This window comes from Cydia splendana, chromosome 26, assembly GCF_910591565.1.
Source record: "Cydia splendana chromosome 26, ilCydSple1.2, whole genome shotgun sequence".
NCBI lineage: Eukaryota > Metazoa > Arthropoda > Insecta > Lepidoptera > Tortricidae > Cydia > Cydia splendana.
In genome coordinates, this window is record NC_085985.1 from 9,108,423 (window position 1) to 9,171,654 (window position 63,232).

General features: G+C 37.8%; 2 protein-coding genes across 3 annotated transcripts; both read right to left on the minus strand.

Moving 5' to 3' along the window:
* Positions 1-26,023: 26,023 nt before the first annotated feature.
* Positions 26,024-33,988, minus strand: LOC134803117 (gastrula zinc finger protein XlCGF52.1-like). Its single transcript, XM_063775824.1, has 3 exons — positions 33,536-33,988; positions 32,574-32,717; positions 26,024-27,082 (listed from the first exon to the last, which is right to left on the minus strand). The coding sequence occupies exons 1-3, from the start codon at positions 33,690-33,692 to the stop codon at positions 26,385-26,387; spliced, it is 999 nt and encodes a 332-aa protein (XP_063631894.1). The 5' UTR covers positions 33,693-33,988; the 3' UTR covers positions 26,024-26,384.
* Positions 33,989-39,422: 5,434 nt separating this feature from the next.
* Positions 39,423-59,720, minus strand: LOC134803380 (uncharacterized). Of its 2 annotated transcripts, none has more exons than XM_063776193.1 (5): positions 59,286-59,720; positions 45,766-45,855; positions 41,876-41,958; positions 41,113-41,240; positions 39,423-40,200 (listed from the first exon to the last, which is right to left on the minus strand). In XM_063776193.1, exons 1-5 carry the CDS (start codon positions 59,595-59,597, stop codon positions 40,058-40,060), a joined length of 756 nt encoding a protein of 251 aa, XP_063632263.1. In that variant the 5' UTR covers positions 59,598-59,720; the 3' UTR covers positions 39,423-40,057. The 2 variants fall into 2 exon arrangements, with proteins under 2 accessions (XP_063632263.1, XP_063632264.1); XM_063776194.1 differs by having other exon boundaries at positions 39,425-40,200; positions 41,876-41,946; positions 59,286-59,718.
* Between the last annotated feature and the right edge of the window lie 3,512 nt (positions 59,721-63,232).

The following is a 63,232-nucleotide window of genomic DNA, read 5'->3' on the forward strand; positions in this document are numbered from 1 at the left end:
GCACGAAACTTGGCTGTGAGGCTGCTATTCACGCCACTCGAGCCTTCGTTCTTGACCCTAAAAACGCAGACTGCGTTATCATCAAGATAGATTTAAAAAACGCGTTTAATTCTGTAGAGCGGGATGTACTCTTATCTGAAGTTAGAGAGAAAATACCAATACTGTACCCCTTTCTTCACCAAGTTTACTCATCTCCGACTAAACTTTTTTTCAATGAGTCCCTCATCCAGTCTCAGGTGGGGGATCCGCTTGGCCCCCTGATCTTTAGCCTCGCCATCCAAAAAGCAATTTCCGGTCCTCAATCTCCACTAAACGTTTGGTACTTAGATGATGGCACTCTTGGTGGTAAGCCTGAAGAAGTATACCAAGACTTGGTCACACTCCTCCCACTCCTCCGTAATCTGGGACTCGAAGTCAACACCGACAAATGTGAATTCTTCCCCTGCAGCGCCAATTCACATTCCTCATTTCCTTCGTTTAGCACCCTACTACCTGGTCTCAAAGAGCTGTCCAGTCAAAACTTTCACCTCTTGGGTTCCCCTATATTTCCCGATGCTGTTCCTGGAGCTTTTAAGACAAGAGAACAACTTCTCTTATTAGCAAGAGAAAGGCTTAGAAAGCTCTCGGCACATGTAGCTCTGACTTTGTTAAGATCCTGCTTCGCCGTCCCCAGAATCACCTACTTCCTACGCACAGTGCCTACTTGGCTACACCCCACACACATGGACTCATTCGACCTGGCACTTAAAGAATCTGCTGAGTGTCTTTTAAATGTATCCCTCAACCATGACCAGTGAAACCAGGCCTCTTTACCTATTCGCAATGGCGGACTGGGTATACGACGCTCACGAGATGTAAGCCTTCCGGCCTTCCTTGCGTCGGCGGCTGGGGTTGTGGACCTTGTCACTAAAATTTTACCTTTAGATGGTGCCAAGGCCACAATACCCTATGCCGCCGAGGCTTTGTCGGCTTTGAAGACTCTTAACTCTGATGCGCCAGTACCAGACAAACCTTACCGCCAGCGTTTATGGGATGACGTCTTGGTAAAGAGACTACTCGACAGTCTTATTCATACCGCTGCTGGTTCTGACAGAGCCAGGCTAATCGCTGCCTCCAGGCCTGATTCTGGAGCCTGGCTACACGCTCTTCCCTCCCCTAACTTAGGCACCTTACTAGACAGCGACTCGATGCGTGTGGCCGTTGCTCTCCGCTTAGGTTGTGACATATGCCAACCACACCAATGCATCTGCGGTTCCACTGTAGAGAGCAACGGTCACCATGCCTTGAGCTGCTGCCGTTGCGCTGGGAGGTTCCCACGGCACCATGCTCTTAATGACATTATTAGAAGAGCCTTAGTGTCAGCTAATGTCCCATGCATGCTTGAGCCGCCAGGTCTCAGCCGATCGGACGGCAAAAGGCCTGACGGCTTGACCCTGGTGCCGTGGGAAAGAGGTAAATGTTTATTATGGGACGCCACGTGCGTCAGTACTTTCGCCGCCTCGCATCTTAGCCGCACAATGCGGTCGGCAGGAGCGGCTGTTGAGCACGCGGCGTCCTTTAAAAAAGCTAAATACTCGGCGCTAAGCGGGTACTTATTCGTCCCCCTCCCTGTCGAGACCTCAGGCTGCTGGTGCGCTGAGGGTATGTCCTTCCTCCTAAGCTGGGTCGTCGCCTGCTTGAAAGAGGCCTTGACCCCCGCTCCGGGTTTTTCCTGATGCAAAGGTTGTCCATCGCAGTCCAACGCGGCAACGCAGCGAGCGTGATGGGCACCTTTGCGCCGGGGGCAGCCCGGGATGGGCTTCAGTAGGCAATTTTTAATACTTATTGTTTATATTTATATTTAAGTTTAGTTTTTAATTAGTTTTATGTTGAGTATAAGTATTATTTTAATTATGAAATAAATTTTATCCAATATAATTATGAAACGAATCGATAAAATGAATAAAATGAATAACATGAATAAAATGAATAAAATGAATAAAATGAATAACTTGAATAACTTGAATAAAATTAATAAAATGAATAAAATAAATATACACGATCAAAATAAGAATATAATTATATCAATTAAGCTATAAAAAATTACCAATTAACGTATAAAAACAATGTCATTGTACTACACCTTACCTACTCATAAAAATGTGATGATTATTATTAAATCAATGTGATTTTTACATTTTCGTTTTAGTTTTACTAAAATTCTAGTATTATTCATTGACTGGTTTTGACTGGAACTGGTTTTGATTTGACTATGCCCACTTGCCCAGACAAGGGCAATACTTCCTAGTAATATTGGTAAAATACCGAGTAACATTGGGAAAATTACCAGTAGTTTTGGGAATTTACTAGAAAAGTAAACCTATGTTGATTTTTTGCACTTCGTATGATGCATTTGTTGACAAGTAATGATTTAATGTAAAACAACTTATGTTGACATTTACTTAATTTGAATATTACCGTAAATTACTGATTCTGGGTAATCTTACCGGTAACATTACTGGGTATTTTACCACCTTGGGTATTTTACCGGTAATTAGGAGATACAGCTTTATAAAGTTTATTTTTATATTTTTTTGTTTTTTTTTTTTAATATTATTTAAGGGTTTCTTACAGAGAAACGAACATTTTATTATTTTTGCGCTACGACGCATGGTTTAGGAGATACAGCCCTATAAATATTTTTTTTGCTTTTTTTTTCCTTTTTTTCTTTTCTTGTGTTTTTTTAAATGTTATTAAGAGGTTTTCTAAAGGGGAACGAAAATTTGATTATTTTTGCGCTACGACGTACGGTTTAGGAGATACAGCATTATAAAGTTTTTTTTGTTATTTTTTGTGCTTTTTTTTTTAAATATTAATTAAAGGTTTCTTGCAGAGGAACGAACATTTTATTATTTTTGCGCTACGACGCATGGTTTAGGAGATACAGCCCTATAAATATATTTTTTGCTTTTTTTTTTATTTTTTTCTTTTCTTGTGTTTTTTTAAATGTTATTAAGGGGTTTCCTAAAGGGCAACGAAAATTTGATTATTTTTGCGCTACGACGTACGGTTTAGGAGATACAGCATTATAAAGTTTTTTTTTGTTATTTTTTTTCTTTTTTGTGTTTTTTTTTTAAATATTAATGAAGGGTTTCTTACAGAGGAACGAACATTTTATTATTTTTGCGCTGCGACGCACGGTTTAGGAGATACAGCCCTATAAAGATAAAAAAAAAAGAAATCGTACCATAAACCATAAACTGCCTATAGTTTTTTTTTTAAAGCGGTGCGGTAGTGTGTTATCACTTTAATGGCTGATTGCCACGATAGTGTGTCACACATATCTGTGAAATGAAATTAAAAAAAAAAAATACTTGCCGGCCTAGGCCTTACATTTTGTATGAAATTCCTTTACAGTTCTCTGGAGTTGCTCCGCCCTAAACGTGATACTTCGAAGCCTGATATAACGCCCGGAGTGACGACATTTCATTGCATGTTAGAGAAAATGTCCTTTAATGAATTATTTATGTCACGTTCAAAATCAATTTTGTTATTACATTTGATTATCAAAGTTGTATCGTCAGCAAACATTATACTTTTATTCAAAGTGGCTTTCGGCAGATCATTAATATAGAGAACGAATAGCAAAGGCCCAAGAATACTGCCCTGTCTGCAGGGCAGTATCCTTTATTAACGGTTTTGAAATGTGACCTATATATATGATTACTTTAGTATTATATGTCCTGTTTCTTTTATTTGGCAAATTTCTGTGCATTGCCTTCTGTTTTCCAAGTAACTTTTGATCCAGTTAAGTGCTATTCCTCTCACACTATACAATTCCAGCTTGTGTAGAAGTCTAGAATGATTGACAAAATCAAACGCTTTTGTCATGTCCATAAAAATGGACATGACGGGGACGCTTTCGTTGATACACTCAGCAATAAACTTAACTAAGTCAAAACAAGCGAGAGATGTCGATTTGCCCTTGCGGAAACCAAATTGTTCAGGGCAAAGAATATTATATTTTGTTAAAAAGTCTACAGTGAAATGCCTTTTCCAGTATTTTTGAAATAATTGAGATTAAGGTGATAGGCCTATAGTTATTATAGTCCTGCTTGTCCCCTTTTTTATATAATGGTTTGACAACACAGATTTTTAATTCTTGTGGAAAGGTACCTTCTATAAACGAAAGATTTATTACATGGGCAAGAGGAACACATAGATAAGAGGCACATAACTTAAGCATTTTTGTATTAATATTATCATAGCCACTAAATTTACAATTATTCAATGACATAATTATCTTATAAATTTCATTTTCGTCCACTGGTTTTAAGAAAATAGTGTTAGGGTTTGCGTCAATTAAGACAGATCCACAAGACTGATTGCCTGGTGAAGAGCGTAGTGCTATTTGGGAACCTATAAAGTGATTGTTAAAAATGTTACAGATTTCAACAGGATTACAGTAGATATTATTGTTGTGTCCGATGATGTCTATATTGTTCTCGACGAAATGACATTCCAAGTGGCTTTGCACTTGTTTTCACTATTCTGTAGGTATCTGGCATTTTGAATTTTTTGGGCATTCAATATACACCTTTTCAATACGCTATCACGCTATTATATTTTTTGTATTTTATTTTGTTCGATTGTTTATTTAATTTGTTTCTGATATAATTAAAGTATAGTGTCCTTTTCCTTGCACATGATTTTTTTCAAGCCTATGGTTCGCCAATTCATTCTGCTCGTCCTGTTATTTATTTTTACCTTTACAATTGGAAAACATAAACCATAAAATAGACATATAAGATCATAAAATTACTGAAATGCCTCTTTTGAATCATTTGAACTAGTGACCCAAGTAACAATTTGTGGTTCTATAGTAGTCGATAGAACGTTTCCCAAATACCACCTAAGGTCCTATAAAAGACCAAAGAAGATTGTATAAAGCCGAAATGGCGCATCTTATGTGCCATTCAGTGATATAGTAGACCTGTAGCAGTGTCAGTCGTGACGTTTTAGGTCTATAAAAGTGATGTGATGATCACTTTTGTGCTAATTTGTTGTCAGTAACGCCATTATAGTGTTAATTTATACTATAGTGGCATTTGAGATTCCATTATAGTGCTTGTTTTATACTATAGTAGTATTTGAAATTGTATTATAGTGCTTTTTTATACTATTGTAGAATTCATAGTTCCTTTACTACGAAATTTGCTATCAAGTTTTCCATCAACTGTTATGAGTGGTTTTGTTGTGTGTTTACTTCACAAAAACGGTACTAAGTAAAATGGTGATAAGTTAAGACTTTATATTAATATGCGCCATTTAGATGTCAAATAATTCGGTCCTTAGTGCAAAAAGTATATGGGACGGAAGTTTTACCGTTAGAATAGTATTCGTTTAATGAGGAATTTTAAATGCCCCCTCGATTTATTTATGTTTTTAATAAAATAATTTAATAAAATATTATGATATTCACCATAGTTACTACTATACAGCCAAGAAGTAAATCCGACGCTTTTATAGGCTAACTATAGAACTTATGACGAAATATTCACCGCCATCATGATTAAAATTAGGGTTCCAAAAGAATTTTGCTGTGACCCAGTTACACCTACAAACTCTTTAGAAAGATATAGGATTTTTTTTATATTTAGATGTAGTCATTACTGTTGTTTCCTTTTTCAGTGTGATTGGTAAAAAAAATGTGCTTATAATGGATGTCGATAAATATCTAAACGTCACGATTTTATTCTCAGGCTCACAGAGAGGCCAGGCTTAGATTTCAGATCTGGGTGGCTAGTGGTAAGCCCCGTTCTGGTCAATTATATGATTCCATGTGTGTAAGTCGCAAAGTTTTTAAAGCTAGATTAAAATGGTGCCAGCAACATCAGGACCAAATTAAATTGGACCGGTTGGCTTCTTATCATGGTAAAAATGATTTTCGCAATTTTTGGAAGAGTACTTAACAGATTAAATTACAGGCCGGGGCTCTCTGTGAGTATTGAAAATGAGACCAATCCTGTAAAAATAGCCAATTTGTTTATGAATCATTTTTCTGTCAAGTCTCCCCTTAGTGCAGAACCCAGAAGGGAGGTGGTAGGGTCAGCTGGGTCTGTGTGTACTACTAAAATTACAGCAAACCAGGTAAGTAAAGTAATTAAAAATATGAAGAGGGGCAAGTCCCCTGGGCATGATGGGCTTAGCATTGAGCATCTGCAACATGCTGGGCCACATCTGCCCAGGGTTCTTGCCATGTTCTTCTCACTTTGTATCAGCCATGCTTACCTACCACCTGATATGATTCGCACATTGGTTGTTCCTATTGTAAAAAATAAGACAGGTGACATAGCGAAGCTGGCCAATTATAGACCAATTTCTCTAGCAACTGTGGTGGCTAAAGTGTTTGACGCGGTGCTTGATGCTCAGCTTGATAGATATATACAAATCAGTGATGCGCAGTTTGGGTTTCGACCCAAACTATCTACTGAGAGCGCGATACTGAGCCTCAAGTACACCGTCGAATACTATACACACAGGAAGACTCCTATATATGCATGTTTCCTGGATCTCTCCAAGGCGTTCGATCTGGTTAACTATGAGCTCTTGTGGGCCAAGTTAGAAGAGGCGGGGGTCCCTATGGATATTGTGCATATACTTAGGAGTTGGTACTTGTGTCAAGTTAATGTTGTCAGATGGGGAAAAGACATGTCAGAGGAATACAGGTTGGAGTGCGGAGTGAGACAGGGTGGGAGAACGTCTCCTAAGCTCTTCAACCTGTACATAAATGCTCTCATCGAGGAACTCAGCAGCATACATGTCGGCTGTCATATTAGCGGTGTATGTATGAATAATATTAGCTATGCGGACGACATGGTGCTGTTGAGTCCCTCACCGGGAGGGCTTGAAATATTGTTAAAACTATGTGAGAAATATGCATGTAAACATGGCCTCAGATATAATGCTCTTAAAAGTGAACTTATGGTTTTTAAGTCTGGGACGAAAAGTCCATCAGTTGTACCACCGCTATATCTAAATGGCACACCCCTTAAACGAGTGACATGTGTCAAGTATTTAGGCCACTTAGTCAATGAAAATTTGCGTGACGACGCAGATATAGATAGGGAACGTAGGGCGCTGGCGATTAGAGCGAATATGATAGCACATAGGTTCAGAGGCTGTACAGCTCAGGTCAAAATTACACTCTTTAGAGCCTACTGTACCTCTCTTTATAGCTGCAGCCTATGGGCTAATTATTCGCAAAGATCGATCAGCGCCCTAAGGGTTCAGTTTAACAACGCTTTCAGGGTACTGTTGCGTCTGCCACGCTTCTGCAGCGCGTCAGGCATGTTCGCGGACGCGCAGGTAGACAGCTTCTCTGCTACAATAAGAAGGCGTGCCGCCGCGACGCGTCGCAGAGTGCTTGACAGTAGCAACAGTATCCTGAGTGCGATAGCGGGTAGGCTCGATAGTCGCTATATGCAGCACTGGTCGAACCTGCACCGTTCCTTAGCTCCCTATGAAAAAATGTAGTAGGTAGATAGGTATCTAATAAATTAAGTACTAACATAGTCTAAATTACAAGCCCTGCATGTACATGTTTACTAACCTGTTATGGATTTTTGTGGTCCGAAATAAATGATTTTTATTTTATTTTATTTATTTATTTTTATGCTTGTATTAAATCATTGATGATAAATCTCACCTACAGTCACTACTATCACTGGGGTCTTTTTTATCAATTCATTAAAATATAAAAATATTTTGTACGGAACCACATTATGTGGCTTAGGCCTGAACTTATATAAGCAAGATATAAGTAGCCATTACAGATCAAATTTATCATTTACAAGTAGTCGTTTTCTACCTTTATGTATCTAACTCGGTTTATAAAAGACATAAAAACTCAACTATAACGCTGTTGTCTTTTAAAAGAAAAAACAAAACCACTATACAACAGTTTTGTGATATAAAAGAGTCATTGTGACGTTTACAGCGAAGAGATATAATAGGGATTTAAAAACTACTAAAGCGCTTTTTAACGCTATAAATATGTCCCAAAAACGCTACTATAGAGCAAAACAGTTCTATAATAGTGTTCATATGACTACTAAAGTATTATGTACTATAGCAGTGATCTCTAAAGCCACTATATCCTGAATTCGTTGTATAGCTGTAGGCCAAGAAAGGTACGCTCGGCTAGTATGGCGGAATGGAAATAATTAGTAATAGCTGAAATTTTCGGTGTATGGGACAGATAATAAATCTAGTGATTACGTCGACACATAATCCAAATAAATATATTACATTTAGGTATTTAAAAAAAATGTAAAAATATAAAAAATCACAGAAAGTTTGTAAAAAATATTAATAACATTTTTTAAATTTATACTCATAGAGAAATATTTGCTTTATGACATTAAGCATGAATCACACAAAAAATAATTCTGTATCCTACATTTAAAGTAAGTAACCTACGGTTATTATTAAATTCAGTATATTTCCGTCCTCAAAAATGGTAATAGGCTATTTTTTCTCTCATTATTTCCAAATTACAATAAGTACAAGCGTTGCAATTTAATCGTACACTAAATAATACCGTATGGGAGGTTTTATGGGGTTGTGCATTAATTGCCTGGTTAAAAATGGTAATAGATCAATATCATATGGGATTTTTATTATGAGTTCTCCTTCATCGAATACTGTAAAAATCGGCTTGAAATATGATTCGTAACACAAAAAACCATCAAAAACGTTATCGTTGCTTTAAAGTTGCCGCGCACGAGCCAGCGAGCTAACGCGATTGGTCGTTGCATGGAGCGGGGCGACGGAACGATGAAACTTCCATCGCCCCGAGCGCGAATATTTAAAAAAGTATTTAGTATATTTACTATTTACTCGGTCAAAACATATGTACCAGTGAACGTAAAAAATATGGGAGACTAGATTCGAACTAATTATCAGCTTTAATCTGGGCAAGAGTGCTGTAAATAAGAAAGTAAATTTTACGTAATTGCAGGCTTTCCGTCTTTGCGTGCGCGTTAAATTTAATACAATAATAGGCCAATTATATAGGGCTATTATACTGACACACACCCAATTTGATAGCAGAAAAAGACGCGAAATTAAAATTTTCTTAGGGAAATCAAATCTTCGCGCCTATAAGTTTAAACTTTAGGTTTCAATAGCGGTCATTTAAGTACCACCCCTCACCACTAAAATGTAATTATCAAAAACGACAGTTGCTAATGTTCCCCAAAGTAAGCATTTCTAGTTAATGCTGCAATACAGTGGTACCGGGCACCTTGCGACGCAAGGCCGAGCAGGAATCGCAAACCTTAAAATATTTGCACTAATTAATTGAGTTAGGATTTTGTTAGTACTCTTTAATTGAATAGCAAAAAATATAAGTTATGCATTAGAAATACCGTTTTTATTCGATTTTTAATTAAGTAATTATTGTTAAACTTATTTTTACCGTGTGGTGTCGGTTAAAATTTCACTAGTAACATCATTTGGCGACTAGGGCAATAAAAGTCGACACCACAACCAACAAATTAACAAGCAACAATAACCAACAAATTAACAAACAACAAAAATTTGCAGTAATATTCCAAAACTCGACTGAACGCAAGCGCACCGAACCGTGTCGCTCCCCTGACGCGACTCAGTGTCATAAAACGTAAGGCCGTGGTATTAACGACAGCGGATAGCTGAGCGGCGAGCGGTGACTGCAGGCGGCAATAAGGTGTTCAGTTAATGTTTTTATAATTTGAAATGACTTCGTTTCCATGTAGAAAAAACCAAACAGACTTTAGAAGCATTTAATATTTTATTTGTGGCCGTATAAATTATGTTTTATTGGTAAATTAACTACAATTATTCATATTTGTGGATAAAACAATATACATACTATAATAAATACTAAATTAACATTAAATAAATACATTATTTATGACATAAAAATACATTGCGCGTATTTAACTACTTAGCACTGTTTAATTACGATACTTGCAAGCAAGTAGTAAAGTATATGGCTCCATCCTATCCTGTACCACGATATACAAGCGATAACATTTTTGCGACAGTTTTGTATAGATAATGGATTTGTCGCTAGAAAATTACGATATCGAGATAAAAGTCAGGTCTCTGAGCGCTATTGAAACCTAACGCTATACATGTTTTAAATTTGCCGCGCTTTTTCTAGTCAAGCTAAATGTGTTTCACTATAGAATAGTAATCGAATTGGTTCAGATTTAACGTTTAATGCATATAAATAACATAATTAGTAAATAACATAATTAGTAAATAACATAATTAGTAAATAACATAATTTTGGACTAAGTACATTATACATACCTACATGACATCAGGCTATGGTTTGGCGCACCGTGACGCTGAACGGCGCGGTAATGTGTTACGGCTGTTAAGTGAAGTCCAGACGGGATGATCAAATCGACCGATTTGATCAGAAATGAAATTAGGGTCAATCTCCAAATTAAGCAACAATTAAACAACTGTACCGATATTTGGAACCTCAGAATAATATACCCGGCCGGATACCGGATAGTAACTTTGCTTGATTTCAGAGTAAACAAATGGGATTTAAGAAACAGTCACGGTCATATTGTACATTACTCGTTTATTATTTCAAAACAATTTAAACATCCACTCACTTGCACGCGTAGGTACCTACTCATTTCGAACATAGAAATGAGTCCGCGCCAATGTTCACCACGAAACAGGTTAAAACCTGCACAATGCGCACCTAAAAACCGAAATGTAGGTATTGTTAAATTTAGTTTGTAGTTAATTAGTTTTTTGGTGTAAGTGTATGAACCAAGGTCTGAAATAAATGATTTTTTATTTTTTTTATTGTTCCGCCGGCCGAAGATTCGGCGGTAGGATACCGAATATTTGGCCGACGGTCGGGCCGAATATCCGGTATCCGACCAAACAACTATCCATTGCATTTCTAATTGAGAGTGGCAACACTATCGTAGGTCGTATTGCCCTTTTCTAGCATATACGTCCCTCGCTCCTACACTCCCACCACACAGGCAGGTTGCTTTGTCAGTTATACAAGGCAAATTTTCAAGTCATTGGCATGCTGTTTTTCCATCTGGAAGGTCGTGAAGCTAAACTGCTGGTGAGTTTTTGAATTTGTACCTCAGTTTAGCTGACTATATTGAAATAGTTATTTATTTTACAAGGGGGCAAAGTTGTTGTTTAACCGCTCGTGCTAATATTGATACTTGAGCAAGTAAAACATTCGAAACATGGAATCTTGAGCGTTGCGAGGGTTTCAAAGCACGAGGGTTAAACAAAATTTGCCCCAAGTGAAACACAAAATGTTTCACCACACCAACCCGAAGCAAATATTAAATGTAAAAATATCATACAAAATCAAATACAAATAAATTTTATTAAATATTTATGATTTAAAAGTCAATTCTACCAGCAAACATAAGAAAACAACTCAAAATTTGCATTTGATTCCTTTGCCTCACTTGTGAATAAAATGAAACTTTGCTCTCAGTCTTTGAAGTGCAAAGTAAGCCTTTCCGAGATGGTGTGAAATAAATAATTAAATTTTTCACGCCACTGTTCGGAAATGTGGCAATAGATGGTCTAAAACCAAGCTGGAAAGTAGGCAATAGCTGTAGCACTTGAACCACCACTACTACACTCGCGTGCAAAAGTATTGCATCACTTTGCATTTTTTCGTCCGCACCCAATATCTTTGTAATTCTATACCCGATTCTGAAAATTTTGGTATCAACTGAAAGCTTATAATGTAACGCATTAGAAAAATGGTAAATTCAATGAAATTTCAATTCTGAAGACTATAAAAAATCATTAAACTGAAAGTAGTCGCATAATGCTCCAAAAATAAATCCGGAAACTTGAGAATAAAAGTCATTTTTTTAATACAATATCGTTTATTATTATTAAATTAATACTTGGTATTGCCACCTACAGGCCTCCTTTCACAAACCAAGTGGTTTTTCATAGACGTAATTAATTTTCTAATGTGATCATGAGGAATAGCGTCCCACTCCTCCAGCAAGGCTCCCTTCAACTCCTCAACATTGACCAGGGCAGGAATCCGCTTTCGAACCCTCCTTTTTAGGTAGTCCCACACGTGTTCAATGGGGTTAAGGTCCGGGCTCATCGCTGGCCAGTCCATTGTGTCGATGCCCACTTCGAGAAGGTAGGCTGCGGTGGCCCTAGCGGTATGACATGGGACATTATCCTGCATTAGGATGAACCCCTCATCAAAAATACCGGCATAAGGAACAACATGTTCCTCCAGGATATCAGTGATGTACTTGGCAGCGGTCAATCCACTGTCACGGCCCCCGCCAGGCACGAAAACCAGTTCTGTCCGCCCGTCGTAGGAAATGCCGCCCCAGAACATTACGGATCCACCGCCATAGGCGACCCTTTCGGAGAAGAAACATTGAGCGAACTGTTCTTCTGGCCTTCTGTAGACTCTTCCTTTTCGGTCACATCCATTCAAACACATTCTGCACTCTTTCAAGAAGAGAACTGGGGTTCATTGCTCAATGGTCCAGTCCTTGTGATTTTCAGTAAACTCTCTTTAGGCTGTACGGTGTCGCGCCAGCAATCTGGGCACCGCTGCGGGCCTCCTGGGTGTCAAGTTCGCTTTCTTAAGTCTTCTTCTTATTGTCTACTCACTGGCAGCCACTCCTCGTACCTCACGCAGACGCTGCTGGATGGCAATGCTGGTCTGGTGTCGATCTCGGAGAGATGTTGTGACAAAGAAGCGGTCGTCCCTCTCTGATGTACACTCTCTGCGGCCGCTTCTTGGTCTTGAAGTAAAGGATCCAGTCCCCTGGAACCTCTGGTAAACTCTGCAAACTGCAGATTGGCTTAAATTCAGCTCGGCAGCTACTGAACGTTGGCTACGCCCCGCTTGCAGGGGCTGGATGATTTGGCGGACTTCAGCTTCAGTGGTTTCCATTTTTTCAGGTCTTTTTCACGGGAAAATACGCGGAGATATGTAACGATCGACTTCTGATAAGTGACTGATAACAACCCCTTCTCTACCCCCGTTTTATAAGGGTCAAGGGTAACGCAACTCGTGCGCGTGATAACGTGAAACCGCTCACAAATCGGGAAAATGCCGATAATTTGAAAAATACTGGGCCGATTTCCATGTTTTTTTACTTTTCGTAAAGCTAAAACTTCAAGGAACATGATTACATTAAAATAATTTAGAGAAATTAACCAGTTTACAAATATATTGGATGCGGACGAAAAAATGCAAAGTGATGCAATACTTTTGCACGCGAGTGTACAATGTTTCATTATTATCATCATCTGTCATTGGTGACAGTTCGCTACAGCAATGAGTATAATTTAAAACATAAAAATCAATAAAAGGTCTTTTTTGGCGCAACTTTTTCCTTCCAAAATAAATTTAGGTTATTTATAGGACCAATTTCTTGTTTAAAAAAAAAACGAAATGTCAAACTATTCATTCATTCAGTCAGTTCATTCGATTCACGCTTAAGGCGTTTTTTACTTTTGTAGCTGTTTGTGGTTTTTTTAGCAAAAACGCTTCTAAGTTTAGAGTCCGTTTGAAGCAAACAACATAAAAACGCCTCTTAAATGTGATAAAAAAGAAAAAAGGCGGGATCGGAAAATTCTCACTGAATTGGATAGTACTATAAAATATAAGAAACACGTATCTACGCTCGCTATAAAAATGAGTTCTTCTAGTGAAGAAAATGATATTCTTACGCTGACGCCTACCGAAATTCAAGAGACAGCACAGGCAGTGGCTAGTAATTTGCTACCAGAGAAATCGCGGGCTAGTACTTATAGTTATCCAAATGTTTCCTTATTTCCTCGCAGTAGTCGTGAAAAGCACTATGTAATGCCTCGGCCGGAAACGCTAAAGATGGAGTCGTATTATTCGAGGGCCTCCACCAACGTGTCGGCCCTCAAACTCACTCGTCCATCTTTTAGCGGTTTTCCGTCCTCTCCTACAATGTACTATAGTTGTCCGTTAAATTATCTAGCAAATAAAAACGATCCGGAATAGTGATGTGAAAGTGCAAGAGGATATTAGAAAGAGAGATGCCTAAGAGTAGCATACCATAATGAATACATGTGTCTTAGCTGTATATTGTATTGTTATAAATAATGTTAAAAATGCTTTATGTTGTTAATGTGTTCCAAATTGTGCTGCTTTGGCATTAGCTGTAAGGTGCAATTTGTTATTTGAATTAATAAATAAATACAATAAATGTTAATTTTACAAAATGTACCTATCAAATTGTATACTTTACTAAATATCTCTCTCCTCACAGGTGTTACAATAAAGGGTGTACGTACTACATTATTAATTAAACACTCATAATATAATTATATTACATACACATAATAAGTATATCATAGGATATGTATAATCACATTGGTTTGGCGTCTTCCCACCACCAGGCGATAACAAACATGTTTCAATATTATTCTTAGGTTCCGAATATCGGTACAGCTGTTTAATGACAGCATTTACACAAAAATAAAACGCTAATTAAATAACTTATCATATTCGGAACTACAGATGCAACGGATAGTTGTTTGGCCGCATACAGGATACGGGAGGTACGGCCTGACCATAGGCCGAATATTCAGTATTCAGCCGCCGAATATTCGGCCGGCGGAAATATTCAGGTTTTTCAGGTGCGCATTGTGGAAGTTTTGGCCTGTTTCGTAATGAACTTTCGCGCGGTATATAGGTCTATCACTAGGTACGAAATTAGTGCGCGAGCTAGTGAATGGAACGTTTAAATTGTTTTAAAATAATAATCGAGTACGATTATATTCCGATATCAAGCATAGTTATTTAGTACCCTTATTTTAGTATCCGGTATCCGTCCGGATATTAAAATAAGGGCGAGATAGGATACCGGATAGTAACCGAATATCCGGTGCATCTCTATTCGGAACCTAAATTTTTAATCCTGCATGGTGCAAATATGTATAATATTGAGACAATGACTTGAAAATTTGTCTTGTATAACTGACAAAGCAACCTGCCTGTGTGGTAGGAGTGTGGGGTAGAGAGGGAGGTATATGCTAGAAAAAGACAATACGACCTAGGGGCTGTCCATACATGACGTCATCTATTTTTGACGATTTTTGTCGCCCCCCCCCCCCCATAAAATCATCAAAAAATCATGCTTCGAATGACACCGTTTCCACCTGCGTCATGCTACCATCATCCGATGTCCAGACCCCCCCCTCCCCCCCCCCCAAATTTGAAATGACTTAAATTTATGAATAGCCCCCTACGACAGTGTTGCCACTCTCAATATTATTTATTCTTAGGTTCCGAATATGGTAAGTTATTTAATTAGCGTTTTATTTTTGTGGTGTAAAACGCTGTCATTTTAAAGCCGTACTTTTCGCCTTATTGCAAAGGAGTAAGGTGCAAAAGTGTAAACATATATTTCACGTCGACTCTTATTATACTATGTTATACTTATTATGGAACTTACTATGTTATACTTATTATGGAACGTAAACTATGAATTGAAAGAGCACGAAATAGTCAATATAATACGTTTGTTGAAAAAAAAAGTCTACAGACGCTTAGGCGCGAAGGGTTATTGTCTCATAGAAAATTTGAATTTCGCGCCTTTTTCTACTGACAAAGTTGTTGGATAGACGTTAATATCAAATTAAAGAGTGGGCCTACACACTTCGCTGTGACAGAATGTGAAAGTGTCACCAAAACTGTCAAATGACTACGATAATAAGTATTCCTTTTATAATGCCACTCCACACTATGCCATTCTGAAATTAAATAAGAACGATAGATAGTCATGCGCAATTTTTATTTTTGTAGTGGGTCATAATTGACGTATATAATTACGAATATAATTTGAACATCAACCAATAATATTGGATATGATATCAGTTATTTTTAATCAGCTATCATTCACGCGCGCGTTCATTTTGCTCAGACTTGGCCGCACAAATATTTGGTGCGAGCGAGACGCCCGCGCACGTTCGAATTGGCCTGTCACTTGTAGCAACTTGTAGGTAAGTACATACTTACCTACATACTATCCACGCGTCCTTGGCACGAACTCCCGCCACCGCCCGCATTGAAACTGTCCCCGCGCGCCGCAAGGAAATGTAATCCTTAGCATTAGCGCAAAGAGTTCAAATTTGGTAGTTTCATTTAGCGAATTTGATAAAATGCACATATTTATTACATTGACCATATTTTTGTGTGATTATGTATTGAATATCACTTTGAACGTTATCAGAACAAAGTCTGCAAGAAATTATATCTATAACCATTTTTTCTAGCATGTTTAAGGCGTAAATATATATACAAGTGTTACAAATCATATTGATGTCGGATTCTCGGATAAATAGCTTAATGAGGTAGTTTTATGGTAATTCAATCAAAGACCTAATTATTACTTTTTTTTATATCAAGTTACGACGTATATCCGTGAGGCCCCACCATTTATTGAATTAGTTATTTTCCGTGTTAATATTTTGACTGATTCCATTGTCGACTCATTATAAATATTATTTTCGTCACGTTTACGAACTAAAAATACTATTACTATTTTTAACAAACAAGAACGGCTCTTTTTTTTAACTATTTTTTTTTACCTACTTCCGGACAGAAAGTTTTTTTTACCTACTTCCGGACGACAGGTGGTCACCTCTGAAACCTTAATACGACGTCTATACAAGCTTTTAGCGATAAAAACTAAAATTATAGGACTAAAATGTTACTTGGGGACTTCAGAAAAAGAAATAGCCTAGATATATTTGTAAAATGTATGTATATTATGTAAGCTGTAGTCATGCTTATATTCAAACCAAGTAGTGAAAGTCTTTTGTCGTTTAATAGTTTGCAGTGTTATTGACTGAGCAGTCTCATGGTCAGAAAGTCCAAGATGATGTATGTTCACAGACACCTTCTTTATATTACTTGCAATTTGATCGATGCAAGAATTGAGCCTAGTTGGAACTTTAACATGAGCATCAAAACCATAATTATTTAAAACTGCTAATAGATCCTTTGTAATATTGTTTGGTTTTAGAATATCAACATTCCAATCGCCACAAATATTTATCTTATTATTTTTAAAATTAGTAATTAAGTGATCAAGTAGTGTTTCAAGTTTTCGGAGGAAAATACCAACGTGTGCCTTCTTTTGATCTGGTATCCTATAAATATTGATAATAATAAGGCCCAGGCCAATCAACTCTATACATAGACCTATATAATAGGGACAAGACATATTGTTCTATACGTACAATTGCTTATAGAAATAGCACCCATTTTGACGGCACACACACAAATATATATCTATCTCGTTTTTACTCAGTACTGTAACCCATAGCAAAAAAAGGTGACAGTATTTCAGTACGGACATAAAGTGTTAATTATTTATTTTTTGTTACTAATTTATTTTTTGGGACTAAATTTTCATATAAAATTGATGAGGTATTCACAAATATCTGAAGTCTGAACAATGTAAATTATAATGTAACTTTAAAGTACATGTTCAGATATTTTTAAACTGTTATTTTTGGAGTCGGTGCCAGCCTCAAACAAACTTGAGCACCTTAATAGTGAAGCACCTGCAAAATTAACCTTACCTGTGTAAACAAAATTTGGAAATAATCAAATATAATAAATTTGGAATCTGTTTTCTCGCGTAATACGATACGACTCGACCAGGTAAGATTTTTCTTCTTGCTGAAAGTCACCATCAGATATATCGGAGTGGATGAGGTATTCACAAATATCTGAAGTCTGAACAATGTAAATTATAATGTAACTTTAAAGTACATGTTCAGATATTTTTAATCTGTTATTTTTGGAGTCGGTGCCAGCCTCAAACAAACTTGAGCACCTTAATAGTGAAGCACCTGCAAAATTAACCTTACCTGTGTAAACAACATTACCTGTTTCGTTTTAGTTTTTTTTATTTTGAGTTATATTATTCGGAGTCAATTTGAATTCACAGTCAATCAAGTCAAAAAGAAATTCGACTTCGGCAAACATTGCCATTCGTCCGGGGAACGGGCTGCCGAGATAGGCCAGAAATACAAAGTGGATACGTTAATATGAAGTCCATCAGTTCAAGGGATGACTTTAGAGATAGGTATACTTAATCAATTTGGAATCTGTTTTCTCGCGTAATACGATACGACTCGACCAGGTAAGATTTTTCTTCTTGCTGAAAGTCACCATCAGATATATCGGAGTGGATGAGGTATTCACAAATATCTGAAGTCTGAACAATGTAAATTATAATGTAACTTTAAAGTACATGTTCAGATATTTTTGAGCGACCGTGGTGGCTACGATATATATCTAATGGCAAGTACACATTCATGAAGCCAATGTACAGTCAGTATGAAATAGATAAGGCTAAAGTAGCCAAATATATCGTAATATAACTTTGTTGCCATATAAATAAGGATGTGTTCCGATATATTTGGGTATTGGAGAGACCAAAGCGGCTTAGCTTCAGTGGCTCGGACACAGAGAGAATGGGAGAGGATCTTGCCGTGAAGAGAGCGTACTTGGGACAACGAAATGGGAGACACCCGATTGGACGTCCTAGGTACCGCAGAAACGACGTCGTTGCTCAAGACCTGCTCAACCTCGGCCATAGCGACTGGCGAGAGCTATCGCAAGACCGAGAAACATGGCGTGATCTGGTATCGGAGCCCAGGACTCTTTTTGGATCGTTGCGTCACCGTAGTAAGTATTGTTATGTCCAGAAAGGAAAATGGGGACTACCTACGTTTGTATGAAAAGGCGATATATGGGCGGTGGTCGTCCGAATTCGTCTTAAGGCAGAAATTAATCTAATGAACATTTTTGCTGACTGGACTGGGCTTATAAAAATAAATAATAATTTTAAAAAATACAATCTTGCCATCATTTTATCTTATCAAATGACATCATTTATTGAGAAATTTGCGAATTAATTTATCCAAATAACGGTTACAAATAAGAAACTAAACTCTTAAACTTTAACAAAAAAAATAACCGCCGAAAAAAAACTAAAAGGAAATAAAAAACCGGCACTAACACGAAACGAGTCGACCAACAAAAACAATAGCACACTGAAAAGAAAAAAATAATTATTTTGTCTTCAATAACGCAAGTGAATACCTATGAACTATGTATATACATACTTCTGAAATCAATCACACAAATCTGCGTATTTATATACATATTTACAATCTGTTATTTTTGGAGTCGGTGCCAGCCTCAAACAAACTTGAGCACCTTAGTGAAGCACCTGCACCGACTCCAAAAATAACAGATTGTAAATATATAAATACGCAGATTTGTGTGATTGATTTCAGAAGTATGTATATACATAGTTCATAGGTATTCACTTGCGTTATTGAAGACAAAATAATTATTTTTTTCTTTTCAGTGTGCTATTGTTTTTGTTGGGGGACTCGTTTCGTGTTAGTGCCGGTTTTTTTATTTTATTTCGTTTTAGTTTTTTTTCGGCGGTTATTTTTTTTGTTAAAAAGTTTTTATTTTATAATTTTCTGTGGCTATAATTTATACAAATTATTACATGCTTAATGTTTGATTACTTTTAAAATAGCTACCTACCTTGCTTTAGCTATTAACTGTTATATTAATAATCCTACTTTAACTATTATTTTGTTCTGTAATATAAATAAATTACCCCTATTTTCCCACCCTTAGGGTAGGATTTTTTCCAAATTTTTATTATTATTACGACTACTCTGTAAAAGGTTATGCGTGGTCATACGTTACAATCGGTGAGTGAAAAAATCAATCATCCCCTATTTTCCTACCCTTAAGGTTGGATTTTTTTTTCCAAATTTATATGGGACCAACTTCGGGGTATACCCTTTCCAATAAAAAAATAATTATCAAAATCGAACATCTCTGTAAAAAAGTTATGCGTGGTCATACATAAAAAAAAAAAATATACGCGTCGACTTGAGAACCTCCTCCGTTTTTTTTTTTCGTCGGTTGAAAAAGGTGACAGTATTTCAGTACGGACATAAAGTGTTCCATGAAAATACGTAAATACCTAATGCGGCCGAAAATCCGCCATGTTTAGTCACCCAAATGTCATTGTCTGTCAGTTCAGCCGGTACTTGTCCTGTCAAAAAGTCGTGGTGAAAATTAAAATTATTAATTATCTTTCAATATTTTGCTTGTGATTGAAAATAATTGAAGCCAAATGTGAATAATTACGTCGCGAATATGCCAGTGTGTAGTGTATTAGGGTGCGGCATAAGAAAACCACCAAATCAGCCATCTTTAACCATACACAGGTACGCTATAATTTACATGAAAAATATTGGTTATTGTTAATGTTCCTGGGAAATTTAAGGATGTTTCACATTATAAATAGCAAGGTTCTTCTGTGCAGTTATAGATCATGAAGTGATTGGATTTATTTAACTATATTTTTACGCTTAAATAATGTAAACATTTCAGCTAGGGTTGTACTTTATTTATCGACTTTGATATCGATATATTATGATTGCCTATTTATATTTTCTTATTTTATCATGCTACCCCGCTTCAAACCAACTAAATTATCTTAATTTAATAATTAAATCATTTTTATAGCTTACCAAGAAATGAACATAAAAAAAAAGAGCTGGAGATGGAGACCCTGACTGACTCTCGGGAGCACTCGGGTCCGTGGGGTCGTTACTCCACAAGCTGCCCTGCGGGCTTTTTTATTTCATTATTAAAGTTTTTTTTATATAATTCGACATTAAGAGACCATATACATATAGTTGTAATTTATAAAATGGTTAATGTATTGTTATTATTTTTGCTTGTATGTAAATTCAATGTTGACGTATAAAAATGCCCTTGTGGCCTATTTGCTGAATAAATGTTGAAGAAGTTGAAGAGCGGAAGTCATTCCTTATTTTTGTAATAAAAAAATGTTCTGAAGGTGTTTTGTTTTTTTTCACCCGTCGCTTAATAAGCTTGAATTTTGTATCGCTCTCACTTATAGATTCGGCGCACCAAGGTCGAGGTGCAGTGCGGTAGTGTGTTACAGACTTCAGGGTTAGCAACACAACAAAATTGATTGTAATAGAGAGGTAAAGTCCAAGAAAAACACGTACACTTATTCTGACATCCAAAACAGATGGCGCTGTACTGCGCCATGTGTTTTGCGGTCACTAAGTTGTCAAACGTCAACTTTTGAAAATCAGTGTTACCGCAAAAATCGCAATATGTATTGAGTAGTACAGCGTCATCTCGTTTACCTGTCAAATTTGAAGCACGAAATTGTCCTAGACTCCACACATCTTACTCAATCAAAGTATCTTTTCACATAACAATATACTAATAAAGAATGTTTATTTATTTACTTACTTCCTATTAAAACATAAACTGCACAAATAATACATAGTATTTTAAATAGAATGAGCCGAGAACGTTAAAAAGGTATCGATGTATCGATAAAACCTAGTAACAGTAAAAATCTTCTGGCCAGCAATAAAACCGCCATGTTTAGTCCTAAGATGACGTCACAGTGGCACGCATTATTCGTTGACGTTTCACTTCCATAGGTTTCATATTTCAGTGACTCTATACCACATGACTCGAAGAAATATGTGGTACAGCTTGGCAATAAAGAGTAGAAATTAAAAAGTGGCAACACTGTAGTGTCGTCCCGTTTTCTTATATAAATTGGTTTGAAAGGGACGACACTACAGTGTTGCCACTTTTTAGTTTCTACTCTTTTTTGCCAAGCTGTACCTAGCTTCGAAACAAATTGTAGAGGCTTAAATTCCAAGTATTTCTTGATTAAAATACATGTACCTCCCCTGCTTTTTTCGCGGCTATATGTAGATGCTAATTTGTAATCTGAGAGCTTGATATTCTTCTCGGAACCAATTTTAATAAAAGTTTCACTTAAACATATTATATCAAAAGATTTTCCCTCATCGCTTAACTCTTTTTAGGTTAGGACAGGGTGATCAAACCGGCGATTTGATCAGAATTGAAATTGGTGTCAATATCCAATTTCATCACCAATTTTAGATTTATGGTGATATTAGAGACATCTAAATTGAAAAAAATGCCCCAAAACGGAAATACTGGCGTCATTAATTGGTATTCTTGCTTCCGCACCCCATTTTATCGGTAATATCGGTCATAATCGGCGAGTCAAATTGGCGTTTGCGTCCGCACGGACTAATTTGATCGGACAATTTAATCAGATTGGCGAAAAATTGACTCGTCTGGACACGCCTTGAGGCACAGTACGTATAAGTTACTCTATGGTTTACTAGCTAGTGAATAGAATACCTACCGACTGGAATTGGTTTCGACTTCCGGTTTGAGCGCCATCTTGAATGGAATGCTTTGTGATCGATTACTTTGTTTTTTGCTCATTAATATTGTTTAAAGTGTAATATCGATAGCCTATTATACAGTAAACTAATGTGGTAGTGTGCAGTGAATGGAGAATTAATCTTGAAGCACGTTTAACCATCATTTTGGAGTCAACGGCCGGTTGTCCAAGTGTTCCTTGTAAAGTTCGCTATCGCTTTACAAGAGCTAAATCACCAATGAGAACGGATGTTTAATGGATATGACCAAATAACTGGAAGAGACGCTTGTACTTAAAGTATTTTGAAAATGAAGACTACTGAAGACATTACTATCGGAATTGACCTAATATGAATAGTATTTACTAAAGACGTTTACCGGATTGAACTTACTGAAAAGACAAAAAATCTACTTATGACTAGGCAGTATGGCTTAGAGCTTTAGCCTGTCCTGATGGACGAAAAAAAAAAAAAAAGGAATTGGTTTCATTGTGGTATCCTGATGGGATAATTTAGTTTAGTTAGGGTAACCGATGGTTACCTTGCTTATAATCTTGTCTAACAAGATGTTTCGGCAGGAAAAGACCGTGTATTTATTAATTTTATTACAATGAAAAGAAAATAAAATTTGATTTCAAATGTAATTTTATTCATAAAACAGATATTTATCATTTATTAAGTTTTACGGTTTACCTTATATTATAAAACAAGTTCTATGTATATATAAAAATACATATAGAACTAAGCATTATTAAACTACCCTTATGCGAGTTATGCGAGTAGAGAGAATCGTACAATGTGATTATTGACCAGCAAGCCGTGCAACGCGGCAATGCCGCTAGCATTTTTGGCACGTTTGGACCAGGGGCCCGTTTCTCAAAAGCTTGTAACTTGTAATACAAGTGGAAGTCCCTTTCTAACAAAAGCTGTCAAAAAGTGACATCGCTTGTATTACAAGTTACAAGCTTTTGAGAAACGGGCCCCAGGTGACAGTCGGAGCGGGACATAGGCCTATACCAACATATATTAAGTTGTTGAGCTATACATATGATATGATATAGTGCCTATACAAGTGCCTGTTAGGTTTACTTCTAGTTTTAATTTTATAATTAGGGCGAGCGAAGCGAGCCCTATCACTAATCGACGAACTATGCATTCTTGTGGTACACTTTACGGAAAAACTACTGCACTGTTAGGTTTGAAATTTAACATAGTAATTTAAATTCATGTCTAGATGTGTTATCAAACATAAAAATATCATTTTATAAACCTAAAAAAATAAAATAAAGTAATAACACTTTGTATTACTACTAGCGCCATCTGTTGGCAAAATGATGAAATAACATTCGTGCTAATGTTAATTATTTCTTTCTCTAACAGATGGCGTTAGTAATAAATAAATAAATAAATAAATATTGGACATTCTTATACAAATTGACTAAGTAAGAAGGCTTGTGTTGTGGGTATTCAGACAATACGATACCTATGTGGTGTTTTCAAGTTCAATAATGTCGATGGCGCTTACGCCATTAACAACGATGAATACCAAAGTGGGTACAATTTTGGATTCAACCCACCTCGCTTCACTTGGTTTCATTCCCATTTTAGCAATTAAGTTTTTGTGAATACCTACTAGAACAATCAATCTTGCTGTATATTTACTGCGGAGGTCAATTTACTCGTATGTTTTGTGACGCTGACGATGTGATGATCAGTCATGTTGTGTTAGCAAACTTAAATCGGGTATTTTCAGCTCGAGATACAGTCTTGGCGCCATTAATTTATTACGTAAGACGATTTTGGGGTGGAGGGGGGTCGAACATATCTTATTTTTTCTTACAAGGGGGTGGGAGGGGATTTTCATAGTTCTTAAGTAAGATCACAAAGATGCGATTTTTTTTAATTTCTATGAAATTATGACCTTTAAAATAATACTTCCACACTCTATGCTATCAAACACGGTGCAGAGTTAGCTTAAACGAGCTCAAGTACCTTTGTACAGGTACAAATAAACATTCATAAAAATATTTTTTTGAAAATAAATTATATTGGTGGGAGGGGGACGGGGTCAGCTTATTCTTATTATTTCTTACATAGGGGAGGGATGGGGTCAAAAGCTGGCAAAAATTGTCTTACGTAATTAATGAATGGCGCCTTTAGTGTTACTATTGCTTGGAACTGCTAAAATTATAAATAAAGATAAGCATAATTAATACAAACTTCAGTGACTTAGGGCCGATACAGACGGACTACAACCCGACTGCAACTTGTATGGGAACTGCACGGCAATCGAAACGTCGGCGTGCAGTTCAGCAAAATGACCCAGTACCCTGGCAGTACCTAGTGGAACTCAGGTTTGGTGTAACAAAGGCACATTATGGTTTGGTCATCCGACTCATCTTGATGAGCACTTAGGAGAGTAGTACCCAAGATAGAGCCGATGCCGAACCCTGGCAGTACCTAGTGGAGCTCGGGTTTGATGCAACATACATAGACACACGCTGTTTTGGATATCCGACTCGTCATGATGATCACTGGGTAGATCAGTACTTTCAGTACCCAAGATAGCTGATGCTGAACCCTGACAGTGCCTAATGGAGCTCGGGTTTTATACAACATAGGCACTCGCTGTTTTGGTCATGCAACTCGTCTTGATGAGAACTTAGGAAAGTAGTACCCAAGATAGAGCTGATGCTGAACCCTGGCTGTACCTAGTGGAACTCGATCAGGTTTGATGCAACATAGACACACGCTATTTTGGACATCCGACTCGTCATGATGAGCACTTGGGAGAACAGTACCCAAGATAGAACTCATGCTGAACCTTGGCAGTACCTAGTGGAACTCAGGTTTGTTGCAACATAGGCACACGCTGTTTTGGCCATCCGACTCGTCTTGATGAGCACTTAGGAGATTAGTACCCAAGATAGAGCTTATGCTAAACCCTGGCTGTACCTAGTGGAACTCAGGTTTGGTGCAACATAGGCACACGCTGTTTTGGTCATCTGACACGACTTAATGAGAACTTGGAAGAGCAGTACCCAAGATAGAGCTGATGCTGGACCCTGGCTGTACCTAGTGGAACTGTGTGTGTTAGTTTATGTGCGGAGCAGCGTGATTACCGCCAGTAGGTGTCCAGACGGGATAGTTTTTCGATCAATTGTGTGGAGTGGACGCAAAAATAAATTCAAGAACATTGGCTCGCTGACCCAACATTATGTAGGAAAGCCAGTTGGGTTCCTTACAAAAAGTACTGGGCGGCCGTGTAGGATGTAATAAGCACTTATGAAATTGTATATTACGTGTGGATGATATTGGCAATTTGATTTTGTCGTCTGGACACGTTTTTAAAGGACAAAGTAAAAGCTGTAACAGACAGGCGTACCGGACAGCAACCGGTTCGGTACGTTAAGGTAGAAAACCTCCGCGAGCCCTTACAAAGCGCTGCTTTTTGCTAGTATTATAGTTTAGTTAGTTCTTACGAGTATTATTATATTAAATATATTAAGAACGGGTTACTCACATATTTTAAGTCGAAAAACGCTCGACATGTTTCACTCGGTACCGAGGAGTGTCATCAGGAGCTTGCTTTACGCGAGTGACCCGTTCTTAATATATTTAATATGTCTGTGTCTCACGGAAGTTTTGTGAGTATTTTTTTTTCTTCTTCGCGTAATCCCAGCATTTTGCCACGGCTCATGGGAGCCTGGGGTCCACTTGACAACTAATACCATGATTTGACGTAGGCACTAGTTTTTACGAAAGAGATTGCTATCTGACCTTCCAACCCAGAGGGAAAACTAGGCCTTATTGGGATTAGTCCGGTTTCCTCACGATGTTTTCTTTCACCGAAAACCGACTGGTAAAATCAAATGTATTTCGTACATAAGTTCTGAAAAACTCATTGGTGCGTGCCGGGTTTGAACCCGCGACCTCCGGTTTGAAAGTCGCACGCTCTTACCGCTAGGCCACCAGCGCTATTATGTTTAAAATTAAATAACTCTTTGCTCAATACAACATTTTCAACTCCAACTGCAATCCTCATTACGTACAAGGAACGCTTTCTCGTCAGAAATACTCATACAAAACTTCCGCTTAGCATGCCTGTAAAAAGTATCCTTTCTAGAAAACTGCGTCCCGCACTTGTTGCACGAATATGGTTTTGTCGCACTATGAGACAACATATGCTCGTTTAAATCCGCAGACCGAACGAATTCTTTACTACATACATTGCAGGGATATGGTTTTTGCGTATGCGTCAGCAAATGTATTTTCAAACTATATTTCTGTTTAAATTGTTTTTGACAAGTGTCACAAGTGAAACGTTTTAAATTATTATGAGTGTGTCTATGGTCCTTCAAAGCGCCGGCGTTGGAGAAAGATTTTTCGCACATTTCGCACAAATACGGCCGTTCGCCGGTATGGATTCGCGTATGCCTTTTCAACTCATACGCTTCCTTGAACTCCTTATTGCATTGCTCGCAGTAGTATGGTTTCTCAGAGTGGAATCTCCTGACATGGTTCCGTAGCTTCTTCCTTGTTAGTAAATCTTTGCGGCAAATGTTGCAATGTTGTTTCTTGTGTGTTTGTTGGTGGTTCCTTAAGTTGTTGATTCTGTTGAATACTTTTTGGCATACGTCGCAAGTGTGCCGTTGTGTGGGCTGCCTTCTTTGTGGTTTCTGAGGGGCGTTTCGTTTTTGCTCGGCTTGTTTTAGTATACCTGGAACAAAAAGTACGTTTAATATATTTACTGTACTCTGGCATACCCACTTTGTTAGTAGAAAAAAGCGGCTAATTTAAAAAGACCGGACAAGTGCGAGTCGGATTCGCCCACCGAGGGTTCCGCACTTTTAAGTATTTGTTGTTATAGCGGCAACCGAAATACATCATCTGTGAAAATTTCAACTGTCTAGCTATCACGGTTCATGAGATACAGCCTGATGATAGACAGACAGACGGACAGCAGAGTCTTAGTACCCGGAACCCGAAAATCATATCGCGGTAGACCCGTTTGTGTAATTAAATATGTATGTAAACATTATTCAAATTTACCATACAAACCATAGATGGGAACGAAAGGTCCGATTGCTGTGTCTCGCTCCAACCTATGGTTGTCACCTTAGCCGAAGCCAGTCGCGCAATGTCGTGGCCAGGCCGTTCCGGAAGTTTAAAGAGCCGCGAATGTGGTTTTCAGTGGTTTAAAATCTCTCAAGGGTTAATTTTATGGGTGACGTAAAGAGCCGCGGCTCGCGCGCCGCGGTTTGCCGACCCCTAGCGTGTGGTCGAATAGTCGGCCAAAATTGGCATCTCTACTTGCATCCCATCTCTCTCACACATCCTTCCCTTGTATTACCATTTATTTCTCTCATATACGCTTACTGTAGTATATTTTGTATGTATAATACGTCGCTCTACTGAGCTGTTTCCACAGAGGGTGGATCGAGGAGGAAGTGTTTCTATTGGTTCCCGACAAATATATCCTTCATATTTAATTACACAAACGGGTCTACCGCGATATAATTTCATTGTTAACGTCGGAATTAAAGGTAAAAACAATGAAATTATATCGCGGTAGACCCGTTTGTGTAATTAAATATGTGTACAAAACGCGAGAGTTTAAAGTGTTAAATATATCCTTCGCTACGCATTCTCGCACATCTCTGGTAGAAACGTAGCCTTAGATTGGAAATTTACTGGTAATATTCCCAAATGGAAAAATACTATAATATAATATGAAATGTGAATTAGGTCAAACACAAAACTTGCCTTTGAAATTTTTATGAAATAAAAAACTGCGTGCGGTTTTCAAACTTTTTATTTATTATAAACATATCATGGTTACCTACAAAAATAAGGAACGAGATCAGGTAACGTTTTTCTTGAAAAATAAAAATCGTAAACTGATATAAATGTTATATACTAAGAAAAAGTGACCAAGGCCTTGGGGCTGAAAACGAAGCAGCGTCCTCTGCTATCGCGGCATGTGCTGTGCCATTCGGCCACCGGGCCACAGCGGCATAGGTCGAATTTTTATTCAAATGCAAGCTTTTATTCAAATTGTATGTATGTTCGGGTCAAATATTGTAAGCTAAATTATACCCACTTTCAATTATTCGACTCATAGTCTAATAAAACATGGTCTTCCATTCCCAGAGTGACACGGGCCTACGTCACAACAACATGGCCGCTATATATAGCGCTATCGCATATTATCATATAGCGCTGTCGCATGATGACGTAAGCCCGTGTCAGTTAGGTGACCTAGAAAAGACGGGAATGGAGTACCAGGCGGAGTATATTATTATACCATGATTCGACTGAAACTTCACAAACTCGTACATATGTATAGTCTGTATCTTTAGGTATTCAAATAAAAGTAAACAAACAATTTGTACATTTTCGGGTAGTTATAACATTTATTGATTAACCAACCAAATATTAAACCACCTGGATCTGTCACTGAACGACCTGACTTTAACCTACATTATTTGATCGTGTAATGTTTTCATCTACCCTCAACTGGCTTAAGGAGCCATTTGAGGGTAGATTTTGTTTACTTTTATTTAAATACCTAAATATACAGAGTATAGGTGATAATGCAATGGTACCATCAAGTTGATCTGGTGATAGACAAAGGAGGTGGCCATAGGAACTCTGTGACAATATCAATGCAACGATGTTTAGGTTTGTTAGAATTGTCTTCATAAGTTTAGTATTAGTTGCCTGTTGAAACAACTGTCAGCGATAAAAGCCTGTATTAAAAGTAAAATTTTTTGACAAAATACTTATTTCTTTGACTGTTGTAGATACACTTTTTATAACTCTATTCTCAATTCTTTATTCGTTCATCACAGGTACAGTCGCCATCAGATATATCGGAGCGGCCAAGGTGCTCACAAATATCGGAACACGCCTCTATTGTCAGGGCGTTAGAGCGCGTGTTCAGATATTGTGAACACCTTGGCCGCTCCGATATATCTGATGGCGACTGTACATAAATAGGTGGTAACTTAGTATTGTAAGGAACAGATATGATGCGCCTTTTGGCGTACGAAATAACTTCTTATTATCTAACTATATACAATATTTTTTTCACCACACCAGCTCGGAAAGGCTTACTTTGCACTTCAAAAACTGATAGCAAAGTTGCACTTTATTCACATGTGAGGCAAAGTAATCAAAATCATATGCAAATTTTGAGTTGTTTTATTATGTTTGCTGGTAGAATTGACTTTTGATTGATGATTTTGGATGATAAATATTTAATAACATTCATTTGGATTTGATTTGGTTTGATATTTTACATCTAATATTTGCTTCGGGTTGGTGTGGTGAAAAATTTTGTGTTTCCCTCGGGGGCAAATTTTGTTTAACCCTCGTGCTTTGAAACCCTCGCAACGCTCAAGATTCCATTTTTCGGGTATCAATATTAGCACGAGTGGTTAAATAACAACTTTGCCCCCGAGTGAAACAAATAACTATTTTATATTATTTACATGGGCAATGAGAAGGCTTCAGTGAGCTTTTAAAATGTCCTCACAAACCGCATTCGGTATTTTGCCACTAGATTCAAGGTTTTTTATTTTTTTTAACCGTTTTTGCCTTAAAACTTTATATTTTTCACCCTACATTTTTACGTGAAAAGGAAGCTCGCAAGCGCAATGTTCGAAGTTAACTTAACGATATTTTTAACTTTTCTCCTTGTAAAAACTAAAATAGATGTCATATTACTAATGAAAAAGTGAAGAAGCCCTTCATTGGTGCAGGCCGGATTCGAACCGGCGTCTCTAGCTACCCCGCCAGGCCACGCCTGGACCTGTCCCAATTTCTCGGCTACATGCCATCTTAGAGAGACTACGTGTCTTTAACCAACTCTAAATGCGAGCAGTCGCTTGCACGTCCTATATGAATCCCTTACGGCAGCATTTCCCGACCTTTGGCTCGCGACCCATTGGTGGATCGCGAGCGAATATTAGGTGGGCCCTGAACCTGAGAATCTGAGCGTTACCAAAATATTTCATAATAAAATATTATAGGACATTTTTACACAAATTGACTAAGTCCCACAGTAAGCTCAAGAAAGTTTGTGTTGTGGGTACTCAGACAACGATATATTATAATATATGAATACAAATATATAGAAAACAACCATGACTCAGGAACAAATATCTGTATCATCATACAAATAAATGCCCTTACCAGTATTCGAACCCGGGACCACCGGCTTCATAGGCAGGGTCACTACCCACTAGGCCAGACCGGTCGTCAAACCCCCCATTTCATGCCCCCTTTTTAAGACGGCCAAGAGGTGACTCCCGAATTTATCAGTTTTTTTAAGTGGGCCGACGCCCAGTCAACTTTGGGAACCACTGCCTTACGGGATTACGATATTGCGAGAGATTTTCTCCTTTTCTCGTTTTTTCGCAGCTTTTTCTCGCCAGATCTCTCTTGCTTCCTTTTGTTCGCGGGGACTTAAATCTCTGATAGTCTTAATTAAACCCTTTGTTTTCTTCTCGAAGTATCTTTCTCGGTCTTTTCTCCTTCTTTCCTCGAGTGCTTCTTCTGACATTTTAGCTCGCGCCCGACGATTGCTCATTTTTTTTTCCTCTCGGCGAATCTCTTTTTTTTCTTCGTCGCTTAAATTTATTCTGGACCTGACTGACCGTGCCATCTTCTCTGAAAGAAATAAACACCCATAATACTATTACAAGTATTAGAACAAATAAAATTATTTTTCAGAAAATATTTTAAAGTAGTATTTCTGAACTACTTGATAAAAACAAATTAAAATATTTTCTGAAAAATAATTTAATTTGTTCTAATACTTCTAATAGTATTGATTGGCAGCGCCATCTCTCTCGCTAACTCGGTATCACCTGAGATGATCCAGATAGAAGGTCCGAACCATACTGTTCTACCTTAGGGATGGCCAGGGGGCGCCATAAGCCTTCAGTAAGAAGTGTATATACTTGGAAAAATTCGACCTATGCCGCTGTGGCCCGGTGGCCGAATGGCACAGGCACCTACCGCGATAGCAGAGGACGCTGGCTCTATTCTAGCCTGGGGCACTGGAGGCCTTCGTCACTTTTTCTTTAGTTAGTATATAACATTTATTTCAGTTAACACCCATAATGTTTGTTAAGAACCAATACTGTCCACTTAATTCGAAAACGCAAATCTCAATTCGCAAATCAAATATACTTGTAAATAAGTATGTATTGTTAATATTGCACACCTTCTCTGGTAGTTAAACTATGGCACCAAAAACATTATACATACATGTAGACACATGAACACTTTATTGGTAAATTTTGTGTTTGACCTGACCCAAATGCAAACAGTGTGTGTGTGTGTGTGTGTGTGTGTATGTTAATGTGTGTGTGTGTGTGTGTGTGTATGTTAATGTGTGTGTGTGTGTGTGTGTGTGTGTGTGTGGCCGTCGTACAATACGTGAACATATAATGTGTCCATACACATTATATGTTATCCATATAAAGCAGTGTATGTAACTGTACATAATTAGGCATTAAAACACGACTGTAGATTTATGAAACGAGCGAAGCGAGTGTCATAATACGATCACATGTATCATAATAAAGCTATTTATGTAGCAGTCACATAAGTAACCATTATCATATGTTTTAGAAACGTGATAGAAACCAATACTAATTGTAAACGTGCTTGATGCAGCAGAAATACAACAAGAAATAGTCGATTCATGTAACCTTAAGCATTATAGTAAGCATTCTGTTAAAATAATAGCCTCGACATATCGGTACTCTGTATTTCGCTAAGATCCCCACGTTACAGGCTGAGCTTAGTGTGGGGATCACTGTACGGCCTCTCTTGTAATATTAATTTCTTGAAATAAATATTTTGTATTTTTGAATTATTTTTTTGAACTTTTTACTTACTTTCAGTAGAGACAAATATGAGGACAAACTTAAGAATGTCGAACTTCAGTCCTTCTGTTCTGCAGGACAAGATTTGAGAAGTGTAGGAAGAAAACCCTTCTAAAATGAAGGAGGCCTACGGCCTACCCAAAAGGGTAGAGACGGGCTAAAGAGAGAGAGAAAGAGAGTAGGAGTGTGTGTGTGGAAGAGTAACCTGCAGCTCCAACTCCAGGGAATTGGGCGGAATGAATGCAACAAACAATAGACAGCCCACCTGTAGTTGACTGCGGGTCCCTGCACTACATCTAAGGTACTTACTGCAGGCAATAGCCGCGGCTGCTTTCAAATGCTTTGGCCTGAGCTCTCTCTTTGCCTCTGGATTGGGGCGTGGTGTGCTTTTGCCCTGCGGGATGGGGCATGGGGTGCTTCTGTCTTCCCAGAAGGGATCTGCCTCTTGTTCAACTGTCAAGCAAAATTAGTTTTGTCAAAAATGATATTTTTGAGCTTTTATCGCTGACTGTACTTTTCTTTCGATAGCCGGGCTAGCACATGATTGGTGTGATATCTCGAGATAGACTACCCATCCCTCTTTTATTGACATAGTTAGAAAAATACGGGAAGTCTAAATAGCCGAAAGGGATAGTGCCATACATTAGAAAGGGACAGCATGATTTGTCCCTGAATCGCTGTCAAACTTCAGTTTAGTAGGAGGTGTCCTTTCTAGAGATGCACCGGATATTCGGTTACTATCCAGTATCTGGCCTATCCAGCCAATATTTTAATATCCGGCCGGATACCGGATAGTGACCTACTATCCGTCCAGATACCGACGTACTATCCGGCCGGATACCGGATATTAACATTGCTTGATTTCGGAGTAAACAAATTGGATCTAAGAACAGTCACGGTCATAATTGTATCCGTTTATTATTTTAAAACAATTTAAACATTCCACTCACTTACACGCGCACTCATTTCGAACCCAACGTTAACTACGAAACAGGTCAAAACCTGCACAATGCGCACCTGAAGAACCGGAATGTAGGTATAGTTCTGCCGGCCGAATATTCGGAGGCCGGATACCGGATAATCGGCCATTGGTCAGGCCGAATATCCGGTATCAGTATCCGGCCAAACAACTATCCGTTGCATCTCTAGTCCTTTCTGTACGGTAGTACCTACTATTATTTATTCTGTGGTCAAGATGAGCTTATAGGAATGTACGCGTTCTTACAGCCAAGTTTGTGCAAAGTAAGCGTGGTCAGAGTATAGCAACTCACCTGCCAGCATCCCCGACACTTCAGGCTCCACCACGATCTCTTCTTTCTCCTCATTTTCATATGTTCTGCCTTCCGTCTCACTCGCATTCGGGTGCGAACTGTCTTCGTCTTCACGTTCCAGTTCCACCTTTATGTATACTTCTACGATTCCACTCATTTTTTTTAAATGTTTTTTTTTAAAGGTGACTTAAGTAACTGTCTTATGCCCGTATCTTAAGATATTACGAATTTTACAGACTACTCAGGCCGGAAAAACATTTATTTCAGCAGCATTTTTTAGCTGAAGTAATGATACAAATACCATGTATGTAAACTACAGATTTTTGGCATATCCAACTGCTCAAAGCTTTATTATTACTTTTAAGATCGTTGTGAATTATATAAACAACAATAACCCAGTAAGAAAACAAAGAATAATACAATAAAATCTCATATATAAATTAGCGTATCAACATTAGAACATTACTCCTCGTAAACGCTATGACACTGACAGCTCAGTGCAGGTGTGGCCAGTTTTGAATTATAAAAACTACTATAGTCTGTTAAGTGATTTCCATCAATAAAAAAAAAAATCATTTATTATCAGGCAACTAAGGCCCATATATACATACCTTACAAACTAACATACATACAATAGTAAAAAAATAAATCTTACAAGCTAAAAATTATTTCGGCGACACGGCGGTTGTCAGTTTCTGCACGGCGGCATGTTCCGATGTAGGATTTGGCAGATTCCCACGGAACCGCCGAAACACCACACCACACCCTTCGGCCAGAAGTCCGCGCTCGCGATGAAAAGCGGCAGAATTTAAAAATGTAAGCGCGAAGGGTTATCGTCCGATAATATGAATTAATGTTGCGCTAAAGTTGTTTGAAAGACTATATATCAGTGGGTGGCCAGGGCTAAACCGCGAAAATCGAAGTTCGCAAATTGCGGCTATATGTGGTCTTTCTCTACCACTCTTAAGTAGCTAACACACTATCGCACCGCACCAAGGTCATTGTGGGACGCACCCATAAGTAAGAGGGAGAAAGCGATATCTCTTTCTCGCCTTCTGACCAAAGAATATAATACTCACTAGGAGAAGAACGGTAACTCCATACAAAAAAATGTCCCCAACCGTTTATACGTTTATACTAGTGGCGCCGTCTTTGTGTACCAATGGAACTAAAGTTGACAACCGGTTTAGCCTGGCGGGTATTGGTAGGTAGTAATTCTGTTGATAAACATATTTGTTATCTTCATATCACGAAATATATGCAAGATTCAAATATTACCCCTTGTTTGTGGTATTATCAATTGATTTAAATAAAAGGCATGTTTATGTTTATAACATTATATATATTATTTATTAAAAAATGTTTTACATATAAAAATATACACTGAAAACTGGCAACTGGCAACTTAATAAAAAAATAGACATTAATAAAGCGCATTCACAAAGTTTTCAGTACCTTTTATACAAATAACATTAGGCATGCCTACCTATTACACTTTACACACAGATACACTACACTTTACATACGGCATTTTACACAGATTTCCAACTTGTATTCATACATTTCTTCACGGTTAATTAATACGCTTTCCAGATGCGTTATGACTCGGTTCCTTCTGAACCCACTAAAGTTGTAAATTTCACTCTGGCTGCTTCAACAGCCGTTGCTCCGCATTTAGCACATTTTCTATGTGCATTGCTGTAATCCATGTAGGTACAGACTTACAGTCTTAAGTGGTACGTAGCGGTACACGTTATATGTATTATTTAAAGAGTGCATAAATAAAATTTTCGTTATGAACTTTAACCACAGCAGTTGGACAGAGTCATTGACAAATATATTTTTTATTATGGTGGGTAGACGTACCTACCCTCCATATATTTTATGAACATTGATAAAGACAGTTGGAAGCAAATATTCATTATAAAACTTAAGGCGACGGTAGCGGTGGGTAAAATTTCAGATTCTGTCAATTTACCCCATTTTACACACAAGCGCACTTCACGCACACTACCTCACTTTACTGGGACAGGTCAGTGACCCATCATGTTTTTTTTAAGATTGGACTTTTAGTTTAGTATTGACCACTAGCCTCCTTTGAGGGTAAAAGCGTTCCATTGAAAGATGAAAGAGAAACAATGCATTTAATCTTGCTTTCCTTGTCTGTTCATGTCACACGTGACGTTCTTACCTATTTAATTAATTTGATTGTTGACTGTTTTACTACCTAATATTGCTTTGTCGAGATACGCGTTTTGTACAATTAAAGCGAATAAAACAAGATGTCATTAAGTCAGATGTAAAATGTTATTTACTACTCTATACGGTTTTTCATAAGGTGCAAAATCCATTCAATAGGAATTTAAATAAATAATGTTTCAGCAGGGTGGCAATTCCATTTTGGCGGATAAAGCGAAACAGAATAGTTCTATCGAACCTGCTTACAAATTTTCACGAGAATCAGTTGAGAAATGTGATCTGCAAAGGAGAACATACAAAAGCATTTTTGCCCAAGCTGAAACGGAGACCTTTGCTAACGCTCGGCCAATGATGGTTTAGGTACACCTATAAAAAATGGTTGTCCCTGCTGTAATTTTAATATCTTTATATTTCAACGGTATAGTTTTGCCTTCAAAAATAATCGGTATCGCTAAACAATAGCGGTACCTTACTACTTATACGTTCACGAAATCGGTATCTGCATAACTTGATTGTTAGTAAACTAACCTGAAAAATAATCTCAAAATCACCGAAACATTTATGTACAGTCACCTGCAATAATATGTTACGTCATTAGCGCCAACTTTGCCTCCAGGGAAACTTTGCCCAAAACGACAATTTTAAACAAATTCGTTAATGTAGAAAAAATTATAATAGTTATGGCCACCCTGCTATTTTTAGTAGAAAATAGGTTATATTTCTGACAAAACTATATACCAAACTTGTGCATATCTTGACTTGGGAATTTAGAGTTTGAGCGAGTTGTCTAATATAGGGTATATTTCGGCGGGCAAAAAATTGATAAATAATGAATGCAAGTAGAAAAAATTGAGAACCCTTTGACAAATATTTCCGGGTTTGAGGTTATAACACATGAAGCATAGATTATGTCTATTGAGATTTAAACAAATACACAAAAGTTTTAGCGGTGGGCAAAGTAATCCGGTAATTTGGCATCTATACCACCAAAAACGGATTAGGGTTGTCACTTTCATCTAATTTACCCAACTTCGCAAGTAAAAGAAGGTTATGTTTGTACACTAAAATAAGTTTATAAATATATACTGTATTTAATTTGTCTTATTATCCTTTATATAGATGTTTTATCCCGTTAACGAATGAAAAACACAACAATAATCATATTTTTTGCCATTAAACTATTGTAACAGATTTTCTCAAAAGTGACAACCCTAGCCTTTGTAAAATGCTTAGGCGAGCCTTATTTGGAAATGGGCAAAAACGGGTAGGCAACATTGCCCAGCAAATTTATTTTAAAGTTTTTACACTTATCGCTAAGTTATTAACAGGGAATGGTAGGATTGCCCAAAACCTTTAAGTGATCCTTAGACATCATCATCATACGAGCTGTAGTTATTTGAATACCAAATTGACGTGGGCAATGTTGGCGAAAACCCCGGATATCTTGCCCGCCCTCTAAAACGCAAAAAAATGAGTAAAAACACGATAAAAAATATATTTTTTTTTTCAAATAAACTGATGCGTTTGATCACAATGGACGTGCTGAGCAAAAAAAGTCATATGATGTGATGTTTTTTGAGAAATTCGTTTTAAAAAATAAGCGGGCAAAGTTGGTGATAATGACGGTACCTACTCTTCGAAGGCCGCAAAAATATGTGACATGGTCTTATGGTTCTACAAATAAGATCGTGTCAGATATTTTTGCGGCCTTCGTTGTGTAACATAAATTGCAGGCGACTGTACATTTGGAATAATTATTTTATTTAGTTTCAACGAAAGTTTCAAGTTTAGTACGAAAATACTTCAGATATGCAATATGCACAAAATGTAGACCTAATCGAAATAAAACATTGCTTTTTATAGGTAATTTATAAAACATTCGATACATAGGTATACATAACAATAACTAGAGCGCTATTGGCCTGTAAGCTTCATCTCGCTCTCCAAAGCCGCAAAAACTCGCTAGTACTTAGTGCTGGTCTAGCCGTTATTTTTTCTTGAAGATTTTCAGAGAACAGCACGTACACGCATTATACATATAGACGGAACGAACCGCATAATCATTATCATTTATTCGTCGCAATCCATGGTATTACAGATCTAGGTACAAGACTTTCAGGTATTACTTATACGAATTACATAACTCTTCCTGTTAATAGGCATTATTTTAAGATAAAAGTTCTATAATATAATACAAGATTACAATTGTCATCAAAATTCATTGACGTACATAAGTCAAATACGTTTTTAAACTGACGCAAAATGATACCAGCATAATAAAAATTGATCCCAATCAGTAAATATGAGTCTTTAAACTTTTTTCATTTTAAGCGAGTTTTGAAGGAACATAATACTTAAATTCGACTGTAATCGTATTGTTTTAAGATAGTTTACTGCGGTTTTCAACCATTATAACAGCAAATCAAATTTAAATGAGACGCGAGCTGATATTTATGTACCCTATTTTTTGAAATACAATTTATCTACTGGTATACTTTCTCGTGTGCGTATATGATTTAATGTCAATATAATTGTCAAAAGCAAGAAAATCAAGCTGTCATTTTCATTTGAAGAAGTACACGTGTGCTCCGGTGTAGCCCCAACGGGCATCTGACTTGAAGAAGAATTTTGAGTGATGTCGTCAATGTATGGAAATTGTTCGAAAGTTTACATTTGAGATTGAATTTCTGTGTTGTCTTTGTGAGTAAAAATATAAATCGATAATAAATTGGTAGCTGGATTATCTAGCTTTCAGAATCATACAATAATTCAATTACTGTCAAAGACAAAATTGTTTTGCTTCCGTCTCAAACGGAACTCCATATTTTGATTTTTTGATACTTTTAGTGTCGATTTGTAGAGAATAACAGCAAATTAAAAATACAATGGCATGAAGAGTCGGTACACGGTTTCTTCGTGAACAAATTTACGTGTAATTTAATGCAATTATTAAACATTTATTGAACAAATTATGGTTACAAAGTGAGGTCTAAATCGAAAACGTCATATACCGGCCCCTTAATCGCATGTAATTAAGTTTTAAGCGTTTTAAGTCCCGTTTTATGATTAATATTGTATAAAATTCGTGATAATTTAAATCAGAGTTGGGAGCAATGTTGCTGTAGAAAAATGTTTTTATTTTTATTACTCGCAACTTTTTCCCGGAGGCCAACGCACACATAGAAGATTAAGGCGCACACATGCGCAATTATTTGGGGACATAACTTTCTTAGGAAGTGAACAGGCCTTGCTTCTGACACAGAGTATAAGTTACTCTATGGATGTCTATGGTTTATGATAGGCGCTAGTGCTGCACTCTGGCGGCAAAACATTGCAGAAATACTCCTATTGTCAATTTAGTTGCGACGCGCGTCGTGGAGAAGCAAATTGCAGGTATTTTTCTCTTTTACTCCTATTAAGGCGTAATTAGAGTGACAGATAAAGAAGCTGTTAAGAGTTTGATACTTTATACTTAAAGAGATACTTTTGAATTTCGATGCTGACTGTACCTACATAAAAATAACGAGTTGGGTAAAAATTAAATATGAACACCGAGTTTTTTGTAAAATGTTTTATTTGTTAACAATACTTATAACTAATAATTAAATTTAAATGAATGAATTACTCCATCTTTACGAGTAAATTAGTTATTTATTAACATTATAATAAATTTACAACATTTGAAGGAAGTCAAACAGTCGTTAATATATTTTACCTACTTACAGTATACACCAATACAAAAAGATACACAAAAATATATACATACATCAATACATAAATTTAATTTCGCGCCTTTTTCCACTGACGAGTTGGAACGGCGTAGGTGCATAAACAGTCTGGCAAAAATAATTGAAATTAAAAATTGGCACCCCTGTAGTGTCGTCCCTTTTTCTTATATAAATTGGTTTGAAAGGGACGACACTACAGTGCCAGATTATAATAAATGGGTCAATAGATGTTGCCATTCTAGACAATATATTTACTAAGAAAATTATTATTTAAAGTAAAAGCTAGTAAGGCCCGACAAGCAAGTTTGTCTGTAGAAAAAGGCGCCAAATTCAAATTTTCTATGCGACGATAACCCTTCGCGCCTACAGTTTGCCGCTCTTTTCTACTGACGGGAATTGCTTGACAAAGTATATCTAATCTACGCGGACATTTTGGCAGCGGCGGCGGCAGCTAAAGCAGCAGTCTTCTTGATTGACGGCCAGTGCGTTCCGCAGCCTTGCCTGAATCTTAGCTTTCTCGGCCTTTGAAAGCTTGGTCGGGCTCTAAGACATATTGTTTACTAAGGAAATAATTATTTAGAGGAAAAGCTAGTATCTACGCGGATATTTTGGCAGCGGCGGCGGCAGCTAAGGCAGCAGCCTTCTTCTTGACTGCCAGCGCGGTCCGCTGCTTCGCTTGAATCTTCGCTTTTTGGCTCTTGGAGAGCTTGCGTTTCTTGTTCGCTTCGTTTGTCGCTGCTGTGAACAAAGTTTTATTTGTAAGTTTGAATTTGTCGGTATAGCTTAGTTGGTAGAGCGGTCGGACGCGAATTAGTCTCGCCCGAGAGCGTGAGTTTTTTCACTTTTTAGCTGGTACTATCGTTAGCAGACGTTTTTGCCGGCGAATTTATGACTGTTTGTGTGTTTTGTGACCCGCGTTGGGGCAGCGTGAGGACTATAGCCCAGCCCAAGCCCTCTCGCGCATGAACGGAGGCCTGTGCCCAGCAGGGCGGGCTGAATTTTGAATACTGAATGAATTGTGTAAGATTGTCTCAAAAAAAAAATGTTTATCTATAGGCTCCTTTACATATTGGGCCAGCGTGGGCCAGTCTGGGGGACGCATTTATGCGTTAAAAAAAATCATTAAGCCCTCATTCGCACGGGAGCTTTTTCAACGCGCGTTAAAAAAGCGCTTGAATCTGTCTGCAATCTAAATTCGATTTAACGACCAAGGCTTAGGGCCAGTTGCACCAACCACATTTGACAGACTGATCATCGTCAGCCGGCGCGCCCCGGCGCTTTACTATAAAGCTTTCCATACATAAAAATTTAGCGAACTGTTTAACGATACGAACAGTTGGGTGCAACCGACCCTTAAAGTCGAAAATCCAACAACGCTTGATAAAAAGCGCCACCGCTGTCGTGTGAATAGATACATGGTTATCCATTTGTGTCATTCAAACGCTTTTTTAACGCGCGTTGAAAAAGCTGCCGTGCGAATGGGGCCTTATTCAGATGAAATAAACCCTATTTTATTTACAAATGTTAAATGTTAATGTTGTGTTAATGTTAGAGGGAGCAACTGATATTGCTATCTCATTCTACCGCATGGCTGCGTCCCTTGGACTGGCCTGCGTTGGCCCAATATGTACAGGGGCCTTATGACTTTACCTTGGCTAAGCGCGTGCCTGTTGGCGGCGGTGCGAGCAAGCTCGCCGAACGTGTTGGCGAGCGCGACGCCGAGCCGCGAGCAGTCGCCGCGTCCGGCCGAGTGCGCTCGGAGCGCTAGGGCCGCTAATCTGTTGAAGAGACGTTAATAAGAGAACTTAGTTCTTTGTTTATTTTTTATTGACACTATTTGCTTAACAAGGGAGCAAAGTTGTTGTTTATTACCCGATCCATCCGGACCTCAAAAGGAAAAAAACGGAACCCTTATTATAGGACCAATCCCCCCCCCCTTTATCTCTGAAACTACTGGGTTTAAAATTTTGAAAAAAATACACAAAATAGTTCTTATACCAGATGACAGGAAAACTTATTAGAAATGTGCAGTCAAGCGTGAGTCGGACTTAATTACTTAGTTTTTGATCCGACCCCATACGGGATTTTTAGACATTTCATTTACGTTCCACATAATAAAATACATTGTTAAAAATTTGGTAATGTACGGAACCCTTAGAACGCGAGTCCGATTCGCACTTGACCGGTTTTTTTAGTTACGATTTATTTGGCCCAAAGGGTAAAAACGCGACCCTATTACTAAGCCTCCACTGTCCGTCTGTCTGTTTGTCACCAGACTGTATCTCATGAAATTTTCACAGATGATGTAACCCTTGGAACGCGAGTCCGACTCGCACTTGACCGGTTTTTTTTGGCATAACGCGTTTTAAAATTTTTGGTAATATACGTATTATAGGGACATAACATAACGTACCTTCCAGCGAGGTCCTGCTGCTCCGAGTCGAGGTCGCAGCTGACAGTGGTGGCGTTCTTCGGCTTCGGCATCTGCGAAAGATACTACATTACACAAGGTTATTTAGCTCTACTGAAGAATAGAGGAAAAAAGAGTTAATAGAGTGCGATAGGGTGATTCCAGTCTAAACTGAAAATCGTAATTCAAGACCAAAAAAAGTAAGACAATGTTGCCACTGCAATACATTGTTTGTAAAATAGTAAATTCCTTTTTATAAATAAACACGCTAAGATAATTTATTTATTGGTAACTTTACTCCTACGATTTAAAAAAGTACTTTTATTTACTTATTTTTACATAAATACAAGACGCGCTAGTAAAAAGTGGCAACATTGTCTTACTTTTTTTGGTCTTGAATTACGATTTTCAGTATAGTTAGAAAAATGTTTTATTTTTGGTTAGCTAAAGGTCAGACAAGGGAAAGTAGTGCAAAATATTGCAGAAGCAAATATGACAGCTGAAGTAGATGGCGCTTTTAGGAGATTTTTTTTTATCAGTCTATTCGTCGAGTCAGCCCATTGCTAATGGCAAACTACGCTCACATATTATTTAGACCTAATAGGGTAATTCACCAGTAACTGGCCGGTTTTAGTAACTGGCCGCCCTAAACTAAAAATCAATTCTATTCACCTATAAACAGAATTAATTTTAGTAAAGGCATTTTGTTATTGAAGGCTGGCCAGTTATTGAAAGCTTATACTAAAATGAACTCTGTTTATATGTGAAAGGAATTCATTTGGTGGCCAATTACTAAAACCGGCCAGTTACTGGTGAATTACCCTACTAAGTTGAACGCTAAATTCGATTTAACGACCAACGCTTAATGTTGAAAATCCAATAACGCTTGATAAAAAGCGCCACCGCCATCGTGTGAATAAATTGGCGAAAAATTCCGTACACGGCGGGAAGAAGTTGATAACTCGAGATATTCTACCGAAGAAATTTGAACTTAAAATAAAATTACATAAGGTTCAAATTTCTTAATTTTTTTCCCTCCAGATAACAACTTCTTCCCGCCGTGTACGGAATTGTTCTCGTCTGGACAGGCCTTTAGCCGGCAATGTATCGAAAATCGCACATTGTTGCAAAGGTATGTAAAGTCCATAAACTGAACAATTGACAGCTACTGTTTTGTTGAAATATAGTTCAGTTCAATGTGTAAATAAACTAGAAACGGCCATTATTAAATGCGGCCATTTGAAAACACTCAACGACCGTAAACCATTAAACACGACGTTAAAGTTATTTCCAGAATTCATGGATTCTTTGAAATATAAATGTGAGAAATGAATGTTATATCGGCTGTTGCCTGTAACACGAGCAAATAATTAAAATAAATATATCATATTAAAATACATATTATAATCCTCAAACTATTAAAACGTTTGTTAAACAACTTTTAAAAACAAGTAACCGTCAAAAATATTTTTTGATACACACTTTTATTGCCAACTGTACTTTTTCTCCTTTGCATGTCTATCAATTACTTCTTGAGACCTATCAAATGAGCCTAAACTCAATGTGTTTAATGTTTTTCCATCGAAGAGTTCCTTGGGCTATTCCGACTGCATTCACAGATCAGCTCCATGTTAGCATATTATTGCATTTTCAAATATGGAAGTATGCGAAATTTCAGCTCAGTCAGACACCCGGAAGTGGTAAGTTACAAGATTTGAAGCACCATATATACAAAGAGATATAGGTATAAGTATACGCAGTGATGATAAATAAAAGTGTGTAATAATACGAATATATATGAATCCTTTAGAATTATTATTGCCTTCAATATATGCTGACATCAGTGTGTTTGACGTTGCTTGTCACGCTTTAAACATAACAAAATTTGCAATAAAATTTTAAGTGTAGGTAATAAAAAACAAAACAAAAGTTATTTTTAAAAGTTGCTGAACAAATGGTCAGTTTGGTGAGTATATAGACTGTTTAATTTATTGCTCCGGTTACAGGAAACACCCGGTACCGTAAAATGGGGTGAGTAGGGTCAAAACTGAAATTCAAACCTCGATAACATTTTATTTTTACATATGAAAACTGAATGGTGTATATAATAAGTGTTCCGGACGTTTGTATTTTAGTTTTTATTTTATTTTGGGTAGTTCCATTTCATAACTTTGACGATAAAGAGGAAACCCACCTCACCCCGTAGTGCCTCGTATTTGGGGTGAGAGGAGTTCTCATACAAAGGTGATTTTGGAAGATTGTTGGATCGATTTTTTTATTATTACTATAGCTCCATTTTAAATTGGAATACATTATTTTTGTAGCAGTAGCCTTAAAATCCCTTCTCACCCCCCTCTCAAACCTTCTCTCCCCATTCATAACCCACCTCTCCCCGCGAAACATACTCACCCCGTTTTACGGTATGTAGAGCAAAATCCTTTACTAAAATGACAATAAGATTGCTCAATCTACAACGCAATCCATCGGTTCCTACAGAGGGCCTACCGCGAACACCGAAGTTTGCAAATTGCGGGCGAGTAGAAGAGAAAAGCCCCCTCCAGACTATCCGCGTGAATCGCGGGCGAAGCCGCGAACGCGAGTGTGGAGTCGATTCGCTGTCTGCGAAAATCGACTCCACACTCGCGTTCGCGGCTTCGCCCGCGATTCACGCGCATAGTCTAGAGGGGGCTAAAGATGCCAGCAAATTGCGAACTTCGGTTTCGCGGTCGCGGTAGGCTCTCAGGTCATTAGGTAGCAAAAGTAGCGGATCAGACTACGCGGCAAAAAGTATCTAAGTATAGCAAAGAGAATTTAAAGCCGTAACACACTATCGCACCGCACCAAGGTCATTGTGCGACGCACCGATAAGTAAGAGCGAGAAAGCGATATCTCTTTCTCGCTCTTACTTATCGGTGCGTCGCACTATGACCTTGGTGCGGTGCGATAGTGTGTTACCACTATTAGTATAGAGGCGGATTGTCAAAATAGTTATTATAGGCATTGTAGCCACAGTAAACTGTAAATCTACTGTCATTTTTCGCCAGCTTACCAAAACTTTTAGAACGCCATTTGACTTTGATCCTTGTTCTGTCACTCATGTGTTAAAGTTAAATGTCAAAAAGTGTCGCCATCTACACGAGCATAGGCACCAATGGCATCATACCTTACAGTAACGCAGCAAATAGGTACCTAGTAATAAGACTAATAAGGTTTCCAAATAGAGATCTATTTGGAAAACTATTCAAAGGTAGTATTACTTCAGGCTCGTTGTTTTATCCGCTACTTTTCTGACTGTACTTATGACAACAGCCATTAACCTTTTGGACGCCAATGACCGATATATCCGCACCGCAGGTTCAACGCCAAAGACCGATTAATTGGTCACAGAACACAGAGCAACCTACGTGCATATGTATCAAGTTCAATTTCAGTTTTGACACTTGGGTGACGTGGCGTCCGAGTGACAGCTTTTGTGTTGACACGGCGTCGAAAAGGTTAAGGTTTATATTAAGCTATGACTTCCGGTTCGAGCGCCATCTTGATGGCACGCGGCGAGATTAATTGATTCGTTTTTTGCTCATTAATATTGTTTAAAGTGTAATATCGATAGCCTATTATACAGTAAACTAATGTGGTAGTGTGCAGTGAATGGAGAATTTATCTTGAAGCACGTTTAACCATCATTTTGGAGTCTACGGCCGGTTGTCCTCGTGTTTCTTGTAAAGCCCGCTATCGCTTTACAAGAGCTAAATCACCGTACACTGTCTTGTACTAACCGTACAATTTCAATCGTTTTACCCTGCTACTACGACCTTGACACTGGCGAAATAACCCCAATGAGCTGAAGCCATAATTTTAAAAGAATGAATGAATATTAAGCTATGTAAACATACCTTGTAGCCGCTCGGACACATCCCGAAGAGGTACTTCTCCAGCGTCTGTTTTAGTTCGTCTGCGAACATCAGCGGGGCGCCGGTGTTGACCTGAAAGGAAAACAAATTAATACCTAAAGCTGTTAATAAACGCTGTTTGGGTAGAGACCTCAGCTTCGAGGCATTTCATTTCATTTCATTTCATTTATTGCAGAATCTTGGTTACATTAAGGTATTACATTTGTATTAAGTGCATGCATGGTTACCCTGTCAGGGCATAGCAACATATATTCCAAGACTAATTACCAAATATACATAATTACATAGTCAAACATAAAGTCGCATAAAGGCATCAAGAGCCCATCAACGTGCACACACTAGCGCCAGTGCTAAATAATCGTGATTACTTAAATTTAACGAAAGATATTTAAAAAAGGGGGCCGCTACGTAATCTATGTTGTATTTAAGTATACCTTTTGAATTCAGACTAGTTTTTATGTTCCTGGATTCGTCAATCTATGCGTCCAAAGTTAAAGCGGCCGTTTCTGTTTTGAGTTCATAGATCGACGAATCCAGCAACATAAAAACTAGTTTGATGTATTCAAAAGGTACTTAAATACAAAATACAGTGCGTAGCGGCCCCCTTTTTTAAATATCTTTCGTTAAATTTAAATAATCACGATTATTTAGCAGTGGCGCTAGTATGTGCACGTTGATGGGCTCATAAAGTGGTGTTTTTGCTTTTGAAAAACAAAACACTGTACACGCTCTCCCATCCCCAAGGCTTGGCACCGTACTCGACACCGACTGCGACTCGTGGTCGCGGTACTCGATGCTCTTAAAGCCTAAACTAAAGGATGACTCACGTCACGCTAGACCGGGCCGTGCCCATGGCTCCTGTTTTCGGGTTCCGTACCCAAAGGGTAAAAACGGGACCCTATTACTAACACCCCACTGTCCGCCTGTCACCAGGTTGTAACTCGAGAACCGATAGCTAGACAGTTGAAATTTTAACAGATGATGTATTTCTGTTGCCGCTAAACAACAAATATTAAAAACAAATTAAAATAAATATTTAAGTGGGGCTCCCATTCAACAAACGTGATTTTTTTGTCGTTTTTTTACGTTTTATAGTACGGAACCATTCGTGCGCGAGTCCGACTCGCACTTGGCCGGTTTTAGTATAATCATTGCCGTAATTAATGCTCGGCCGTAATGCCAGTTATTATATTTGATAACAAAAGTCACTAAACGTAAACACTTATATAGTTCATGTGTACAAAACAAAAGCTAGAAACAGAAATAGTAAGACAAATTAAATCTAGACAGATATTTTTATATCATTACGATCATAAATAAACATCTTTATTTCTCTTGGGAAAGTAAACACATATAACATCGTCTAGATCCGAGGTGCTTTGGGGCAATTAAGAAGTAGATTTAACATTTACGATTTATTAGTCATGTGTAGGTGTAGCCGTGTAGGTATATTTATTTATTTACCTCGACATTTCATCTAGGCATGTGTCGTTCACGAGTGAGTGATTTAAATGAACTGTATCATTTGACTGAACTCACTCACTCTTCAACTCAGTGAAGATTTAACTCGCTCATTTCGCTCAGTAACTCATCTATCTCAGTGTTCCTTGCTCGCTCTTTCCCACTCATGATTCGAATGAGCCGGCCGAGCGTGACGAGCGAGTGAGCGAGTGAGATAATGCGAATAGGTTTCGGAGCGGTTCGGAAGAATTTGGAGGGCGTCGGGAAAACATGGCGGCATCGTATCGTGTGATTCGCCATCTTGGTCGCACTTGTGTTATCTGATTGATTGACATCTCGCTCTACTCACTCGTGAACAATATAGCTTACAGTACGGTTACCATCAGTTTGTCACTGACATAAACGCCGTCGAGAACGTAATTTACTTTCTATACATCCCGTTTGCACTAATATGCGAGTGCGAGCGAGATGTATGGAAAGTAAATTACGTTCTCGACGGCGTTTATGTCAGTGACAAACTGATGGTAACCGTACAGATCCACTGAGCGAAATGAACGAAATGAGTGATACATATCACCGCGAGCGAAAGATATAAATCAATCTTTTCAACTCACTGAAGGGTTTTGCTCATCTCTAATTTCATCTGCATTGAGCGTATTAACAGTCACAAAACTGGACTATGAAAATACTATTAATAATTCGCTCAAAACTGTTATAGAATATAGACTGGATGGGTGAAAACAATCTAGTAGTAAGAAAAAACAAAATGCATGCAATTTCACCTCCAAAAGTCAAGGTCCTCGGATGAGGTTGCGGTCAAATATAAAGATCAACATATAGAATACGTAAATGAATTTAAATTTCTTGGCATTCAAATAGATAGTAAATGTAGTTCTTTCAGTACGGTTACCATCAGTTTGTCACTGACATAAACACCGTCGAGAACGTAATTTACTTTCTATACATCTCGCTCGCACTCGCATATTAGTGCAAACGGGATGTATAGAAAGTAAATTACGTTGTCGACGGCGTTTATGTCAGTGACAAACTGATGGTAACCGTACAGTTCCCATAAGTTGTAGTCGGGGTGCAGTCAGGGCCGTCTTTAACTATGCTGGGGCCTCTGGGCACATAATAATTTGGGGCCCTTTTGGAAAGTAAAAAAAGCTAATTAAACTAACATTTTTCTACTATGATCTTCTATTTATTATGGGCAAAAAGAATAGATAGTATAGAGGGGTCCTGTCATTGTAAATTTTGTAGTCACTGTAAATTTACTGCCATCTATCGTCACACGACTAAAACTCAAAATGAAAACGTATAAAGTTATCAAAAGATGTATATATATGGATAAATGATTTTATTATTTTTATATCATTTTAATCCATGTTCATTCACTGATATCTATGTGTTAAAATTGTTAAATATGAAACGGTGTCGTCACGCCATCTAGCCGAGGATAGGCTAAAGGTGTGTGCGGCATCTATTCGAGAATGACTTTTACTTGAATTCCGAGGCACGTTTTTTCCTTAAACTTTATTCGTCTTATACGAAGTTACATATGTCTTTGATTATGGGTAATCAAATACAATACTGTTACTGTCTGTCCTTCGGGGCCCCCTGAGGATGGGGGGCCCGTGGGCCCCGTGTGCCCTTATGGTAAAGACGGTACTGGGTGCAGTCCGTCTGTACCGGCCCTAAGGATTATCGGAATCATCCCAAGCCCCCTAAGACGCACAAATAGCCCTCAAAATCTCAATTTTAGCTTGCTGAATCATTGCAATCTGTAATCCGCGCTAAAAAAGCAGTAACACGTTTTAATTCAACGCAGACGCGTTAGACATAAATATTAATAATGTGCCTGGCTCGACGCCAGATCGTGAAGTTATCGAGAGGGTTGAGATATGAGCCAATATGTTCGGATACTGGAAAGTTGTTTGGAAACATTTTCATTATGACCTTAACCTCTTTTTAACCGACTTTTAAAAAAAGGAGGAGCTTATCAAATATCAATCCATGTAGGCCTAGCAGATAATTGGCGCGACAGTATCTCGCGGCGAGATAGACTACCCGTCCCTCTTTTATTAACATAGAAAAAGACGGGTAGTCTATCTCGCCGCGAGATACTGCCGCGCCAATCATGTGCTAGCCCTGCTGGCGTCCGTTGGCTCGTTGGGTGGACGACATTCGGAAGATTGTTGGTCACTTCTGGATGAGATTAGCTCAGGACCGGGACAAGTGGCGTACTAGAAGAGAGCAGTGGGCGATAAAAGGCTGATATGATGATGATGATATGATATTATCGGCAGAGATGTGACTTATTTGAAATACTTGTATTTAAAATGCAAATACAAAATGCAAAATACCTATTTTGTATTTAAATACCTTTTGAAGAAAACTATTTTGTATTTTATTTGAAATAGTTTTTGGGACCTATTTTCTATTTTCAAAATACAAAATACTTTATAGTAGGTAATGTAGGTAGGAGTTACATCTCTTCTGATGTAACTCCTACCTACATTATTCTGATACAGTACTGGCAACTCTCTCATTCTTTTAACATGGAACTGTTGAATCTGTTTAGTAACGTCGCACATGACCACAAGCGTAGCGAGTGGTTAAAAAAGTGGAATCTTGAGTGTTGCGAGGGTTTCAAGGTACGAGAGGAGAGGAGACCAAACTTTTCTGCCCTGGTGAAACACAAACGAGACGTTTTCATCACACCAACGAGAGGCATTATACTAGCTGTAAAACATCACAAATCTTAAATTAATGCTTTTAAAAATTGGCCGTTAAAAACCATCATCCATCCATCCTCCCTGTTAATATGAGCAAACAATTAGAAATTTGCACTTTAGATAGAAGACTGATTGACACACTGTTTTCAAAGAATAAAGAGAGTCTTTTCAACTCGGAAATTCCGAGTAAACTTTTTAATTCAGACTAGGTATTCACTGTTCAGAGTACCTTTTATCGCAAAGTATTTGTATTTTTAAAAAGTATTTTGAAAATACCTATTTTGTATTTTGTATTTGAAATACAAATTCAAAAACTATTTTGTATTTTGCATTTGAAATAGTATATTAAGGAAGTATTTGTATTTAAATACTTTTCTTAAAGTATTTTTCATATCTCTGATTATCGGTCAGGGAAGGGAATACAGACGACAGGGGCGAAAATACATTTTGAGAAATCAAACCGTGCGATTAAATGGTAAGTACTATGTTGACAACGCAAGGATGCATCTGCGGGCCTACCGCGAATAAAAAAGTCGTTTTCTTGTCTGTCTCTCTATCGCTCGAATATAGAAGAGCAATAGAGAGACATATAACGAAATTTCTATTTCTGTTTATCGCGGTATGCACTCTAAATATAATTAATCAAGCACGTTTTCGTTGACTGCAGAGCTTACGCCGTTCGTCGATTACGCTACTCATTCTTCTGAATGTCCCATGTCCTGTTGCTTTACATTGGTGTGGTAAAATAAAAGGTAGAGTCCGTCTAATAAATAATCTATCTCTACAGCGACTTTGACCTCGAATTTAAACTGTCGTGAAACTCGTGTGTTTTTAGCCACTCGCGCGACATGTTTCGAGATGTTTTGTTTAAGCTTACATGACGCGCGAGTGACTAAAACACGCGATTAAACCGTAAAATTAATTAGCTATAGAGAAGTTTTATTTTATAAATGCATTAAAAGTAATAAAAACAAAACAATATAAACTAAAATTAAAAACCACAACTAACTACAACTAAAATTATAAATAAAAAAATGGCTCCAGCTCGGTGCTTAGAGTTAGACCAAGAAAAGTCTGCAGCGAAATGCAAGTGTTATTTTAAACGTCAAATTTCAATGAAATTATGACGTACCTACCTATAAATAACACTTGGACTGCGTGGGCTATCAAAATCGCTGCAGACTTTTCTTGGTCTAACTCTAATGACTTATGACGTGGCATATTTTCCGTATTTTCTACATATTTTCATAGAATTTTTGTCATTGCAAATCTAAAATTGCTGAACCGATTTAGACGAAATTTGGTATTGAGGTCCGATGAAGAACAGAAGATAATCTTCACCATCATTTTACGCAGACAAAGTCGCGGGCAGAAACTGCTAAATTAATGAAGATTTGGTGTGCTGATGCAATACACCTGCTTTCATCTCGTTAAGCTAATCCACGTGTATTTTAACATCAACACGAATAAGTAGGTAAGTATATATAGTTTGAGGGAACATACCGCCATCAAATATATCAGAGCGGCCGTGGGGTAAAGGAGCGCGTGGGCTCCTTAAGGAGCTTGATATATCGGTCAAACGTGTCGGAAGCCGGTGTTGCTCGAAGGGTCAAACAGATCACTGTGTTATGTAGTACAGAAAACTAGTGTGTTCGCGCGAACAGTACATTTTTCTCTCCTGTGGGCAATAGTTAACAGCTTGTGGGCATGTAAGCAATGATTTTATCATAGTTCTCTTAATAAAAGGAGGACCTTTTCATGTGGATAAGGGTTAAATAAGAAAATTAGCCTTTATAGCCCTTAACTCTCGTGTATGTCTACAGGAAAGACATAACACAGTGATCTGTTTAACCCATATAGTCCTCCTCATCGTTTTCAATGACGGCGACCCTAAATAAACATCATGGACGTTGTCTAGCGTGAGCCCTTATGTGGCTGGCCAGGCCGAACTTGGTCTTAAATACTCTATTGCACGCGTGACAATAAAGTTGGCCAGCTGCGTGGAGCGTGTACACGTAGGAGGGCTTATGTCCCGGTTAAGCGGTTAAGGGAGGCAACAGGGGACTCTCGCGCAGGCAGCTTTCTTGCGCAAAGGATTGCCATCGCTATACAACGCAGGAATGCTGCAGCCTGCGCGATGGGCACCTTGCCGAGGGGCCTACGTTTAGAAAGGTAGGTTTTAGGGGGTTTTATTTTTAGTTAGGTTTAGTTTTAGTTAATTTATTTGAAGCATATCTTGTATTCTCTATGATATAAAGTTCACTATAAGAGCGGCCATGAAATATCTGATTATGCACCAAACCATAGAGAAATAATGAAATAAGTAAGCATAGAGTGCTCACTCTATACATCAGTTTTGTTACCAAAACGACCATTATTTTCGTAGTTCTAGCGTCAAGTAGCGGAATTACCAGTACTGCTACGGGCCCCGGCCCGGTCTAGCGTGAGTCATCCTTAAAGGATAGAACGGGCCAGGTTTGAACCTAAGGCATCCGACACTCCCCGTGGATATTTGTACAGGCAAGTGTAAAAATATGTGTGCACTTAAATACTCAAAGATATGATATGTCCCATTATGGGACATATTTTTGAGTATGATGAGTGCAAATGGGACTGGGCCGGTCACGTCTACCTAGCAATGTACAAATTGCAGAACATTCCCAAAAAGCGGAAACGTTCTCGAGAATGTTCTCAGAACATTCCTGCAACATGAAAATTATTGTTCCGCCATCTTGGATTTTTTCAAAAAAAATTTTTTGTCATAGGAATCTAGAGGCCTACATCTACATCTAGAGGCCTCTATCTCCCGCCATGCCAAATCTCAGCGCGCTCGGACCAACTTGAAAAAAAAAAGTCGGTTTTTTTTATTTTTTTTAATGCAGTTTGTTTTGTCTCGGGGCCCTCTATGGCATTTGGTCGAGCACACCCCCCACCTATCACGCGCCGTTTAAAAGTTGCCATACAAAATAAAAGTGGCCAGTTTTCCCGCAATTGTAGCATGTTTCCATAAAAATTTTTTCATAGGTATCTAGGGGATCCCGAGATTCCGTGACCAAAATTTCAGCGCGCTAGGACAAACTTGAAAAAATTAACAAAAAAAGTCGGCTATATTGAAAAAAACTGGGCAAGTGCGAGTCGGACTCGCGCACGAAGGGTTCCATACCATAATGAAAAAAAAAACGGAAAATAATGCAAAAAAAAAACGGTCACCCATCCAAGTACTGACCACGCCCGACGTTGCTTAACTTTGATCAAAAATCACGTTTGTTGTATGGGAGCCCCATTTAAATCTTTATTTTATTCTGTTTTTAGTATTTGTTGTTATAGCGGCAACAGAAATACATCATCTGTGAAAATTTCAACTGTCTAGCTATCACGGTTCGTGAGATACAGCCTGGTGACAGACAGACGGACGGACGGACGGACGGACGGAAAGACGGACAGCGAAGTCTTAGTAATAGGGTCCCGTTTTTCCTTTAGGGTACGGAACCCTAAAAACATGGCGGCGTCAAAAACTGCCAAGGTCCCTCTATGACATTTGGTCGAGCACCCCCCACCTAGGTCTGGCTGTTTGGCAGGGCCGTCATACATTTTTCTGACCGGAAGCGGTAGACCAAAAGTCGGAATTTTCTCGAGAACATTCTCAGAAGCTACCGAGAAATTCTCATGTGGAAAGTTTCGCAACTTTGGAAAGTTCTCGTGAGTGCATTGCTACGTCTACCGCATGCATCCGAAAAGGTGGGCTATCTTAGCCACCAAGTGGATGCCGGTAGAGGGACGTGGCCGCGAAAAAGAAACGAGTGCACCCATTTACACTTCATTGTACGTACGTGCTACGTGTGGCCATAAAGCAAGGCGCGAACGAAATATGTCTTAATCCAATCGCAAACATGAATGGATACTGTTGAATGCAGAAATTAGCTCCACACCTGCGCGAGGCGATTAATTCTCGAATATCGCTGGAGCTGCCAAAAACAACACTCCGACACAGAGTCGAAAGATACACAGAGGTAGGATATATAGCTCAAGATTAAACGGGCTCATTTTAACAGACTAGTACCGGTACCGGGAATCCAGTACCGGAATAGAGTATTATTACTGTATTTAAAATAAATTATTTTACACCATGCATGAAAGAATAATAAAATAAAAATAAAAAAGCCTTTTATTTCTTGCATAAATTTTTACAAATTAAGGTTGGAATGTTTTTTTTTTTTTGAATGATGACATTAGTTTACCTAAGTACTTACAATTTAATATATAGGCATATGAATGTGAATCTAAGTTTTCTTTGTTTTCTACATATATTAGTGTTCAAAAAAATTTTAATCTATAAAATATTATTTTAAATAACTATAGTTCGTGCATGCATGAAATAAAGCACCAGATAATTATTAGAAAAACACAGATAGGAGTTATTTTTAAACACAAGTTCTATTTAAATAAATCGGATAGAAATATAAAAAGTAGGTGAGTTGACCGTGACGTCACGATGTAATGTTTCATATAAATTCCATATTTCATTCCATTTCATTTCATTCCATTCCATATTTCCACAGTTCTAAAAAAGTAACTGCTTTGACTAGTACGGAAAAACCCTATTACAATATTGCGATATCGGTTCTCTTCAATTCCGGCATTAAAACATGTTTAAACCGGTTTACCGGCTTTCCGGAAATTCTGTATTCAAATTCATGCCCTAGTTCGAGCAGTTATTTGCTCTACCGCGAGTTGTAAATTTGTGCGTATCGCCGCGTAAATACGGCGTAAGATTATATGAAATCCATTTTGTCTTAATGCCACTGGCACCATTCTAACCCGGGGTTAACCGGTTAAACCTTTAACCAAGTGTCAAAATGTACTGGTAACCATGGTAACTCCAGGTTTATCCGGTTAACCTGAATTAGTGGGATGGTGCAAATGGCGCTTAGCGATTTTACCTCTGTCTATCTTTCAACTATGTGATCTCTGGGCTCCGTGACGTCAGTAGGTAATGGCTTGATCCTTGTACCATAATAATAATTGTACATTTTGTACAGCTCATTTAACTTATGGGACAACAGATGTCAACGATTTTTCTAAATATTCGCACCAATTCGTTCCCTTTGCTCTTATATAATAATAAATAATTTCTGCCTAGATATACGTCCGACTGCTGGGCACAGGCCTCTCATGCGCGAGAGGGCTTGGGCTATAGTCCCCACGCTAGCCCAATGCGGATTGGGGACTTCACATACACCTTTGAATTTCTTCGCAGATGTATAGTTGAATTATCGAGAAGTTGGAATTGCATTTGTAGTGGTTGTATGCTGATAGTACAAGAAAATAGAAAATTCAAATATAGAATGCCTGTAAACAAACAATACTACTACATATGCAATTCCACGCTCTCGATGATACGACTATATGCAGGCGGCTTAGCACGGTCGCGTTTTTATCCCTTGTCACCATGCCTGTCACGTTCTAACAAGTATGTAAGTGCGAAAGGGACGCGCACAGTGATAGTCGATAAAAATGGAACCGTGCTGAGCCCGCAGGTTTGCTCACGATGTTTTCCTTCACCGAAAAAGCTAGTGGTAAATATCAAATGATATTTCGTACATAAGTTCCGAAAAACTCATTGGTACGAGCCAGGATTTGAACCCGCGACCTCCGGATCGAAAGTCGGACGTCATATCCACTCGGCCACCTTTGCTTTTAATGTTTGTAAATGCCCTTTTGTTTCAACATGTTTCAATGCTCCTGACTGTGGAGGGTAGAGGTAAGGAAAACACTCTACTCTGGTTTGTCTAAAGTTTTACGTCTTGCCTTGCCCAGGAAGTGAGATTTTCTCCTTGCGTAGCGGGCAGAAAATCCCACTTACGGCCTAGGGTGACGTAAAAATAGATACACACATATTCGTTCCGTGGGTAGGTATGTCAGTGACATCAAAAAAACCCTAAATACTATCTATACTCAAACACACCCAACTTTTAGTAGAAAAAGGCGCGAAATTCAATTTTTCCATCGGATATCAACCCTTCTTCTTCTTTCTAGCCTTAATTCCATCATTTGGGGGTCGGCTCTCGTAGTACCTATATCTTCGCCAATGTGTGTAAGAATTCTCTTTGGTTCGCGCCTACATTTTTTTAATTGCCGCCTTTCTCTCCTGACAAAGTGGCCGTTAAATATTACATATATACATTAAAACTTTTCCGGCGTTTACTACTGTTATTTACAAAACGAATCGTCGTCATACAAGAAAAAGCCCATTGGCTACTATTTTAGTTTTACGTTCGTAAAAATACTTTAAATTGCGGTGACAACGTGAGGCGATGACAATTTCATATCGTGAGGGGGCGTTCGAAAACTAGTGGCATACTTTTTTAGGGTTTCATACCCAAAGGGTAAAACGAAAAAATATGTGTGCGGTAAAATTTAATTGAATATAAATAGGCCACTATCTAGATTCTAGAATAAGAATTAAAAGACATTATAATTATTGTCACACAAAAAATATGGTACAGTCGCCATCAGATATATCGGAGCGGGCAAGGCGCTCATAAGTATCTGAACATTCTGAACACGCCTCTATTATCAAGGCGTTAGAGCGCGTGTTCAGATATTGTGAACACCTTGGCCGATCCGATATATCTGATGCCGACTGTACTACGCAAAGAAGAAGACAAGATACTCGTATGTAGGTACTATATTTTTTGTGTGACAATAAATATGTTTTTTAATTCTTATTCTAGATAGTGGCCTATTGATATTTAATTAAATTTTCAGTATAATGCAGTGGATAGGAACCCCCCTTAGTGGCCTTAGTCAGTAAGTTCACTGAACTAAGTATGTCTGATCTTTAGGCTAATTCCGATTTAAGAAACTGTTATGATTTTTCTCTCGTTTTGATAAGATCTTGATGATAGTCTCGGCAAGTCTCGGCGATTGGTGCGCATCTCACGCACACATGCACATATCGACGTGAGAAATGTCCAAGGTCGTATCAAAACCATAACAAATGGTTGAAACAGAATGTGCCTCCCGTAGCGTTGTCACAACTGCCTTAGCAATGTCAAACTGACATAATATGCGTGACCGAGCAAGATGCATAGAAGTAAGTTACGCACTCGCTAGCGAATATGTCAGTGTCAAACTGGTGATAGCCGTACTGAGGGCCTGCCGCGAAAATTGAAATTCTCTTTCTCTTTTACTCCAATGGCGTAATTAGAGTGGCAGAGATTTGCGAACTTCGTTATTCGCGGTTATAGCCCTGATCTCTGCCGTCGAACGATTTGCCAAATATCTCGATATACATATTTAAAATTCAACAAAAATGTATGAGTATGTCACCTTTACGCGACCAAAATATACTTATTGTTTACGTAAGCTGAAGTTAATGGCTTCATTCTAATTGTGGATTATTTATATAGCAACTCGCGGTTCTATTTATTTAACAATTGCATTGGAACATTCCAATACATTTAAAAAAAATAGGTATTCACATTATCTTGTTATTTCTACCCGGCTGCTTCATATATATGATGGACGATGGTCAAGCAAATCTCGTCAGTAGAAAAAGGCGCGAAATTCAAATTTTCTAAGAGACGATATCCCTTCGCGCCTACATTTTTCAAATTTGCCGCCTTTTTCTACTGACAAGATTTGCTTGACCATCTTGTTGCCGTTTAAGCATTTTACGTCAAAATGTGACAGTTACGTAGGAAGTGGCTCCCTCAATAATCTTGAATATATATATCACAACACAAACTTTAATTAGGATGCAGTCCAGCTGTTTACAAAAGCCCTAACGCCCTCAGCGAAATAGAATATTTAGTGTAAATGTAAACTACCACAAATCATCCACTCGACATTATTACATTTTAATGCGTCATCATTTTGATAGGTAGGTATTTGTTTTAAGAAAAACATAACTGGAATAAATGTGTTAGTTAATAATAGATTTGGCAACAAACTACTTAAAGTGGCCCAAAAAGTCCATATTATATTAGGTCAAGAGCAAGCGACGCAGTAATCATAAAGAGTTTAGGTACTTCTGTAGCATAAGGACATTTTCTAACTAGTTTTATTAAAATTGCGCATTAAATAGAGAAATAAATACTCTTTTTGCCACTTAACTTCATTTTAAATTAGTTTTAGCTTAATAGACTACAGATTTGAAGTATTTAAACCCATACATTTGTCAGTCTAAAAACGATTTTTTGATTTTAAATTTATATACAAGTGAATTTTGGTTGTCATTGGCTCATTGCGCATGCGACGTCGTGCCCATGGGACTCAAAGGGACCCTTTGAAAGGGTTAATACTTATGTACTTAAATTTAATAATGAAACATTATACCTTATACCTACAATACTTATAAAATACTATACTCTGTATAGTAAACAAAATCTACCCTCAAATGGCTCCTTAACCCAGTTGAGGGTAGATGAAAACATTACACAATCAAATAATGTAGGTTAAAGTCAGGTCGTTCAGTGACAGATCCAGGCGATTTTGTATTTGGTTGGTTAACCAATAAATGTTATAACTACCCGAAAATATACAAATTGTTTGTTTACTTTTATTTAAAAACCTAAAGATACAGAGTACTTACCTATAGTATGGTATGATCAACCAGGTGAACTTTTTTACTCTACCAAGCCCAAGCCAAAAAGTACACCTGATATTATTTAGCTCTACATTCAGCTAATTTCCGACCTTCCCACGTTGGGCAGTGTTATTTACGAGAATATTTATATAAATCCTCAAATAAACGATGTTCCATGTATTTACGTCCGTGTCATAAACATCTATGACATACGTAATAAAAGCTTTTTTTGTTACGCGAGTATAATGTGATAATATTATGATGATTCATGATATGCGTAGGAAGTTTTTTTTTAATAAAAGGTGTCTAATTACAGAATGGTTTTGATATTACAGATGGCGCTGTTCCGATATTGTTTTTAATTTTAGGCCTAGAACTAGGCCATCAGCTCAAACACAAAACACAAAAATAATTGTTTCTTAAACGCTTTCAACAGAGATAAAAAATATTTAGCGAAAAAAATGTTTATCTTAAAATAATGTAGTATTACCTATAGACATTATTAAGTAAGTATAGTATTACTTAGATTTTTACAGTTTAAGGCTTAATGATGCATGCATTTTACTGGTTTTAATTTTTTTTTAATTTTGAAAACAATTATTTTATTTTCCAAATTATAGATTCGAATGAAAATATTAGTAAGTATGAAAATTCTTAAATAAATAGGAATTTAAATTGAAAAACACATAATTAATTAAAATGTCAAAAAATACCTTAAAGGTCTGTTTAGTCTCTCCAATACGCTCCGTCACTTCCGCCGAATCCTTTGCCATGACATCCGCACAAATAAATACCAATAAAATAAAAGGCGGCAATATCAAGCCCATTTTAAACGCCATCATTATTAAAAATTCACCTTTAAATATAAATTTAAATAACACTATAATTTCAGTTGATTGAAACAAAAAATTACGAAAATGTTGCGCAAAGCGCGGCAAAATTGTGATTGCAATGGCTGCCTGGAGCAGACTGGAGGTGCGTTCGGAAACCGATAGACTGCAAGACGCGGGTATTTTTAGACGCATCGATGGGGCGTGATGGCGTGCGTCAATAAACGTGAACTTTGATGTTAAACGTGTTATTTATGTCGGTCTGCTGAATAATATGACTAATGCCGACAATCGAGGTGTTCCTTGGTTTCATGTTGCTTTGTTAAAATATAGTTGATGCTGAAAAGTATTAAATAAGCTTTTTGCCAATATTTTCATTTTTGATACACATTTTTATCGGTGACTGTACTTTTCTTTCAACAGGCACATTGGCGGATTTGCCCTAAAGCCCCCTCCAGACTATGCGCGTGAATCGCGGGCGTAGCCGCGAACGCGAGTGTGTAGTCGATTTCGCTGTCTGCGAAAATCGACTCCACACTCGCGTTCGCGGCTTCGCGCCGCGATTCGCGCACGAGTGTGGAGGAGGCTTAATGCCCAGGAGGCCCGGGCCTAGGGCGGCAAATTGTGAAAAAAAAATAATCGCTGATGATAACAATAAATAACTCAAAATGTAGTCAACATGATGCTGCATGGTGCTGAGAAACGGGCGGCTACAGGGCCTGGGGCCTACCTACTAAATCCGCCACTGAACAGGCAATTCTAACACATCCAAACACAATACGGTTTCGTTGTTTTATCATATCACAGAGTTCCCATGGCCACCTCCTGTGCCCATCATCAGATCAGATAGATGGTACCTACTATAATATTTCATTGTCACCCAACTTACGTAATAATTAATAATAGTTATTTACGATACAAGTGCGGAAAAGAGGAAATTCGAAACGAGTGGCGATAAATTAAAACACGACCGAAGGGAGTTTTTTAAATCGACACGAGTTGCGAATTACCTATTCGCACGTGTATCGTACAACATTTTATAGTACATATGGCCCTTTAAACTTTTGACATCGCACGAAAAGTGCTATGTTTCGCACTAGTGCGCTAACGCTTTTTTAAAATCAGTTACTATTACTTTGAAAGCAAAATAATGTAAATAATCATATATTATGATTCATAATTGTAACATATTTGCCGTCACTTATTTTTCTAAAGTGTTTGTCAATAATAAGACACGTCAAGATTGTGTACCTTATTTCTAATGCTAAAAAAACGAACTATAGCAGATTTAAGTAGAAAATAAAATGAAATTACGGAGACAAGTGGTCAAATCGTAGCCAAGAAATCCATCTCGCTAAAATATTTGGAGCAGCCGAATCAGGGTAATTGCCTTCACCTAGTTCACCTTATAAATAAATAAAAGACATTCATTTAAAAGGTCACTGCATAGGGCTTGTGCCAGGTGTGCGAAACTCCTGATTTCGGGCAAAATCGGCTCCGCTCGGCTCAGCATTGCTCCGAGTAATTATTAGGGTTGACACACCTTGACGTCCCTTTGCGTGCACGACGGGGAAGGGGGGTATAACCTCACGTCTATTTTTCTACAGTGAACGAAACTAAGAAAAAATACATACCACATGAGTAGATACTTTTTCTCGGTTAAAGTATAATAAATATATGATGATATGACATTCATAACATATTTAAATTAACATATTCATATTTAAATTTTATTATTTTATTATATTTTATTATTGCTTATCAATTTTATTTATTTTTTATCAATTATCAAATGCTCAGTTAATTTATTTTTAATGTCTAGTCATTGATCTCTATATTATATACCAATTTTTATTGATTTTAGTTTTAAGTTTTGACATTTTAATTGAATTGGACTGCGCATATATTTACAGTGTAAACACCTTAATTTTTAATTTTTATTTTATAGTTTTAAATTATAATCTTTTAATAATCAATGAATTTTATTATTACCTATCAATTAATGCCAAGTTATTTTATCAGTTATCATATGCTAAGTTTAATTTGATTGTAATGTCTAGTCATGAATCTTTAATGTTATACCTATACCTAATTTTTATATTTTTAATTTTATCTTAAATGTATACTATGGATCGATGTTGTCTGGAATAAATGATTTATTATTTTATTATTATTATTTATTATAACGAAAATAGGAAAATAACAAGATTTACTATATACCTACAATACTATTTATCTTAAAAAAAAAGCGCTGGTGGCCTAGCGGTAAGAGCGTGCGACTTACAATCCGGAGGTCGCGGGTTCAAACCCCGGCTCGTACCAATGAGTTTTTCGGAACTTACGTACGAAATATCATTTGATATTTACGTCGCTTTTCGGTGAAGGAAAACATCGTGAGGAAACCGGACTAATCCTAATAATTCCTAGTTTCCCCTCTGGGTTGGAAGATCAGATGGCAGTCGCTTTCGTAAAAACTAGTGTCTATGACAATTCTTGGGATTAGTTGTTAAGCGGACGCCAGGCTCCCATGAACCGTGGCAATATGCCGGGATAACGCGAGGAAGATGATGATGACTATTTAAAATCTTAAAATTTGGTCTAACGAAAAAATAAAAATAAAATACACGTGAGGTTATGTGGGGTGGGGGGGTAGCCAAAAACCTCACCAAATATCACCAAGAGGGGGGGTCAAAAATTAGTCGAAAACACCTCGCGTGATTTGTGTACAACCAACAGGCAACTTTATTTTTAGAGTTCCGTTCATATCTAGAGGTACCCCACGGAACATTACTGTTTATTAAGCCTTCGCTGTCTGTCATTCGTCTCGTCTGTCTGTTTCTCAGCGGGCTGTATCTCATGTATAGGTCAATTATTGTATTTCGTAAACTTTTTCGGTCTTTTTTTGTTACGGAACCCTCCATTTTGCGTATTCCCGTTTATTATAAACTGTTTAGGGAAATGGTGTGCTGGGTGCGTCGTTCCCTTTGATTCGTATATTTATTCTTCTTGTCTATTATAAACAGTATTTTCTCAAATTGCTATTCGATAAGTAAACAACCATGATTCAAAAATCTATAAAACAGTCTTGCCAGCCCACAAATATCGATTTTTATGACTATTTTTTCCCGCTAACCGCGCTGTCACCCTGTTTGCGTTCCAAACCGCGCTAACGTCATTTATTTACCTTCGTTTTTTAACGATTCGAACGTTAATTTAACGATCGTTTGGACATCATTGACATTTTTATAGCGGCAAATACAAATTTATTTTTACATCTGTTGATGGCATACACACGTACGTCTTGTATTAGATCTAAATTTAGCTGACAGCATTAGATAATTTTGCACATTATCAATAGTTTGTTTTCATTGCGTCAAAATATAAACTGTTCGAGTATTGTTTGAATTTTCCGTATTTCAAACAGGTGTCAAACGTAGACTAAACTGTTTTACCTGGCGTAAAACAGTTTAGTCTGAAGACACCTATAAATAGTAAAGAAAATAGAAAACAATTGTAGTTAGCTGTGGAAAATTTGGCTCCGCGAAATTAAAATTGTTTTTCTTTTTCGTACGGGTAGCGAGTGATCTCTTTCTAACAAATAGGATGTGATTGGCTCAGGGTCAGGACCAAAATAAATGGCGTACTCGAAGAGAGGCCTATGCTCAGCAGTCGGGGATAATAGGCTGATTATGATGATGATTGTTGACCGAGATCCCCGGACCGACGCCCGGGGAAACCTTTTCTGAAGATTCTATAGCAAAAAAACAACGGGTTGCAGTCCGGGAGTGCCGGCCGAAGTGAAAACTCAATGACATTGTACCTAACAGTTT

Bases quoted from the DNA above. Each gene is read 5' to 3' on its own strand.
- LOC134803117 (XM_063775824.1), bottom strand. From the start codon at position 33,692: ATGAGTGGAATCGTAGAAGTATACATAAAGGTGGAACTGGAACGTGAA. The intron at 32,718-33,535 runs GTGAGTTGCTAT...TTTGCTTGACAG, and splicing joins AGTGTCGGGGATGCTGGCAG to TTGAACAAGAGGCAGATCCC. The intron at 27,083-32,573 runs GTAAGTACCTTA...TTTTTGTTCCAG, and splicing joins AGCCGCGGCTATTGCCTGCA to GTATACTAAAACAAGCCGAG.
- LOC134803380 (XM_063776193.1), bottom strand. From the start codon at position 59,597: ATGCGTCTAAAAATACCCGCGTCTTGCAGTCTATCGGTTTCCGAACGC. The intron at 41,959-45,765 runs GTATGTTTACAT...TGTGTAATGTAG, and splicing joins TGTGTCCGAGCGGCTACAAG to TATCTTTCGCAGATGCCGAA. The intron at 41,241-41,875 runs GTACGTTATGTT...TCTCTTCAACAG, and splicing joins CAGCAGGACCTCGCTGGAAG to ATTAGCGGCCCTAGCGCTCC.